At 51.7% G+C, this 69,885-nt stretch overlaps 1 protein-coding gene across 1 annotated transcript; it reads left to right on the top strand.

Annotated features, from left to right (window-relative positions):
* Positions 1 to 4,367: 4,367 nt before the first annotated feature.
* Positions 4,368 to 37,794, top strand: LOC142597047 (maestro heat-like repeat-containing protein family member 2B). The gene is made up of 37 exons (XM_075727481.1): positions 4,368 to 4,494; positions 4,967 to 5,106; positions 6,462 to 6,584; positions 7,138 to 7,303; positions 7,703 to 7,801; positions 8,354 to 8,505; positions 8,893 to 9,036; positions 9,572 to 9,664; positions 10,184 to 10,253; positions 10,365 to 10,478; positions 10,964 to 11,037; positions 11,373 to 11,492; positions 12,529 to 12,636; positions 12,832 to 12,991; positions 13,356 to 13,396; positions 13,689 to 13,830; positions 14,537 to 14,589; positions 15,026 to 15,133; positions 15,381 to 15,500; positions 15,701 to 15,823; positions 16,660 to 16,818; positions 17,040 to 17,162; positions 17,480 to 17,547; positions 17,914 to 18,049; positions 18,155 to 18,250; positions 19,048 to 19,171; positions 19,817 to 19,926; positions 20,367 to 20,519; positions 21,998 to 22,194; positions 22,446 to 22,608; positions 22,904 to 23,097; positions 23,509 to 23,646; positions 28,929 to 29,038; positions 29,487 to 29,713; positions 31,327 to 31,456; positions 33,386 to 33,516; positions 37,591 to 37,794. The coding sequence occupies exons 1-37, from the start codon at positions 4,368 to 4,370 to the stop codon at positions 37,792 to 37,794; spliced, it is 4,740 nt and encodes a 1,579-aa protein (XP_075583596.1).
* Positions 37,795 to 69,885: the final 32,091 nt, after the last annotated feature.

The following is a 69,885-nucleotide window of genomic DNA, read 5'->3' on the forward strand; positions in this document are numbered from 1 at the left end:
CTTTTGTTGATGTGCTGATCCCTTCCTGTCACATCACCCCCTGCTCTTTGCTCAGCGATCCTGTCTGTCACTCCCTCACAGGACTGCAGGTTGCTTTCTCCCTCCCCGTCCTTCTCAGTTTAAAGCCCTCCTTATGGGGTCAGACATCCTGCTGGCGAAAACAGCTTTGCCCTACTTCGTGAGGTGGATCCTCTCTCCCCAGCAGAGGCTGACCAGCAAACAGGGTCCCATGGTCACAGAACCTAAGCCCTGTTACCAACACCAGTTCCATGGCCAATTACTGACTTGTCCTAGTAGTGCCCTTCTCCTCACACCCTTGCCTCTTCGCTGGCAGGACTGGAGGAACACCACCTGGGCCCTTGACTACTGCCTCCAGTAGGCAAGTCCTGTTCTTTTTTGTCCTTCTCTTGTTCCTCCTTTTCTTCCTCCTCTTCTTCCTCCTCCTCTCTACTGTTGTGTCAAGAGAGGCTTTGGAAGGTACCCAATTTATCGTTATAAGACCGGTCGTGTTCAGTACACTGAACTATCACGATTACGGATTCACAAATAACGTAGGCACCTTTCGTCTAGTCGTGCTGCATGAACTTAAAGCGTCTGGTCGCGTTCAATGACCACTATCACACTAGACTAATAAATCAAAGCAATTTATTAAAGCAACAGACACACAGGTTCTTTGGATTACCGGTGATAAATTCACTGACTGCAAGGCACATGCAAATACCAAAGCTTTGGAATAACACAGATGCATCAACAGACCTAAAGCGACTCTATAGAGGTTTCTAAGTTTCGCGCGATGATGGGGGGTGTGTGTGTGTGTGCACTTGGTATAACCAAGTGTTAGATTCTTACCCAAAGGCGTCCCGATGGGGGGGAAGAGAGGCTCAGCCCGTCTACTGATCCCAGAGGTCAGAGTAGTACATGATGGTATCTTCCCTAACATCCCCTCTCTCTTAGGCCAATTTATAGTACTTTTATCTTTCAGGTGGAGCTCGAGGGACTCTAGTCATACATACTTTTGTTATGATTGGTGTAAAACTTTCTTGCTTCGTTTTAAAGGTACAGGCTCAAAAAATTCAGAGTGCAGGCTCAGTGAGGAGTGGTCTCACCTTAGAGGCGGGTAGGTTTTGGGATGGAGGTGTGTTTTGGTATTATAATGACATTATAATGAGCAAAGTTTACCAAAAGGACAGTATTTTGTCAAAATCATGACAGCTTGTTGGCTCAGGGTATCAATTATGCAGCTCATCGGTGCCATGGTCCTCTTCTGAGTCCCTTATCACAGAGCTTGGCCGTGGTGTCTCCACACCACTCCTCCCTCTGGGCAACTCCCTTTAGAGCCAGCGCACCAGGCTCCCCTCATGTTGCCGACATCCAAGGTTGCAGGCTTAGGGAACTCCCTGATGGGATAGATTCCTTGCATCCACCTGCATTTCATCTGGACAGCTTCTTCAATGCTGTGTTTTTCTTGAAATTGTAAATCTAAGTCTAATGTCTAAGCCACCTCCAGCAATTACTCCACATCTACCTACCTACTCTGCCTTCTCCTCCTTTTCCTGTTCCTGTTCTTGTTCCTGTCCCTTGTGCTCCTGTTCCTCCTTGTCCTCCTTCTGTTCCTCCTCATCCTCCTGCTGTTCCTCCTCCTGTTCCTCCCTCTGGCCTTCATGATCATCGTCCTCTTGTTCTTCTGTTCTTCCTCCTCTTCTTCCTTTTCCTCTCCTCCTCCTCCTCCTGTTGCTCCTATTCCTCCTTCATATTCATGTTCATCCTCCTTTGCTTTGTCTTCCTTTTCCATCTGCTCCTCCTTTTCCTCCTGCTCCTCCTTTTCATCGTCCTTGTTTTTCTGCCATCTTTCTCCTTTTAATTCTCCTCCTCCTTCTCCTCTTCCTCTTCATTCTCTTCCTCCTCTTCATCTTCTTCCTCTTTTCTCCTTTTGTTCCTCCTCTTGTTCCTCCTCCTCTTTTTATTCTTTCTCCTCCTCATCCACCTTCTCCTCCTCTTCCTTATCCTCTTCCTCCTTCTATTCCTGCTCATTCTTCTTCTCCTGTTTCTCTTTTTCTGCATTTTCCTAGTCATCTTCCTGTTCCTCTTTCTTTTTCCTCCTCTTCCTCTTCCTCTTCCTCTTCCTCTTCCTCTTCCTCTCCCTCTCCCTTATTCCCTATTCCACTCCCTTATTCTTTAGGCAGAGGCCGACAACCCAGCATGGAAAACTACAGTCAAATAACAGCAAGATGTCTCAAATTGCCTGTGTCCTGACTTAAGAGGTAACAGCACCACAGCCCCCCCCCCCCCCCCCCCCCCCCCAGCCCCACACCCAAAAAACCAACAGATGTGCACATATCGACCCTTTCATAGAGACCGAAGGACTGTAGGGTAATTTCTTTCTGAACCCACATGCAATCCTATGCCAGCCCAGTAGCATGAAGGGCTTGGATATGTGTGCATCTCCTACTCTAGTAGAGATGGCAGTTCTGGTCATCCTTTCGTCTGGATTTGAGCTGAGAAACCTTCTAGGAAGGTCAGCTGTCCCATGCTCATCCACAGTCCAGCAAACAGATATTCCATTTGAATACAAGTCTCCTTTGTCTTTTTGTGACACAGTTGGGTCTGATGGGTTGGAGGTCTCAAGTTTCTGCCTAGTTTGGTCCTGGCTGGAGAGTGGGAGCAAATGTTCTTGGAGGAGACATAGGGGAGGGCACACACGGACACAGGCGGGATCCTCCTCTTTGGAGAAAAACAGGGCACAAAAATGCAGAGGGCAAAGGCCAGGTCAGTCCCTGTCACGAATGCAGGTTTATGAATCCTGCTGATTATGTCAATTTATTGTGAATGAGTGACTTTACACAGCTTGATTTAGTAGCAGTTTAGAATTTACTGGTAGCAAATCGCAGGATTTGATTGTAATATTTTAATAGCACTCAGTCATCAGTGATTAACAAAGTGATTAGAGAAAACTGGTCAAAACAGTGACTTAGTTAAAGATTCGAAGATGGCAAGGTTCACTCTATTACTACGTGGAAGTGCATAAAGGAAAATTAAGTTACACTGAGTTGGAATGATTCATAAAGTGATTCATGATTGTGTATGCAGGGGATAAGGAGGACCCTCCCGCTGAGTCACGAGGTTCAGAATAGACCCCTTTGCTTTCTAAACTCCTTCTCAGAGAGGAGTCGAGGTGCGGCTGGGTCCACTCTTAGTCTCAGACTTGGTCAACGGTTTATAGGAATAAGGATAAGGCAGCAGTATAAGACTCACTTGGAAACTAAATCGTACATCTACAGACTGCTTAAACTGATTCACACATGCATACACACAAACATGAATACATATGTAAAAATGGTATACCTGTTAAAAATTCCCCTCAAGGTCAATGAAATACTCGCGTCTAATGTCTTGGCATTTCTCAACGGGTGAGGGTTGAGCCTCGAGGAGTGAAGGGTTTCAGCCCAGGCTCCGCTGTCGGTCTTCAGCAATGGATTTCTGGTTTTAGCAAACTTTAAGATTTTGCTAGCTCTGAGAGGCATTGCACTTGGAGGGAGATGCTGGTGCAGCCCATGGCAGTCCAGGAGAGCTCAAAGGGCCTCACTTAGGACTGCTGTTTATAGGATTGTGAGATGATTGACTTTAATCACCAGTAAATTTCCATCTGAGCCACAATTCAGATCAGTAGTTGCTGGAATTCCAGTAACGATGATACCACTCTGTTTCAAGTCTGTCAGGGGTAGCTGTTCTCACTTCCCCTGTTAGCGATAATACAAAGATTTTGATAAGGACAGGGCTGCTCTCTGCTTCAGCCATGTAGGAGTTTCTGGTACAATTAAGGGGCGCTTAACTGACTAACTCGCTACACAAAAATAGTGGCCTGGAATTCCTGAGATCATAAAGCGGTTGAAGAGAAAGAGGAATAAGGCGTGGGGGGGTGGTGTGTGTGCACCACCACAGTCCCCTTGAGACCACGTTGCCTCAGGTCATAGAATCATAGAATAGTTTGTGTTGGAAGGGACCTTTAAAGCTCATCTAGTCTAATCCCCCTGCAATGAGCAGGAACGTCTTCAACTAGATCAGGTTACTCAGAGCCCTGTCAAACCTGACCTTGAATGTTTCCAGGGATGGCTTCCTGGAGGGGGACATGGATCAAGGACAGAGCTGGGAAGGGCTGTCTGCAGAAAGTCTTTGCTAAAGCTATTTGAGGACCATGAGTGAATTCAAGTGATGGAGAATGGGGAAATCCTGCATTTCTGGGCCTGTGGGGGTCCCCAGGATGCTGCCGTGTGTGGTCCCTGCCCCATGGTGTGTCCCCAGCATGTGTCCCTGTGACCTTGTGTCACAGCAGCCCTCTGTGAGGTGCCACGCCCCACAGGGGGGTCACAATGGCCAGGCTCTATATCTTCCTCCTGGGGCTGGTGCTGCCCCAGTTTCTCATGGCTTTTGCCCAGAGAGAGCAGTGCACTGATCTGGGAGATCCTGCTGCCATGAGGAGGATGAGAGTGCTGAGAGGTGAGGGGCTGGTGGGAGGTTAGGGGCTGACGCCTACTGGAGGCAGTGTCTGTCCCAGCCAGGTGCTAGGGGCTGCATCCCCATCACCTCTCATCTTGCTGCCAGGCACCTCTGAGAGGGCTCTGGCTCCATCCTCTCCCTGCCCTCCATGGGGCAGCTGGGGACTGCTCAGAGACAACCTGGCCTAGCTGTCTCTTGTTGGGGCTGCCCAGCCCTCCTGGCCTCTCCTCACAGAGCCCCATGTCCATCCCCTCTCCAGCTTGGGGCCCCCTCACTGAACTTGCTCCAGCACATTGCTGCTGTTCTGTCACTGGGGAGCCCAGAATGGGCCCAGTCCCCCAAGGTGGTCTTCCCAGTGCTGCAGTGCGGGGAAGACTCTCTCCCATCATCCCACTGACTGCCCTCCTGCCTCCTTACCCCTCCTTGGTGTGAAGCCCTGCAGCCAGCAATACTTTTCTTTCTTTTCTTCCAGCTCTGTGCCCATGCATATGTTCCCAGGCCAGACCTGTGCATTCTGAGGATGGAGGCAGGGCAACAGGGACTGTCCCTGCGGCCGTCACTACCTTTGCGGCCGTTGGGACTTCTCTGCTAAAGCAGCTGCAAGACCATGAGGTAAGGCGGGGCGGGGGTTGAGGGCTCCCCTCCTTGCCCCTGGCTTCCCCAGGGAGCCAGGGCAGAGGGGGATTTCACCTGACGGCACCTCTGCACTCCTGCAGGCTCTTTGTCCCCAGGCGCTAATCCTGCTGCTCAAGCTGGACTAAGGCCACTGTTCCCCACTCCTTTCCCCAGGAGCTCGCAGCACACTCCTGGGCAAGGCAAAGCCTCTGGCATAAATCTCAGCATCTCTCCGGCACCTTTGTCCAAGTGTCCAAGGCCCCTCCTTAGCTTTGGTTTGGGAACTGTCCCAGCACCAGTGCTCCTGCCAGTGTGAGGAGCAATGCTGTGCCCCAAGGTGCAGAGTGCTCGTGGCTTCCCCTCCTCGGGCCATGGTCTCGTTCCCAAGCCTTCCCCTTTGTCACAGTCTCTTTGGAGCTCTCAAATTTACAGGACAACATACTCCCTGATCTAAATTTTATTTTATGAGCTCATTAAGAAATACACTACATGAACTCGATGAACAGGGGTGCTCAATCCCCTTTTGCCCAGACTAGTCTATCACATGAATTCACTTCTTAACCGGTCAAGTCATAAGTTTCAAAACTTACAACCCATAACTGTTAATGTAGTGCACCTATGAGCAAAAAAAAAGAATTAGTTACCTAGCCGACGGTGAGAGGGCTCATCCCTCCTCCGTCACAGTGCAGGGATCCCCTCTATCACACCAGGAAGCATGAAAGCTTCAGCCGCTCAGCTGCTGTTGGATCCGCTTCAAAAGCTTTTTGAGTAAGCTGATGTTTTATACCCTCCAGCTTGGAGGTTTGGTCTATGCCATTTCCATAAAGTAGTGGACTCTGAGGAAACTGCTAGACAAAAGACAATGCCTGCCGCAGACAGCAATCTGCAGGTGATAATGGCTGCATCATGGCCCTTTAGCTCTTTCTGGCCGCCTGCCCTGCCTATATGGTGCTCTTGCTTTGACCTAATGGTGCTGCTCCCAGTATACATGAGGCCTTAGCATGAGCTGGGTTAGCCAAAACCTAGGCAGGAGTTGAGTGAACAGTCACACCCTTCCTCGCCTGGCACTTTCCCTCTGACCTCCACCATCCCCCATCCTCAGGAGTGACTTCCTTGGCTCCTGCACGGCCATTTACCCTGGTGGAGTTGATCTCCCTATCTGGCTCTCTGCTAGCATCAGAGGCGCTGCGGAAGATCTTAGTGTTGCCCATGGCTGTCCTGACTGATGCCTGCAGCTCGTACCTCGTGCCCATGTCACACAGACGATTTGGGGGGCAGCAGGTCTCTCTCGTGGCTCCCTGGAAAAGAGGGCAAAGCAAGTCCCATCACTCCCCTTTGTGGTCTGTCCCCAGGGTGACCGAGTGGAGACATACCGGGAGCTGGAGAGGATCTTGCAGGGAGATGATGGCTGTTTGACAAGCGGTGTCGTGAACCGCCTAATAGCAGAGGCATCCAGTGACATGCGAGCAGCCCAGGTGAGCTTGTCCTCTTTCAAGGCCACCAAAGCAGCCTGCCTCTGCCCCTGGTTTGGGGGGAAATACAGAGTGGCGCAGAGATGTTCCGTGGTTATTCAGACCCAGCGGAGGTCCTAAGGGAAGAGATTCTGGGGACTCGTCATTACAGGGAATTTGGCGAGGGGATGCAGAGAGCTGTGCAGACACGCGGACTTGGGGCTGTTTCTAACTGAGAGAGAGCTGGGTTCAAGCTCAAGGTTATTCCTCCTGCCTTGAGGAAGAGCCATGGGAACCCACCAGCCCCACAGAGAGGTCCCAGGGGGGTTTCAAGTCTGCAACAATTTGTTCCTGGCATCTCCATGGAGAGGAGCCAGTGGCACGGGGCTGTGCCGGGGAAATGCCTCCCTTGTCTTGCAAGGGAGCTACTCGCCTACCCCAGGGAGCAAGAGGCAGCAGCTGCCTGGCCCTGAGCACAGCTGCCCCAAGGGGTTTCACAGAGGACATGGGGTCATTCAGCCTGTCTGAATGCCTCAGCCTTTTTCTTGGGAGTGTTTAGCCTGTGATGCTTTTGCAGGGTGTGACAGGTGATGTGAAGACGGCCGCTAGCGATGTCCTGGTGGCTCTGGCCCGCTCCCACTTCCACTTTGTCATGTCTGAGCTCCAGAGCCACCTGAAGGCCATGGGGAAGGTCCCTGATGAGACTGTGCTCCTCACCTTGGGCAAAATGGCCCGCAGCTATGGTACGGCACCCTCGGCCTCCTGGTTTGGGTAGGGGTCTGTGATAATAGCGAGAAGGGATCCTCCCCCTCCCTAAACACTCTGTGTTGAACTGGGGGGCTATGGAGTTGCTGTGCCTCCTTGCTCCAAGCCAGGGCCAGCTGGCAGCTCTGCCTTACCAGCCCAATCCCAGTTCCTGAAGGGTGGGCACCTGTTGGAAACAAACCCGTGGGGTGTCTGTCCCCCACTCTCCTCCCCATTTCCCCAAAGGGCTTTCCTGTGTTCCCCTTGGGGAAGGCAGCCCTCCCCATGCCCTCTGGCATGCCCTGCATGGCCCAGCAGCCCCAGCCTTGCCAGAGATCGACCCCAGTCTCCCATGTCTATCACTGACCTTGGTCCCTCTGTCCCTGCCTTCTCTGCAGCCCTGCGGTGCATCCCCTTCATGGGGATGACGCTGCTCGCCCTGCGCACTGTGCTGAGCCAGGTGGGGAGTGGCCAGATCTTGCACGTTGTCTGCAGTGGTGAGTGTCAGCTCCTTGGCCGGGGCCCCTGGGGCAGGGCTGGGGTGGCCTTCAATGCCTTCATGGGATCTCAGAGGGAACATGGTGGGTGCAGCCTGCAGCGAGGTCAAGCCTTGGTATTCCCAAACTCCTGTGAGTATGCAGAAGGAGAGGGGAAGCCCAGGAGGTTCCTGAGGGCAGGACATGGTGGCGCTGCACAGAGGAACTCCTAGGTCCTTTTCCATGGCTTCTGTTCCCCTGCTTTCCTCTGGGATTAAAATCCGTGCTCTGAAAGGGCATGTGTGTGGGGAAGGGAAGGGGCTGCAGTGAGAAATGCTGGAGGGGAACAGGCCATTTGAGGAGGAGAAGGTGCAAGAGCGAGGAGGAGCGAAACAATGGGGTGTTTGAATCCAGATGCCTCAAGAGCACAGATTGCCCTCAGATCCAGATCTGGTCCTGGGCTGAGCCCTGCTGGAGCCTGGGACTGTCCTTAAAGCAGGCTTGGGCGTGGATGCAAGGGACCGTCCCTGCTGCAGACTCTCACATGCTCCCTTTTCCTTTCTCCTGGTGCAGTTCTTGAGCAATGGTCAAAAGCAGTCAATACATACTTTGGCAACCGGGAGCAATGCCCGTTCCCTCTCAAGGGGGTAGCACACTTCTGTGAAGCCATTTACCCGGTGTTCCGCTATGTGGTGGTAAATCGGCTGGACTGCAAGGATGAAGAGGTGAGAAGTGCTGCTTTCCACGCCTGGGTCCACAGCAGAGACATCCACGTTGGTGGGTCTGTCTGTGCTCAGTTGGGTGCGAGCAGAGGGGCGAGGGGAGGGAGTGGTCTGAGTGACAAGGCACCCCAAGCCAGGAGCCTGTCGGCACCGTGCCTGAGACTAGGGGCTCCCTGGCAGGAAGCAGCCAAGTCCTGGGGCCTTTCTGCAGGAAGGGTGGGGTATCAGCATGGGGAAGTGCTCTTTCCTCTCTGGAGTGAGCCCTTCTCCTGCAGGGCAGAAAGGAAAGGAAACCCCTCCCAGTGGGAAGGACAGACTGGTGTCCAGGGGATGCTGAGCACTAGGCAGACCTTCAGCCCTCTAAGCAGAGCCTCTCCCTTCTCTCTTCAGGACAAGCAGGCTGTCCTCGGGGCAGTGGCTGCCATGATGGGGGTCCTTCTGCATGAGGAGCAGCACCGAGAGCATGCCTGTGAGCAGCTCCTCTGGCTCCTGCACCAATACCAGGAGGTCCGAGACACCTCCCGGGTCACCAAGGTGAGGTCTTGCGCAAGGCTCAGCGTGGCTCCTGGGGGGCATCTATGAGAGTGCCACGAGGTGCTGGGGAGCTGTGGGGTGCCAGGAGGAGCTGGGACGCCCTTAGAGAAGGAACAAGGAGATCAGAGGAAGCCTGAGGCTTCCTGGGCTCTTTGGACAAGAAAAGAGAAACCCAGGGGGGCACGAGAGAGGCAAGAGTCCCTGTGGCTCATCTTCTCAGGAAATGAGGCATTGCCACCTCCCTGGGGCTCTGTGTGCGGAAAGAGCTTTGCCCTAACGCCCAGGGCCATGTCCAATCCTGTCCAGTGAAGGGCAAGGTCTGATGAGTGGGAAGTGCCGGGAAACTGAATTGTCAACACTGGGCTCTGTTCAGAGGAAAGAGACCCTCCTGATGCTGCAAGCAAGAAGCCCCATTTAGGAGGGTTTGGGGCTTTCCCTGGGAGCTGGTGCTAGGGACTCCCCTTATCCCAGATGTGCTAGGTTTCTCCTTTCCCAGGTGCCTTTAGCCTCCTCTTCCTCCCCTGTTCTCTTGTAGAGCCTCAGCTATGTCCTGGAGATACTGGAGGGAGTTCAGACGCCCATCCCACAGGGCACAGCTCTTGCCATCAGCACCGCTGTGCACCGCCAGGTAAGGGGAGCCTGCGCCCTGCCGCCAGCCTGGGGCCTGCACACCTGATTGCCATGGAGGGGAAAGACCTGCTGGCTGGCAGGGCAGGGCAGGGCAGGACAGGGCAGAACCTGGCAGGGTGTCCCTCCGCCAGGACTTTCCTGCAGGCCAGGAGGATGCCAGGATTTGTCACCTAGGTGCCACCTTAAGGCTGCAGGAGGCCTGATCCTGGCTGTTTGGAATGGGCCTGAGGGGCAGCCCGGTTCCCACAGCAATTTCCCTCTTGGCCAAGTTGCAGGCGGACTCTGGAGCGCTGGCACCCTAAGGGCAGCCTTTTAACGCTGCTCAGTCTCAGCTCCTGGGCAGCCTGGGCTGCTGCAAACCTCTGTGTGTGCCCGGGGCCACTGTGGTGTGGGCTGGGTTTTGGCTGTGGATCCTGTGCCCAGAGTGCCCTGGGAGAGGCGAGCAGAGAGCACTGTTTCTTTTCAGTCCCTGTCAACACTGATGTGACTTTCTCTAAAATGGACCTTGTTCCCACAGCTCTCTGATGTGACCAAGGAGCCTGGCCCAGCCCATAAGGCAGTGCTATCCCGCTGCATCATGCTGCAGGGTAAGGTGAGGAGGCTGGGCGATGCCCCGCCGTGCCATGGCAGCTCTCTCCCTGTCCTTGGTGGTCAGGGGCAGCTGCCTGCTAATGCAGAATGTGATTTCTTCCCCACAGCGCAAAGCTGCCCTGAGGAGACGGTTGTGTTTCTACACTCCCAGCTGAGCGGTGGGAGCGAAGCCAGTTGCGTGGCAGCCCTGGGCCTGCTGGGAGCCCTGGCCCACTCTGATGGTCAGTGCCACGGACCAGGGACACAAGGCAGGGGTTGGGGCTGCTGGGCTGAGAGCAGGAATGGGCTGAAAGTGGTGCACCTGCACCCAAAAGGAGCTACAAAGAGCAGCTCCCCCAGCAGAGCTGGCACCCTGCAACAAGGCTCAAGCACTCCCCCAGCAGTTAGAAATGGCGGCACACCAGGGACGATGCTCCAAGCTCAGTAACACGGGCAGGCTGGCGGGTGGGCTGGTGTGCACAGGAGCTGCTTGTATCCACGCCATTTGTCTTCTCCTCTGTATTACCATATTACCATAGCTTTCAGTCCCTATAAAATAGCTGTGCCTGTAGAAACAGAGTTGCTCTGGCTATGCCACTGCCTCCTGTGAAGTCAGTCAGACCCCACTTTTCTGTCCCGTTGGTGTGCGAAAAACTTGGTATCTTCAAGGGATCCCTTCTGCCATCTAGGCTGTGCCTCAACGCACACCTCTCTGTATGTCTTCCAGCACCTGCGACAAGAGAGAAGCTGCCCCAGGTGGTGGAGGCCGTGCGATCCGTGTGCAACAACCCCAGTGCCCAGGTGAGCTGGTTTGGGAAGGGACAGTGCCACCAGGGGAGGCAGAGAAACCCTCGGGGCAGAGCTGGAGTGCCTGGGAAAGCGCCAGCACGTCGCCCAGGTGGTGGGTGATGGCTCCTCCCCGGGGAGAGCTGGCAGAGTGGAGCAGGCAGGTTGCTGTGCTCTGTGGGGCAAATGCCCATCCAGCCTGGTGCTAAAGCCCAGCCCTGGTGCCAGGAGTGAAAGCTGCTGCCGTGCACTCATCATCTCTCCCTGAGCCACAAAGGCTGCCCCCAAGCAAAGGCATCTTCCTTTTGGATTTTGAACAGGAGGATCGTAACCGCACTCTCTCCTGGCAGGTGCGAAGGGCAGTTCTGGAGTTCATCAGGGAGCTGCTCAGCTCCGGCTCTGAGAGCCGCTGGGCATGGGATGTGGTGGGGCACATCTTCATCGAGTTCAGACGGACCTCGGGCAGACTGGTAAGGGCAGAGCAGGACACTCAGAGCTTTGACCGGTGCCTTGACTGCGCTGAGAGCTCCTGCAAGCATCTTTGGCCATGGAGAGCTCAACGCTGCAGGGCCATCAGGGTTGGCACTGCCATCGGAGTGGCCTCCCAATGGCTGTTCCTTGTGGGCGTCTGTGCTGATGTTGGTGGAGATGTCAGTGGATGATGTGGGTTTGCACCCGGGCATGCCACCCAGGACTGTGGGGCTGCCTGCACACCCCATGGGCTGAGCTGTGCCCACAGGCGCCTTCTGCAAAGCCACCTTGCAAAGGGAGGGGCTGGTAGGGACAGGACATCCTTCATCCTTAAATGCTCATGGACAATCAGCAAAACACAGCCAGTGCAGACAGGTGGGCCTGGCTAGAGGAGATTTCTGTGGTGTTCTTGTGCCCTAGCCCTCCAAAACACACCCTGCCCATCCAATAGCAGTCTGGGGGCCTGCATCCCTTCTGGCAAGGGGACAGGCCATTTGGCCATCCCTTCCATGAGCATTTCCAGCTGGGTGCCCAGGAGATGAAAGCTGGGGATGGCTGAGCCTCCCACTGACTTGCTGAGGATCTTCCCTCTGGCTGAAGCTTCCCTCTAGCTGGGAGATCTGTGTGTGTCACTTTGCTCTGAGGCTTGGGGAGGCTCTGCTTTGGGAGCAGGGCAAAGGAAAGGGCTTCTGCGTGCTCCTCTGCATCTGTCGGGCTGAGCGTGCTCCTGCCAGGGCTGGCACCGAGTTACAACAATGCTGAAGGGCACGTTCCTCACCTCTGCTTTGCTGGCATGAGAGCAGCATTTAGGCCCTGGGGGACTGTGCAGACAAGCAGCGTCGCTCTCTGCTCCCAGGCTTCCAGTCCTTCCCAGGGTCCGGGACCTGGTCCTTGAGCTGGGTCCGGCTGTCCTTGTTCCCCTTTCAGGAGATCAGTGCTGCCAGGAGGCTGGCACAGGAGCACTGGTGAGTTGTGCCTGAGCTGTCTCAGTCAGGAGCCGAGAGTAATGGGGATTTTGCCAATTCTGTCTTACAGGTGGCAGGAGGCCTTTTTGCCTGCGAAACCCAAGAGGATGGAGCTCTTCAAGCCCTGTGCATGGACATCCTGAGCTCGCTGGATGTCTCTCTGAGAGGGATGACCAAAGTAAGTCACCCTCTGCCCTGCTGCTGTGGCTTCCTCTTGCCTTCGGGATGTTTTTCCTCATGCACCCCCATGCCCTGAACCTCTCCCCTCATGTGTGCTGAAGTGCACAAGGCTCAGGGAAACGCAGACCACCCTTTTTGTCTTTGAGCTGAGTGGAAATGCCAATGTGGCAAACTGCCCGCTGCTTCTCTGCAGCTCCTGTGGCCAAGGCTGCTGCAGTATGTGGTGCCAGCCCAGTACAGCGGCATGCTGATCCCGCTCTCCTGCTGTCTCCGAGCCCTAGTTGAGAGATGGGAGAGAGCAGGGTGCAAGGAAGAAGAGGAAGATCTGGATGGCATGGACTCCCAGGAGCAAGGTAGGAGCCCCAGTGAGTGCGGCTGGGTTTGGCCAGGGGCCGGGCCAGCCTGTGTCTCCCTGCACCCCACCAGCCCTGAGCAGGAGCCCAGGAAAACCAAAGGGTAGAAGCAGGTGCTGCTGCACCTTGCCCGGTGCAGAGGCCTGGCTCTCCTGCTCGCAGCACTCTGCTGGTGAGCCAGGACTCATTCCTGGCCATGAGCTGCCTTCATCTCATGCTGGGCAGCCCTGGGGAGCCCCCCCGGGCCAGCGCTGTGGCAGTGCAGCTGCTCGCAGCCCTCAGCCCTGTGTGGGGCATCGGAGGTGCACGGGGCAGAGCACGGTGGGGGCTTGTCGGCTCACCCAGCCTTTCTTCCTCCCCGCAGCCCAGCTGCCGGCTCCCCAGGCCCTGTTGACTCGACTGCTGGTGAGTAGTGGGGCCCTGGGGAAAGAGCTTTTCTGGCCAGGGGTGGTGGGAGAGCCCAGGGCGGATGTGCTGTTAAGGCCAGTGCTGGGAGCCCCCGAGGAGGAGGCAGCATGCCGAGCCTGCCCGAGCCCATTGGGGATCCCACTCCATTCTTGGGGCTGGCAGCACCCCAGGTGAAGCCATCGGCTGCCTGCTGCTGGCCGAGTGGCACCAGGCTCCCTCCCTCCCTCCCTCCCGGGAGAAGCTGTGGCTCTGGCAGCAGGAGTGACCCTTCTCTCCTGCCCTTGCCTAGGTGGTGGCAGCGGCTCCTTACGCGAGCAGCGAACGCACGGTCGCTGCCTTGCAGCTGCTGCAGGCTCTCCACGGCTGGATCCACAGAGCCTTGGGGCCAGTGTGGGCGACTGAGATCCCCCTCCTGCTGCAGTACCTGGAAGGTAAAGTGCGGGTGGTGAGGGAGAGGCTGGGGGTGGGGGGAGGAAAATGCAGCTTCTCAGCGTGATGGAGGAGAATTGTCCTCATGTCCCCAGGACTTGCTCTGTTGCCTTTCCTGTTCCAGGGAGCCAGCACTGAGGCTGGGGGCAGCTGACCCCTGGTGTCAATTCAGCCCAGGGAATGGGTGGGGCCGTTGATGTCTCCTTGGATGGCAGGTCTTGGTGGCACCTCCATGTCCTGCCCAGGATGGTCTTTGGGGGAGGGACAGGACTGGTGCTCCTGGAGCGGGTGCAGGCCTTGGCTTTGGAGGACCAAGTCCCCAGGCCAGGCCAGGTTTGTAGCAGCCGTCCTTGGCAGTAGCCTGGGAGAAGGGCTACAAATGGGCAGAAAGCGGTGGGTCATTAAGGAGAAAATGCGTGTTGCTGGTGCGTGCTGTGTCTCAGTGGTCGGAGTTGTTCTGGGAGCTGCCGTCAAGCAGTGGGGATCAGCTGCGGTCAGTATGTCCTTCCCCAGCTTGAATCAGTGGCCCTGACAGATGCCCCTGGGATCCTTCCTGTGTCTTTGGCCTCACAAAGACTTTGATGTAGGTGCCTTCTAGCCTGATGGCCTGGGACTTTTGGGCGGTCTGACCGCAGAGGAGACCACAGGGCTTGTCTTTGGTGTGAGCTTAAATAGCAGCAAGAGCTTTTGCTTCCTCTTGCTTTCTAGGAAAAACCGAGAGCTCCGTGGACTCTGCAGAGTGGGAGCACCGTGTGCTTAAGGTACAGCATCCTTGCGGGGGTGTCAGAAATAGAGGGGGAGAAGAGGGAGCAGACAAACTTGTGGGAGGAAGCTCGGGGCTGCTTGTGTAGGCAGCAGGAGGTGGGGGTACCTCATGAGCACCCTGTGCCTCCCCCCGCAGTAGGTGCCTGCCCGCTCAGAGGAGCTGCTGTCTGCACACGTGCCATGGCTGATGGCTAATGCCCTCTAACGCTGTGGCACGTGCCTTAGCACTGCCTCCTCCTCTATGTCTGGTGTGCTGGGGGGTCTCGCCTGAGGTGTTAGAGGAAGAGGGAGGCTGGCGAAAAGAGCGTGGGGTGGGGGAAGAGACTGCTGTTCCCGGCAGCTCTTCCCCAGCAGCATCCCGGGACATACGAGTGTGGAAAGGGCCCTGGCCAAGGGCAGGGGAACACTCGCTTCCTCTCCTGTTCACCCCAGTTCCTGCGAGCATCGCTGGAGCCCATTGAGGACAAGGCCTGGACTGTGGGCCTGAGCCAGGAGCTGAGCCAGCAGCTGGGCAGCTCTGCCCCCAGCTCCTGGGAGAAGGTGCGTCTCCTGCCCCGTGCCAGGGCTGGGGCTGGCGCCACTGCTCTGCCCACACAGGCGGTTTTCACTGCTTCCTGTTCCCTCACCCTCAAAAGGCACTTTCCCCAGGCTGCCCCAGTGGCTGGCTACAGCCTGACACCGCAGCCGGCCCTGCCTGCTCCTGGGGCGGTTGGGTCCATCTGGGGCCAGCCCTCTCCTGATGGGTCGGGCCGTGACTGCATCTTGGGTTTGGCCTCTTCTCTTTCAGTTTTTCCTGTACAAGGCTCTTGGGACAGCGCTGGCAGCTTGTCGGGACCTCAGACACGTCCAAGGGCAGGTGTTGAGGTTCCTCCAGGAGACAAGCCCCGTGGAGCTGTCTGAGGCCCAGGTGAGGTGATGCTCATGTCCTGAGCATGCCCTGCCTGTTCCTGGGGGAGAGGGCGGGCTGCTGCTGGCCCAGCTCCATATCTCCTTGATTTCCACATCGCTGCCGTTTCCCCCTTGCTGCAACATCTTGTCAGGCTATTGTCACTGGCCACAGCCAAGTGCATGGGCTGGAGCCAACTCTCTGTTTCTCTGTGGTTGCAGGGAATGATTTCTGTTGTGTCCCATGCTGCCGAGAGCCACTTCCACTTGGTCCTGGACACAGTGACTATGTTCTCTGCTGCTTTCACCAGAGGCTGGTTCTATCAGACTTCCACGGGCTGGAAGGTAAAGGCTCCAGGGTTCTGCTGCTTGGCTTTCCTTTTTCAGCCTTATTTCCACTTCCACACCTGCAGCAGCCAAACCGGGGCAGCTGCCTTCAGATTAGCCCTCTTGTAAGAGCTACCTGAGACCTGTTTTTCAGAGGGGACGTCCTGGCATTGGGGCCCCTGAGGTGTCTTTGGAAACGATGGGCTTTGACACCTGGTGGATCAGAGCCACCCAGCTGGGGCAGCTGCAGTGGTTCCTTGCTGGCAGCCACGTTGCCCCTGACTGAACTTCAGCAGGAGCTAGCAACAAGATGGGGTGGGCACAGTGTGACCCTCTGTCCCTTCCTCAAAGCTGAGGGCCAGGAGCAGGAGTCTGGTGAGGTCTCGCTGGCTCTGCTCCCCACCTGGGGGCTGTGGGGAAACCTTTCTGGGCAGGGCACGGCCTTGCAGAGAGAGCAGTGCAGCCTGGTCTGGGGAGGCAAGCAGACTGGGCTCCTCTGCGCCACTGACCTGCACAGGCTGGGCATCTCTGAGCAGGACCATGACAAGCGATGTCAGATACCTTTCCACTGAAAGGTTCCAGACAGCTCCCTGACCTCTCAAATCAGTGGTAAAACAGCCAGCAGCGTGTGCAATGCTGGCTGCACCCTCCTCCCCATCCCCATGCAAGAACCCAAGCTGCAGGATGGGAACAGCTCCCAGTCCCGGAGCTCCCGCAGCTCAAGGAGCAGCTTGGGGAGCTGCTGGGAGGTGCCCAGGGAAACAAGGAGCTGGTGAAGGTGCCGGAGCAGGGCCTGCTGCAGGAGCCCGCAGGAGTCTCGGGGCTGATGTCTCAGGGCATCTCTGTCAACACAGGTACAGCGGTGGAAGAAGGAGAAAGCCCAGGGCATTCGCGCTGCTCTCATGCACACCTACAGCGGCATTGCGCTGCATGCCCCCAAGGAGCAGCTGCTCACCCGTGTGGATAAAGAAATCATGGGCAACATCCTGCGGCTCTCCAGAGCCAAACAGAGGGTAGGAGCATGGAGCACACAGGGCGGGGATGCCTGGGTGCCCCAGCTCCAGCCCCTAGGGGCTGGGGCATACCGAGATGGATGGTCTTTTTCTAAAGATCCCCCAAGGAAGGGTTTGTCCTCAACGTACAGATCCAACCCCCCCTTTTGGTTCCCCCTGCCCACGCTCACCTCTCAGCCCTTCAAAGAGTTCAAGGGGTGCTTTTCTGTCTTTGGCCTCAGGACTTGCAGCTCAAGCTCGCCCTGGTGCAGAGCATCACTGAGGTCAGCTGTGCCATCCAGGCTGTGGGCGACTGCAGCAACTTTGAGCTCTCCTCAAAGCAGGAGGCAACGCAGACCCTGCTGGTGAGCGCCCGTAGCCAGGGCAGTCACATGGGGGGGTTTTGGGCTGTGCCATCAGACTGGTTTCCCCAGAGGCACGATGGACTCTTGACTTCATGCGAGCTCCTGCAGCTGTGTCCTGAGCCAGTGGGGCTGCTGGGTGCTGGTGCTAGCTGGCTGCGGAGCAGGGTCGCTCCTGTGGTGCCTTTGGGGATCCGTGGGGGTGACGGGGCAGTGTCTGCCCAGGCCTGGCAACAGAGCCTGTCCCCAGGGGAGGCAGGAGGGCTGTCCCCTGTCTCTGCCTGCTGCCAACTCTGCATTTGTCTTTCTGGGACTTGCAGGACTGGATAAAGGGGGAGCCCTGGGGCTCCCTAGTGTATGGAGTGTTTCAGGCCCTGGAGGAGTTGAGGTGAGGTCTGTTCCCCGGGCTCTGGGGACTCCCATTGTACTCCATCCCAGCTGGCTGGGACAGCCCCAGTGGCCTTGAGCATGGGGCCGGGAGCTGCTGGGGCTGTGGAGTGGGAGGGTGTTCCCCATTTTGGGTGTCTCCAAAAGAAGGGAGCTCCAGGGAGCCCCCTTAACCTGCGGGTGGGAGGTTGCCTGCTGCCTGGGATGTGGCAGGAATTGCTGGAGCTGAAGGCAGTGCTTGCTGGCATGGGCTGGGGGTGTTGGATACAGGGCCCTTGTTTAGGAGGAACCCAGTTGTGCTTTAAGCCGCTCTGGAGAGAGCTAGTCAATCTCCTTTCTCTTTTCTCTTCCTTTTTCCTCTGGCCAGCAAGCTGAGGCCACCTCTGAGCAGGGCGGAAAATTGCAACCTGCTGGCAGTGTGCTGCCAGAGTGTCTTGTCCTATCCTTCCAAGGAGCGGATGAACAAGAGAAGGAAGATAGTGAGGGCAGCGGTGAACATGCAGGTACCCACTGGCCACTGCCTGCCCACCTCTGGGTCAGGATGCCACCTCAGTGCGCACTGGTAGTCCCCATGATGCAGAAACTCAGCTCTCCTTTCCTGCTTTCAGGTTCTGCACAGGAGAAGCATGGAAGATCTGGGGCATCTTATAGAAACCCTTCTGGAGGCAGAGGAGACCTCTGCCTGCTTTGATGACGTGGTCCATGTGAGTAGTCATGGGGCAACAGGGAAAGTGTTGCAGGGGCAGAGAATCGAGGCTTTAGAGGGTGATAGGAGGTGGATGCCTTTCCTATGGGAAAGTGGGGCTTTGGCTCTTTGCTCTGAGAGTGTGCATCAGGCTGGGGCCAGGGGCTGAGCTGGGGGGTGGGAGCACCTGGCCACTGCAGCCTCAGGACAGGCAGAGAAGTAGGCCCTGCCAGAGGGAAAGCCAAGAGCCAGCCCTGAGCTGGGAAAGAGCAGCCTGGGGGAAGGCCGGGGAGGGGAGATGCTGGCAGGGAAGCAACACCTGCCTCAGGGCAGAGGTGGCTGGAGAGCGCAAGGCAGTGGAGGCTGCAGTGCCAGTGCTCGGTAGGGCCAGGGGCTGTGCTGGGAAGGGGCCAGAGAAGGACGGGGGGGGGGGGGATCTCAGGGAGAGAAAAATGCCGGTTGTGAGAGAGATGCACCCTGCCTCAGGTCCTGAAAGGCTGGCTCACCTCAGCCAACGAATGGGAGCGGGAGAGAGCCCTGCAGGTTTGTGCCCATGTGTTGGGAGCTTGCAAGGAGCAATCTGAGCTCATGGTAAGTAGGGATCCCCTGCGTGCTCTGGTGCCCTCTTCCCAGCATTCGTGGCCCCAGAAGGGAGCCCTGCCCAACTGGGTGCTGGGTTTCGGGGCTCCTGGGATCATGGGGCAGCCCTTCTGCCTGCCCCTCTGCCCAGTCGCTGCTCAGGGAGCAGGATGGGCGGTAGAGGCGAGCAGGTGCTGGGTCTGCCTGTTACCCTTTTCCTGCTGCTCTCCCCTGCAGAGAGGACATCCTTGCAAGCAGTTTGGCTCCCTGGTGGGACTGCTGGGGACTCTGACCAACGACTGCCTGGCCGCGTCCCGCAAGAAGGCATGGGTCTGCCTCAGCTACCTTCTCCGAATGCAAGGTGAGGAGAGCGGGCGCTTCCCAGACTTGCTCAGCCTGATCCTCCCTCCCTTCCTGGTCTGGTGACCACTGGGGTCCCGTGGGGCCAGGCCCTGTCCCAGGGAAGGAAGGGGGAGTCAATGAGCTCAGATGTTTTTGTGCCCCCACCCTGTTAACTCTCTGCCTCCCTGGCCATCTCAGGAAGGATCTCTGGGAGAGGGTCGCTGAGTCCGACCTCCCTGGGGCATGTGTGAGGCTGGGTGGTCAGGGCCTTCCCCCACTGCTGTCTGAGAGCAGGACGTTGTCACCAATGCTGGGGACTGTCTCCCTCCACATTCAAGGAGAGACAGATGGTGGTCAGACAATTCACTTGGATGAGGGCCCTGATATTTCAGAGGGTGACGTAGGGGACACAGCTGTTGGGAGCAGAGGCTGCTGAATCCCTGAAGTCCCAGCAAACAGTTCAAGGAGGAAGAGGGCTCCTTCCAGCCCAGGATTTGTCAGCCATTTATTGGGGTCAGGAAGTCCTGCTGCACCGAGTTCAGGAGCCCTGGGTTTCCCTGTGGCCTTCACTGCCACCACTTGGGTTCTCCTTTATTGGTACCTGGGGCCAGAGGTTGGGTTTTCTGTAGATGTGACTCCTCTTTTCTCCTGGTGTTTGTTCCAGCCAAGACCATGAAGGTGGTGCCTCAGGCAGATGAGATCAGGTGCCTTTGTGAGGCACTGAACAGCCCAGACACCGAGACTCTGGTGGAGACCTGTACCAAACTAGCAAAGGTAACTGGCCCCAGACCAGCGGGGTGGGGGCTCGGCTCCTGGCCTCCTGCATGTCTCCCTGCTCCCCTCCAGAGTCTCTTACTGTCTCCAGAGTGAGCTGTTTGGAACGGCTGCTGTTAGCAAGTAGCAGGAGGCTTTGAGACAAGACTGTCCTCTAGGCCTGCTGGAGTAGATACCATGATGGGTGTGTTTGTGCGCACACGTGTGTGAGTGCTCTTGTCAGAATACAAATTTGGTATATGAGCAAACAACATGGGGGGAGGCACTTCCAAACTGGTTAGCTGCATCAGATGTAAACAGCACTGTATGCACAGCCGGAGGATCAAGTGATTGCCCCCTCCATGACTGCTGAACTAACAGTCCTGTCAAGTTTGCTTTCCTTTCCGAATTGCTGGAGCAGAGCTGTGATGCGGTCTCTCCTGTTCCTGACTTCTTTCCAGGCTGTTAGCAAATGCATCCCTCCAGCACAGGCTACGGACTTTCTGACTGCCATCCTGGACAGATTGCTGCATGTCACACCTGCACGTGCAAGAGCAGTGTGGAAGTGGGTGTTCATCTTCCTGGTGGAATGCAGAAAGGAAATACTCCAGGAGGTAAAGGAGACCTTTTTTTCCATTTGACTTTGTCTTTTCTCCTGTTGGCTGTTGCACTACACCCTGTGCAGTTGCCATGGGCTCAAGGAATGCTGCCTGTGTGCTGAGCCAAGGGGCTACTGATGGTCTGAGTCATGCATTAGCACCTGCTGCTGGTGTCTGCTCCAGCTGGTGACAAAGGATATGGGCACTTCTTGTCCAAAGTCTCCTGTTGGTTCAGCTCCTTCCCATGAGTGAGGCACTGGGAGGCACCAACCTTGCCCCTTGCCATTCTTCCCCTTCCTCAGGGTCACTGTCAGTCCTCCCTGCCCCGGGACCCACTTCACCCTGCTCTTTCTTCACTGGTTGCAAATTGTCTCTACTCTGAGCATTGCTGGGCATGCTAGGTTTTCCACAGGTTGGGTACTTGTTCATTGCTCTCATTGCTTTCCCTGGCTGTGGTGTTACCCAGCCTGCACGGTGACCTTCCTTTAGCCACCAGTTGCTGCCTGTTTGTAGCCTGGGAGCCTCTGGCCTCATGCTGTGCCTGCCCTTTCCAGGCTCCTGTTCTCCTCCTCCATTTGTGCTCTGCTGCGCTCCACTTGGGCTCTAGGGCCACCAGCACATTGCTCAGCCCGGACTAGCTCAGTGGCTGTCTGCCGCTGACAGAAGTCGGTCACAGTGATGGCAATCATGGGTGGCAGCCCACAGGATCATGCCCAGCTGAGCTAAAGCTCACCCAGCTGTTAGGCAGCTCCTGTTACAGGCAGGGCAGGGCATCCCTGTGCCATCCCTGCAGAGCCAGCGGCCGCTCCAGGCAGCAAGAGCGCCGCATCCATGGGCTGCGGGGTCACCCCTTGCTACTTCCCCAGGCACAGAGTGGGTTGTGTCTGCACCACAGGCCAGAGGTAGGCAGCTGTGGGGGAAGCTGGGCTCTTCCACGGGATGAGGGAACTGGCTGCCTCTTTGTCTTTATCATGACCACGGCTTCTAGCTGTGAAAGGCTCCAACAAACACCCTTTTCTTCAGGGGATGGTCCTCTGTGTAGCGACGGCATTGGAGTTTTGGGAAAGGAGGGCAGAGGCAAGGAATAGTGTCCCTGGAGAACTGGGTTCCTCCGGAAGGAGTCACGTGCCCTTGCACAGGCCCTGCAAGAGTGTGTTTGGTTTTGCTCTTGCATTGCTACAGACACATGGGGAGAGCTATTTAAGTGCTGGGTGTGAAATGTGTCCATGTCCTCTGTGTGCACACAGCGCACGCAGCTGCTCATACATCTGGGCCCAGGCACGTGCAGTGACTGAGGCTCTGCCTGTGAGCACATGCATCTGTGCGTGCGCGTGTGTGCATGCGTGTGCGCTATTGCCAAGAGCAGGCTCAGCTCCAGACATGAGCCAGGGTCAGGCAGGGTGGAAGGAGTGAGGTTTCGAGCTAGATCTGGACTCTGTGTCGACGGAGCAGGCATTGCTCATGTGCTGAATGACTGTGTCTGGGCCCCGCAGGAGGGGATAAAGAAGGCACTGAGCCCTTCTTTCTCCTCTTCTTTCATTCAGGTGCCAAAAATCCTGAACACCCTTTACACCTACATGCAGCAGAGCACCCACAGGCCCTTCCTGCTCCATATGGTGTTTCTTCTCGCCCGCTTTCACCATGAGCCTGTGATCAGCAGTCTCCTGCAGAAAGGTCTGCCTATGGACAGGTATGTGCACTTCCCCACTGTAGTCAGAGACCCTGCAGCTTGCTTGTACTGGCGGGGGCGGGGGGGGGGGGGGGGGGCAGTTGAGAAGCAGGTCTTTTTTTTCTGCCTGAACAGTCTTGAGTGTTGCAAGACTGCATGCTTGTATCTGCTGTGAGTGGGGCATTGTAAGCCCCATTGCAGGTGAGGAGGTTTGAGGGCACTGCAGGACTGCGAGGATATGGGCTCAGGGGTGAACGTCTCTTCCCTTGCAGTGACATGGTGGAGCTGTGGAGGAGCCTGGGAAGAAGCATCCTTGGGATTCAGATCCTGAGGTGCTTAGTAGAGAAACTAAACAGAGCAGGAAACAACCACCTGGGGACTCACTCCTCTGCTTGTGAGCGGCACAGCCGTCAGACTGCTCTGGAGACTCTGTCGGTACGTTCAATGGCACACACGTTTCTGCAGCTTTGCATCTGCTTTCTAACTCATATCTTGGCACGAGGGAGTCAGGTGCCCTTTGCGGATGCCCGTGGAGACTCCCAGGGCACTGTGCTGGGCTGGCCTCAAGGAGTGTGGGGAGCCGGGACAGTTTTGTGCTCCTGAGCCACAAGGCTGTCACAGAAGTGACAATTGTGGACAGTAACCCCCCTGCCCCAGGCAGGCAGGGGAACCAGGCTGGTGGGAAAAGGCCTTGCCTGAACAGGTGGTTCTTGGTCATGTTTCTCTGCAGATCACCCGTGCCATCTCCGAGGTGGTGCTTGCCCTGAGGAGCACAGAGGAGCTCAGGCAACTGCTTCCCCACCTTCTTCCCAGCCTCATGAGGTGGGCCAGGGAAACGCTGGGTGAGGAGAGGCTGCTTTCCCCCATAAGCAGCTGGAGACAACTGTTCCTTGAGGGCCAGGTGCTTGAAGAGAAGCCGTGCAGGTAAGGAGCTGAAGGGGCAGATGGAGGGGCTGGCTTCAGTTCCCCTCACCAAGGCATGTGCCTTTGTGGAGCTGAGGGAGAGCTTCACCTGCCCCGCTTCCTAGATGTGGAAACCAGTAGTCATGGTTGGGTTTACTTCTGTTCCTTCATGGAGAAACTCCAGCTCCTAGGCAGGAGTATCTAGCATGGAGTCAGTCTAGGGGTATGGGTTTTCTTCTGCTTCAGTGGGTTTGGGGCATGACAAAAATGCCAGTGTTGTTAGCTGCAGTCTTGGAGGCTATGAAGCATCATTTCAGGGGTATTTAGCTCTGCTAAAGATAAGTCTTCCCCTAACCTGCTGTGATTTGAGATTTCTTTGGGTTTGTGGTGGTGGTGTTATTTTGATTTGTTGTGTTTTGTTTCTTGTGCCAGGATTTTCCTTTCAGCTATAGAGTTGGTGCTAGGCAAATGCATGGTGCAGAAATGGATGCGGCTGCTCATGAATTGGGCAGTGTGGGCTCGCCTGGAAGACCCCCTGGCTCACCCTGAGGGGGTGTGTCTCCTGAGCAGGTAAGAGCCCCAGGGATGCATCTGGCCACCTTCTGTGGAGCTGTGCGCAGGGAAATGGCTGCTGGGACCCTTCCAGTGTGCCTGGGAAGCTGTCCTGAGCAAAAGAATAGCGTCTGTGTCAGCGCAAGTGAATTCTGGAGACCCGGCCTTCCTGGGCAACTGTGTGTCCCTCGCTTGTGTCCCCTGCACAGCGTCCTGCTCCATGCTGGGCTCATCTCCCCCTGTGTGGTGAGGAACCTCTTGCCATGGCTGGATTCCTCCTCAGTTAAGCTGCGGGTGAGTGCTACAGCTTTCTTTGCTGAGGTAAGGCAGGGGGTGGGGAAGGAAGGGTTCAGAGGGGTTTTGCCGAGATACTGCTGCTTGGGATGTCTAGCTCACCAGACTCACTAGCGCAAGCGGCAGAGGAGTGAGATTCTGCCATCCAGACAAACATCTGTCTTCCAACCCAGCTGAAAGAGGCAGAGCGCAAACTGAAAGCCATGAGAGAAATGGCAGAAGGAAGTCAACAGCTGGAGAAGGAACAGGAGAGACAAAGTTAGCGCTCCAGAGGAAAGAGGAGGAAAGCGAGTATTTGCAGAGGCCTCAGGCAGAAGTACACAGGGAACACAAAGAAACCCTGCAACTGTTTCGAGCCCAGCTGATTGAACTGAATGATCGGTACCAGAAGTTAAATGAACAACACCAGAAACTATTTCAGGAACTTGAACAGCTGGAAGGAGAAAGATCCAACCACATCATTTCCAGGCCATGCCAGGCTAACCTGGGAGCAGACAAGGAGTGCATCCTCCTGGAGGCTGTGAGAAAACAACCAGCAGAGCTTCGAGCATTCGTAGCTCAATAGAGCTATGATCCTTTTGATGGTCCCAATGAGCTGCCTGAACTAGTGCTTCCTCTAGTTGCTGGACAATATGTTTACATCTTTGGAGATGTGGATGGAGAGGGCTGGTATGTAGCAGAGCTGACCAATGGCACAAGAGGCGTTGTCCCCTCTAATCTTGTTGAAGAAGTTTCAGATGACGGATGACCTGATGACGCCAGAGTCTCTCCAGAGACAACTAATTGGTAGCAGGACACAGATGATGTCTGTCCTGTCTTCTCGTATCTTCTTGTTAAATCTTTTCTTAACAATCTCTCTGTGTCATCTCGCTCTCTATCCTGTGTGCATGCAAACTGAAAGGACTATGTGCCAGCTATTGGGGGGTTGGCATGGGTGGACTGGGTGCCAGCTACTGGAGTCAACCAGGGGGTGTAGGCACCCCTGGCTTGTGGTGCCAGCTACTGGCATGGGTCCCAGTGCAGCTCGTGGAGTGAGTAGGGGTTCTCAGTGCAGCTACAGGAGCGAGTGGGGGTCTTGACCACCAGGCTCTGTGGCAGGAACGGTGTACATCCTGTAAACCACCTACTGGGGGAGACCAGCATGAGTGAGGTGAGTGAGAGGCTCTGTGAGTGTCTCTATCTTCCCCAAACCTGGTGTGCATGGGGTGTGCGTGTGCATCCACCAGCAGACTTCAAGCTGGACCAGCTGGTGACTTGCAGGGCCTTGGGTCTAGGCTGAGGTATCAGGTGGGCAGAGGGTCTGTGCTAGCACCTGGGGAGATTGGCAAGTGTGGGGTGCCTGCAGGAGAAACGTGTGAGTGCTGCCTGTTTGCAGGGAGCACGAAGATGGACCAGTTGGCGAGTAGCGGACCCATGGGGTGGGTCAGAGGGCTGGGATCTGGGCAGAGGTACCAGTGGACAGAGGGGCTGTGCCAGTACGCAGGGGATCCATGAACATCTGTATGCTTGTGAACGTAGAGAGTGTCGTGTGTGCCTGCACTAGTGACCTCCTGTCTCTGCCAGCCCAAGAGGAGGAGGGGACGTGGCTGGCTGTGTTTTATGTGAGTCCTGCATGCGGGTGCTGTTGACGGCAGCACCTCATCTGTGGCAGTCTGTGTGACTGGCTGTATCAGTGTCCTCTGCGTGTGTGTGTTGGCGTGTGTGTGTGTGTGTTGGCGTGTGTGTGTGTGTGTGTGTTGGCGTGTGTGTTGGCGTGTGTGTGTGTGTGTGTGTTGGCGTGTGTGTGTGTTGGCGTGTGTGTGTGTTGGCGTGTGTGTGTTGGCGTGTGTGTGTGTGTGTTGGCGTGTGTGTGTGTTGGCGTGTGTGTGTGTGTGTTGGCGTGTGTGTGTGTGTGTGTGTGTCTGTCTGTCTCTCGGATGCGTGGTCAGCTTCGCTACTAGTTACCACCTGCAAGCAGAAAAGTGGCAGCTGAATCCCTCAGCCTGCACAAAGACTCCAGATCCCCAGGCTGGGCTCCAGCAGCCAGGCACGACTGTACTGGGTGGTACTGGTGTGTATTGGGCTCCAGCGGCATGGCAGGAGGGGTCCTGGGCTGGAGTGGCTGGAAGTGGTGGCCAGTCTTGACATCCCTTAACACTGTGGGTCTGTGGGGTGCATGGGGGGAGCTGAATCCCACTTCAGCCCAAAGGCTTCCAGCTGGGGAGGAGATGCCTGCATTGCTTCAGCTGAATTCCTGCCTGGCGCAGGGTCCAACCAACACCTCCCTGTCACTGCCTGTGTGTCCTTGTCGTTAGGGGTCAGAATGTCAGTGTCCAGAGGGGAACATTTATACTTCTCATAGGCATCCATGCCCTGATAGGACAAACCACACTTTTGGAATCAGTGTCTCTCCACTCTTCAGAGAGGGACAATTGGCGATTATTTCAGTCAGCTAAAAAGTCCATTCCCCAAAGGTGACTCTGTTGCCTTTCAGGAGCTGTCAGCCCTAGAGCCCCTGGGACATCTCCAGGCAGCCCAGAAAGTGGCTGCTTTGGCTGGTCCTCTGCTGCTGAGCTGGGCCGGGCTCCTGGGATGGAGGGAGCTCATAGCAAGTGGGCAGTGCTTGTGAGAGACAGCTCTGCCCAGGAGCAGCTCCCCTGCAAAGTGCAGCAGGGCTGAGGGCAGTGCCTGCAGGCAGTGAGGGGAGAGGAATGAGGCAGGGAGAGGTTGGTGGAAGGACAGCTGGGCTCTCAGTGTGGGAGAAATCTTCACAGGTCTTTACATGGTAGGACTCTGGCTGCAGGGCAGTGCACATGAGTATCCCAGAGGGCTCTCCAAAATCTGGTACATCCAAAGCATCTGTCAGAACAACCCTCACAGTTTATCCAGTTTGTAGGAAGACGTGCTGCTGAGCAAGGCTTCCCTGCTGCATCATCAGAGGGACAAGACATGACAGCTGCCTTCTGCCGGGTACAGCTGCAGGGGTGTGAAGCTGGGTGTACATCCAGGGGTGCCCAGGACTGTCCTTCCAAGCAGGGTCCCTGCACCCCAGGGGCCTGTGTGCTGGGGCAGGACTCTGCCACCTGCCAGGGTCAGCGCTCAGCCTGCCTGGGGAGCTCCTCCCAGTGCTGTGATGACAAGCTGTGGGTGGAAGGAGCAACCCGCAGCAGGGCAGGGTCCTTCTGCTGTCGAGAGAGTGCTGCATGGGCCAGGCCTGCTCACAGCTCCACATCACCCCCAGGACATTTCTGAGGGCAGTTTTGAAGAGGAAGATCAAGGTGGGGGTTACCTGAAAGGGCAGGTGTCTGTGCTTTGAGGATTCTCCTCTTGGTTGTCTGGGTGGGCAGTGGGAGATGGGAATTTATTTCTCTGTTCTGAAGAAGGCACTCAGACCCCAGCTCTTGTTAGGACTTGTCTGAGCTGCTCCTTCACACCTGCACACACAGAGATGCCCCTGGGGAGTGCCTTGTTGCCAGGAGGTGTCTGAAGGGCAGAGCTGAGCACACAGCAGGTGGGATGGGGTCTGTGAACATAGCCAGGGCAGAGACATGGGGACAGAGAAACAGCAGGGACAGCTCCAGGCTGTAGAGACATGGGCAATAAGGTAGAGGGAAGTACCACCAGAAATGCCTTGGGAGAGGGGATTCGAGCACCTCCCTGCCATCCCCTGCAGTGCAGACACCTGCCCTGGAGCAACCCCCTCACCTCTCCCACCTAGCAGAGCCTCTGCCCTCACAGCCATGGGGTCTCAGGCTGAGTCACCTCCTTCGCATCCCGATCTCTGATGAGGAGAAACCCCCAAATGCCTGTATCTCTGTCCTTGCCCTGTCTCCCTCAGCAGGCGCATTGGGGCATTTCTGCATGTTTCCCCCCCGTCCCTGCTGTGATTGTCCCCACCTAACCTGTGGTCTGTTGGCACTGCAGTGTGGGGGACTGGAATGAGCTGGCCCTCCTTTCAGGACACCCCATCTTTAGGACATTTGACTTCCCCTGGGAGTGCTGCTGGGCTGCAGGTTGCCCTCCAGAAGGGCACAGCTCTCCCATAGCATCTCTGTGTTATGTAGGAGGCCCACGGAGAAGACACCTCGGTGCTAAGGCCATGGAAATGCTGCCGGACAGCTGTAGGTGGGCAGCTGCAATAAGCCCCCTGTGTCCCCGGCTGGGAGGGGAGAGCTGAGATCATGCTCAGGTACAATGAGGTGGGCATGGAGAGTCTGGAGATCTGCACTTTGAAACCGGGTTCCTCTGCTCTCAGTAGTGTCCACTTTCTTTTCAGGGGAACATCTGAGTACAATCACCCTCCAGCTCAAAGAGGTGCCAGCACAGGGCAGCTGAGAACAGGACTGATGGACAGACTGGCTCATCTCACTCTACACTAAGGGAAAAACCCCTTTGCCTCTCAGGACCCACAAGGTTTCACTCGGAGTGCAGCAGAAATGCCAGGGATTTCTGCCTTAAAACACTCCTCAGGTGTGGTGGGGCAACAAGGACAAAATAAACAAATCAAAATCCCCAAAGCTCTGCTCTACGGTTGGGTGATTTGGGAGCGACAATGCTGAAAAACTTTTTGATATCACAAGTGGATTTGATCTGAGATCACCCCATGGCCCTATTTACCTTTTGGTGTAGGGCAGGAATGTCTCCTCCAAAGCCCACAGCAGAGCCCCCTGCTCCCAGAGACACCCTTAGTTGGCCCTAAACAAAGCTCATGAAAGGCACCTGCCAAAGGTGTTCCTGGAAATGGGAGAAGCAGATTAGGGGATTTCTTTGAGAAGCAGAGTAGGTTTTGCTCAGAGAAATCTCCCCTAACTTCTCAATGCCTTTTCTTCCATAGTCATCCACACCTAGAAGCAGCAAATGTCTAACGGCAGCTCCATCACTGAGTTCCTCCTCCTGGTGTTCGCAGACACACGGGAGCTGCAGCTCTTGCACTTCTGTCTCTTCCTGGGCATCTACCTGGCTACTCTCCTGGGCAACGGCCTCATCATCACTTCCATAGCCTGCAACCACTGCCTCCACACCCCCAGGTATTTCTTCCTCCTCAACCTCTCTCTCTTCAACCTGGGCTCCATCTCCACCACTGTCCCCAAGTCCATGGCCAATTCCCTCTGCAACACCAGGGTCATCCCCTTGGCATGTGCTGCCAGGTCTTTTCCTTTTTGATGTCAGCAGAACTGTGTCTTGTCACCATCATGGCCTATGACTGCTACATTGCCATCTGCAAACCCCTTCAACTACAGGACCCTCCTGGACAGCAGAACTTGTGCCAAAATGGCAGCAGCTGCCTGGGGCAGTGGTTTCCTCCACGCTCTGCTGCACACTGCTAATACATTTTCAATACCACTCTGCCGAGGCAATGCCATAAACCAGTTCTGCTGTGAACTTCCCCAGATGCTCAAGCTCTCCTGCTCCAACTCCTGCCTCAGGGGAGTTGGGCTTCTTATGGTTGGTGTCTTTGTGAGCTTGGGGTGTTTTCATTTTCATTCTTTTCTCCTGTGTGCAGATCTTCAGGGCCGTGCTGAGGATCCCCTCTGAGCAGGGACAGCACAAAGCCTTTTCCACGTGCCTTCCTCACCCGGCTGTAGTGTCCCTGTTTGTCAACACTGGCATGTTTGCCTACTTGAAGCCCCACTCCATCTCCTCACCATCGCTGGAGCCGGTGATGGCTGTTCTGTACTCAGTGGTACCTCCAACATTGAACCCCCACATCTACAGCTTGAGGAACAAAGAGCTCAAGGATGCCATTCGGAAAATGATTTCTTGGATGTTTTTCAGTAGTGATAAACTTCTCTCCTCACAAATGACTCCCAGGGTATCCCATTCCAGGCCTATGCTATGGTTTTTTTAGTTATCATGTTCATCATTAGGATTATCATCATCATTACTCTTCTTATTATCATTATCGTAGCTGCTATCATTATAATTTTGTGGTAATTTGTGGTTATTTTGTTCCTACACAAATATTTAGACTCAGTTCACTTCTACTGAGGAATGGACCTGTTCTTTCTCACCTGGCGTCCATATAAATGTACATCTAACACTGGGTCAGAGGTGGCTCTCATATAGCATCTCTGTAATATAGGGTGACCTCCTCAGTGCACAAAGGTTGGGCTCATCTTCCAAAGCTGATGCCAAGAACAGGCATGAGCAACTGCTCCCCAAAAGGGCCTGTTTCTTCATTGATTAAGGAGCAAAGAGCTCAGTGTCACATTGTGACTTCTTAGACACCGAAGGCTGGATTTAAGACTAACCCGTCAATGTCTACTTACAATGGAGATGGTGAGCAGTCACCGATGTACATACCCAGGACATACCCATGCAGATGATGGCCTTGAGAAAGCAAACCTGGAGCTGCCTGGAGACCCCAGGGATCTCCATAGACAGCGTGTGCCTGGGGCAGGCAGTGACTAGAGACGCACAAAGTAAGAGATCACCCAAGGTGGAGTCGCTCAAAGCAGAAGTGCTAAACCCAGGCGACGGCAGGGAAACAAGGACTCTGGAGTCCCAGTGGAGGAAATGGGGACCCAGCAGGCACAAGGAAGGGAGAGGCAGGAGAGTCGTTCATGTCACCCTCAGACATAACTGAACATCTACTCTCCTTTCAAATGCATCATAGTCCCTTCAAGCACCCGCCACATCCACAGAGCCCCAGGGTGGGGCTTCACAGCAGTGATCCCCACCCAGCTCCCAAGGGCCAGTGGGGAGCACAAGGAGAGGGCCAGGCATGACCAGAAGATCGGAGTGGTCGGCGCTGCCTGTAGGCTGGGGGGCAGGGGCAGGGGAGGGCGAAGGGACTTCCTGAGGTTCCTCACATACCTCTTGATCTTTCAGAGTAACATGTTAGCAGTCTTACCCCCAAATCTAAACCTCCAAAACTGCTTCCATCTCCCTATTGCCGATGTTGGAAAACTGAAAAAAAAAAAACCCCAAACCCACAAAACAACTGAGTCAGGAAAGACCTTGCAGGTACCTGGTGAACTTACCTTCCCCTTGAAAAGTCCCCATCTCCAAATGTCCCCATTGTGAGCTAAAGCTGTGAGCTAGAGCTGTGAGCTAGAGCTGTGAGCAGCCCCATCCCACATAACACCCTCCAGGTGGAAGAATGACCCTGCCCTGCCAGGGCTTTCTCCTTCCACCCAGACCTCCCTGCACCACCGTAGGGAGCTCCCAGGGCAGGCCAAGTGCTGACATGGCATGGGGCAGAGTCACCGTCCCGAGCACACAGCATCTCTGGAGCAGGAGGACATCACTCTGAATTGCAGCCCTGTGCAGACCCGAGTGCACATCCCAGCTGCACACCCTGCAACCATCCCTCGGAAAGGTAGCAGTGATGCCCTGTCCCTCTGACGGTGGCAGAAGAAAGTCCTGCTCTGGAGCGCCTCCTTCTCCTGCACCCCTGAGAAGCTGTGAGAGCTGTCCTGACAGATCCCATCAGCAGAAGATGTGGCAGCTTCGGAAGACCTCTCTGGGAACATCAGCCACACTGTCCTGCAGCCAGAGACTTACTATGTCAAGGACTGGGAAGATCATAAGGCCATCGAATCCACACAGTCCAGTAAAACGGTTGTCCCTTTCCTCCACCTGGCTGGACGCAGGCCCCCTCTAGTCCTGCTCATAGTATTCATTACTCACTTCTTGTAAATGCGAATCAAAAGTCCCTTTATTAAGATCAGAAGTAAAATCAACCCTTCTACTCTGTCTGGGGAACTGCCCACTGGAAACTGGAGCTGCAATTTACCTGGAAGAATCACCTTTTGTGACTCTTTTTCCTTGCAACTCATGCACCCATGCCTCTAGGGTCGAGGTAGATTTTCCCATCCCACTTCCTCATGTCCTCTCCATGGTCACGCAGGTAAAACCACAGGGTGGCCCGTGGTGTGTATCCACTATATCCTCTCTGTTGAGCAGAGGGACGCTTACTCCTAACAGCTGAGATACTGGTCCGTACAGGTGGGGAGTAGGACATACCCTCTTTGAGTTGCTGGAACACCGGACAGTTTTTCAGACAGTTCTTCCACAGCCGAAACACAGGCCTGTAGGGAGGAAGAGAGACTTTCTTCGCATTTCCAGAGTTGGCCAGTGTCCTGGTTTAGCCCCTGTCGGCAACCAAGCTCCACACAGCCGCTCGCTCACCCTCCCCTCCCCAGTGGGATGGGGGAGAGAACTGGAAGGGCAAAACTAAGAAAACTCAGGGGTTGAGATAAGAACAGATTAATAATTGAAATAATAATTATAATACAAATAGTAATACAAATTGTAATGAAAAGGAGAAAAACGAGAGAGAGAAAGAAAACCCAGGGAAAAAAAAAAACAAGTCACACAACCACTTACCACCCGCCAACAGACACCCAGCCAGTCCCCAAGCAGTGATCGCTGCTCCCCAGCCGACTCCCCACAGCTTATATACTGAGCATGACATCACATGGCATGAACTATCCCTTTGGGCAGTTTGGGTCAGCTCTCCTCGCTCTGCCCCCTCCCAGTTTTTTTGTGCACCTGGCAGAGCATGGGAAGCTGGAAAAGTCCTTGACTAGTGCAAGCACTATGTAGCAACAACTAAAACATCAGTGTGTTACCAACATTATTCTAATGCTAAATCCAAACCACAGCACTATCCCAACTACTAGGAAGAAAATTAACTTTATCCCGGCCCCCCCACCCCGCTCCCCCCCTCCCCCAGTTCTCCTCAGGCTGCTCGGCCTCTGCCCCCTCCGGCCCCGCCCCAGGCTGCCTGGGACTGACAGGCCGCCTCCGGCTCCGCTCATTGGCTCAGCTGTGGCCAATGGCGTGGCTGTTGCCAGGCGGGCACAGGCAGCCCGCGCCTCTCCTCCCAGGGCTGCCCTGCGCCCGCTGCCCCCCAGCCCGCAGCGGCTCCTCAGCCCGCCGGGACACTGGGCCTGCGGAGAGACGGCCTGCGAGAAGGGCCATGGCCCTGGGGCTGTTCTCTCAGCAGCGCAAGGGCTGTGCACAGCCCTGCCCTCCCTCAGGGCTCTGCTGGGGGCTGGGCCTGCCCGCGGAGGGAGGGGAGGGGAGGGGAGGGAGCTGCCAGGAGGGAGCTGCCTGGAATTGCTCTGGATTGGCAAGTCTTTCCCAAAAATGCAGGTCTGTCTGTGCTGCCAGCCACAGCCCTGGGCAGGAGGAGCTGTGTGACAGGAGCCGCTGGCATGGGCCAGGCCGGCAGCAGGCAGGAGACAGGGCTCTGCCCCTGGTGCCAGCGCCTGTGCTGAGCCCAGCACCCAGGGCCTTCCTCAGGCCTCGCCTTCCCCCGGGCAGTGAGGAGGAGGGACGCCCTGTCCTGGTGTGGCCCAGGGCATCTTCCTGTGGCCAGGAGGAAGGACAGAGCCCCGTCTGTCTTCCCGCGGGCGCTGACCGCTGTCCTTCGCTTCTGTCCCTGGTGCTCCCCAGTACTGGCCAAGCAAATACCAGGGCACCAGGGGCTCCTGGGGCTCAGATCAGCTTTGCGGCTGCCCCTTTGCTTCTGCAGATGCAGTTGTTTGCTACCCCCTTCAGTGGTCAGAACTTTTTCTCTTCATGGCACATGGACTGGACAGAAGCCAGTTCCCTGTTAGTCTGGGGGAACTTCAGGGAAACGAGGAAGTCAAAGCATGCACACAGGTGTGAGGACAGCGAAAAGGAGCTGTGTCAAGGTTTTTTCCTGCTGTTTCAGATCTGAACTCAGACATCTGTGCGCATCCCAGCACCAAGGTCAGTTTTTTTTTTCTTCCAAGCTCCACAGCTTTTCACCAGCAAAAGTGAGCTGGCTTTCGGGATAACTCAGCTCCTTTCTTGTTTAATTGTGTGCCCACACTTTCCCTTTTTCCAGCAATTTCTTTCTTCCCCCTTGACCCTCGCCCAGTTCCATCCTCTTTCAAAGCTAATTATGATTTGATTTTCTGGACAGATCATCGAGTAGGTAGACAGAGGCTCTAAGTCTAGGCTGACTGTATAGCTGTAGGCTGAGCTATTCTACCTCTACCTATTCTACTTCCGAAGGCTGGATAGATATGGGCTATGGATAGAGTTACTGTTTGCCAGTTATCGTTTCTTTTGGGGTCCTGTGACAGTAATGGTAAGGCTGCCAGCCTGCAGCTCTGCAGCAGTTAAAATTATCACTGAAAGTGTTTTGATGGCGGATGCTGTTCTGTGCATTTCATTTTCAATAATTGTTTCACTGAGCTGGAATTTTTTCTGTGCAATTAGGTGACAGGGATCTTCTTGCAGTGGGCTTCTGTTTCTGGAGCACGTCCTGACAGCCTTTGTCATGCAGAGCTTTCCTATCTGCTCCCGAGAGGAGTGATGGCCATGACATGGAATGACTCCTGTGTGTAATGGCTCTACCAGTAGGCTTGGATTTAGTGCATCCCCATGGACAAACATATGCAGCAGGTGCTCCATCCAAGAATGTTGATGTGCTGACACTCTAGAGTGAATTTGGAGGTGTTTCCTCCTCCTTGTCCTCTTCCTCTTCCCTGTTCTTCCTCCTCCTTTTCCTTCTACTCCTGCTCCTCCTCTGGTTCTTCATCATAGTCGTCGTCATCCTCCTCCTGTTCTTCCTCCTCCTGTTATTGTTATTCATCTTGTTCTTCCTCCTCTTCCTCCCATTCTTCCTCCTCCTCCCTCCTCCTCCTTCTCTTCCTTCTCCTCCTCCTCTTCCTCTTCTTGCTGTTCTTCCTCCTCCTCTTGTTCTTCCTATGACTCCTGTTCTTCATCCTTCTTTTCGTCCTCCACCTCTTCTTCCTCTTCTTCTTCCTCCTTCTCCTTCTCTTTCTCCTCCTTCTCCTCATATGCCTCTGCATGTTTATCCTCTGCATGTTCATTGGCTTCCTGTTCTTCTTGTTCTTCATAGTCCTTCTCCTTATACCCCTCCTTCTCCTCCTCCTCCAACTCATCCTCCTCCTATTCCCTTCTGCTTTTCTTCCTCCACTTCCTCTTATTCTGTTGTTCTTTCTCTCCTGTTCTTTATCCTCCTCCTGCTGTTCCTTCTGTTCTTTTTCCACCTTCTCCTTGTTGTCTACTTCCTCGTCTTCCTTCTCCTTCCTCCTCCTCTTCATCTTCTCCTACCTCATATTCATCTTTTTGTTTCTCCTCCTAATCATCCTGTTCTTCTTCCTGTTCTTCCTTCTCCTCCTACTCAACTTAATTTTATTCCTCTTATTCCTCCTCTTCCTGTTCTTCTTTCTCTTCCCCCTCATCCTCCTGTTGCCATCCTCCTTTTTTTCTTCTCCTTTTTCTCATCCTCCTCTTCCTCTTCTTATGCCTGTACCTTTTCCTATTACTTCTCCTCCTGTTCCTCCTCCACCTCCTCTTCTTCCTCCTCTTGCTCATTTCTCATCTTTCTCCTCCTCATTGTTCCTTTTCATCCTTGTCCTATCTTTTCATCCTCCTTATCCTCATCTTCCTTCTTGTGTTCCTCCTTCTTCTTCTCCTCCTCCTTCACCTTTTCCTCCAATTTCTCCTCATCCATCTCCTCCCATCCCTGGAGGTATCTAAAAGCCATGTAGAGGTGGCGCTTAGGGAACTGCTTAAGTGGTGCCTTGGCAGTGCTAGGTTAACAGTTGCACTCAATGATCCTAAGGGTCTTTGCCCACCTAAATGATTCTGATTCCATGATTCTATGCAAAACAAAGCTTACAGAGGGTGGAAACAAGGCCAGGTGTCCTGGGAGAAAGATGGAAACATTGTCCGAGCATCCAAGGACCAAGTCAGGAAAGCCAAAGCCCAAATGGAATTGAATCTGGGCAGGGATGTCAAAGATAGCCAGGAGAGCTTCTTAAGTACGCAGGAGACAAAAAGCAGCCGAGGGAAATTGTGGGCCCCTTGCTCAACGAGACAGGGGACCTGGTTCCACAGACGTGCAAAAAGCGGAGGTACTGAATGCAGCCTTTGCCTCAGCCTTTACTAGCAAGAGCAGCCTTCAGGAGTGCCAGGTCCCAGAGAGTAGGTGGAAAGGCTGGAGCAAGGAAGAGGTACACTTGGTGGAAGAGGATCAGGTCAGAGAATACTTGTGAAACAAGGGATATGCAGTTCTGAATGTCTCTCTCAAGACTGTGTACTCTTCCATATGTTTTTATTATGTTGACTTAATATACCGCCATTTGTCTTCAGCCTCAATTGTCTGTTTTGTCTCTCTAAAGTGTTTAGTTACAGACAAGTTCATCCTGTGATTTCTATTTTTAATATTAAATGCTACCAAACGGTGATGGGCTTCTTATTCACTGGTCCTGAATCAGGAGGTGAGTGGGGAACCTGTATTAAATACATTTCATCTGAATAATCTGCCTGGTTGATACAAGCTGTGTGGTTCAGAGATGTCTAAAGTTTGATCTTTGTTTTTTTAGAGATAAAAAGCACTTGCCCCACTGTAAATACATATAGTATGTAAAATGTATATAGTATATAAATACAGCAAAGTTACAATGGATTTTTACCTAAGTTTTACTAGTTATTTAACAAGCAGTATGTGATGTGAATGGAAAGCTTTCAGCATGTGTTTGATACTCACAAAATCAGCTCTTCCTTTCAGTGGTAGGTGAGAAGATGCTGTCAGTGTGACCCAGAGAAGATAAGTAACTGGGGACTTCAGCTGCCTAGGCAAGAACACAGACGGCTTTCTCCTTTGAAGTTAAAAGCTTCCGAAACCAGGCAGCAGGTTGGAAGCTCAGCAGTAGCTTTTTACTGTGTGTGACACCATAAAAAAAAAGGAGCAAGGTTAATGTTTTACTAAATAGTGCAAGGAGTATTTTGGTACATGCAGAACATCCTAAAGCCAAAGGGTAAGTGTCCCCTGCCTAATGTTCCTATGGCAACAGTTATGTGAAGTGACATAAAGTAGCATGACCAAGAAACCACATAGCTTTCCTGTATCTGGCTTTTTTTAGCTCTTCTGCCCTTTGGCTCCAAGATTTGGTGTCTTGTGTCTTGTCTGATGAGTAACCCTGGCCTAAAAGTATCAAAGGAGTTTAAATGTTGACTGCTGTACCTCGATTAAGAGCTCCAGAAGCAACAACTGCCCGAACTAGCTACTAAGCAGTAAATGGAGGGAGGGCAGTTCATGACAGCTTCAGATTAGAGCTGTGGAGAAGCAGACTGGGCAGCTGCAGCAGCATCAGCTATTTCTAATTGGAGGAGTTCTAATTAATCTACTTGAGGAGCAGAGATCCAATTTCCTCCCCCCCTGCCCCCTTTCCATTTCACTGAAACTCATGGAAGTGGACTGATGAAATACCTCCTTAATTTAGGGTGACTCTCGAGGGAAACCAGCTCTTAATGGAATAAAACTCACAGTTGTAGCATACTTGACTGAAACAATCTATTTTGCAGTTAAAGGTTTTTCTCTCTGAAAATTTAAACCTGATAATTTAAATTAGTATGCCTAAAGGTAGGGAAAAGAGGCCTTTTACTTACAAGAGCAGTTATAACACATGCTGTAAAACTGAATCTTAATCTCTAAAAAAAAATCAACAGGTGCCTCCCATCTGTTGTTGGTAAATGAGGAGCTATACAATAGTATAGTTTCACACTTTATTTTTTGGGAAAATCTCCAGGTTTAAGCCACAGGTCTTAATGACAAATGACAACATTAATATTGCAGTGGATTTACATAGAACATCACATTTTTAACGATGATTGATGCAGAGTACTTGTGGCGCCTGTGTTTAATGCCTGGTGTTCCACATCCTTTCCTCTCAGAGCTGCGATCAGAATCTTCATGCGGAGGAGAGCTGTTTGCCTCGTGACCTCGTGAAGAAAATCAAGAGCAGAAAGGAAGAAGTGGGCCTGATGGCAAACCCAATGTCAAGAACCTGCTCCCATGGGCCAGAGGTCAGTCTTGGTCTTGCTGTCAGTGAAGCGAAGCTGTGTGACGGGGCGGTGATGCTGGTGCTGGGGCGGTGATGGAGGCCTCCGTCCTGCCAGCGTTGGTGCAAATCAGCGTGGTTTCTCCCACGGGCGCCCACCACCCGGAGCGATACCCCCTCTCCCCACCCTCTCGGTGGCCATCCCCAGCCCAGCTCAGGCATCTGTGGGGTGGGAAGGGGCTGCGTTAGCCCCCGTGCCCCACCTCCCACTGAGCAAATGACCGCAGGCAGAGAGAGGCGCTGCAAAGCGAACAGCCAACACTTTTAATAAAATAAGGAAGAAGCAGGGATGTGGGAGAGGGCTGGGGCTGGGGCTGGAGTGGGTGGGTGCAGGTCTCTGCCTCCAGATCTCCCCCTGCGCGTGGGTGCTATGGGGGACGGTGCTGGACCGGTGGCTATGGGTAGCCATTGCTGTCGGCTATCTCCATGTTGATCTCGCTCTGCACAAAAACTGCAGCTGGCCCAGTGACATGTGCAGGGCCGCCCGCTGCTGCTGCTCCTGGGCCAGCTTCTTCCTGTGCTTGCGCTTGGGCCGCTGCTTGGGTGAGATGGGCACCGACTCCTCCTGCTCCTCCAGTAGGGTGGGCGCAGCTGCGAGGCCCCCGAGGGCCAGCATGGGGTGGTCGGGGGTGCGTGGCAGCTGCGGTGGCATGCGCAGGTGCTGGGGCAGCCCCTCGCGTGGGGTTTGGCCCCCCGTGGGCGACAGGCGCAGCCAGCTCAGCTGCCTGGGTTTGGCGGCAGCCCCGGTGCGTGCCTTGCTGCTCAATGCCGCCTCTGGTGCCATCTCCTTCCTGCCATGAGGTGGGGGCTTGGAGTCAGCCGTCCCTGAGCTGGGTCTTGGGGCTACGGGCAGGGTCTTGGGGAGTCTGGGGGGCACACTGGGGCCGGGCTGGGGCTCCGGGTCGGGCGGTTGGTTCAACATACTTTGTAAGCGTGGAAGAGAACTGGATGTGGACAAGCAAACGCTTCAGGCAACTGCAAAGTAGAGGTGGGGGCAGTCTGTAGTATTTCTGTCAGGATCAAGAGCTAAAGGATGTTTCCATTCAAAGAGCCAAGTCTGTTGGGAGCTCCAGTCTCCAAAACTCTAAACCCTGTGTGTTAAACAGTGCTCAGCCCTGATGTTTATTTCTGCTACTCTCCAACACGGTTTCTCTGGGCTTTTTGTTTGCTTGGGTTTTAGTCTGTGGTAGGTGTCCAAGCTTAGTTCCATCAAAGCACTTGCAAGCCTGCCACTTGCTGGGGGCCAAGGCGAAGGAAGAAGCCTCGTGCTTGTATCAAGCCCAACGCAAAATTAAAGCACTGAGAAGTTCCCCGAGTCAGCCCTGAGCCAGAGTGCAGGTATCTAAGCTGCGATGAGGTGGAAGAGCCTGGAAAACATTTCATCGGCAGGAGGCAATGGAAGAAGGCAGGGTGTATATGGCACCTGGGATTACGTGGTAGGCTCAGTTTTGTTAGTGGATCAGTACTGTACTTGAACATTGACTAAGCCCCAGGTCAGAGCAGAAATTCTTGTTACTAATCGCAGGTGCCAGAGCACTCGTTCTGCTCTCTCCTCCCTGGTTCATTAATTTAGTCTTTTGTGTATATGCAGGGCCTTGATAATGCTACTGTGTGGGCACCATGTATGTGAGTGGCAGGTTTTCTGTGTGACTGATGTTTCTTTTAAACAGGAACATCTTGATATGTACTCCCCAGGAACTAAGGAAGTGCAACAAACTGATGAAGAAAGAGGTGCCAGTGAAGGAGGGAGTGTAGGTTAGTTCTGGTTTTAAATGTTCTTGGCTGTGTTCTAGCCAAAAGCCTTGGCTTAAACAGCTGAAATGAGCTGAACCACTGGGTATTTTTCATCCCTACACAACTCTGTATTGCTACAGACATTACCAGCCATAGTCATGGACTCTGAGCCTGTACTGTAGCAAGGTCAAAGCAGGTGTTAAAAAAATTTTAAAAAGTGTGCTTTTCCAAGATGCTTACAAGATTGAAAAGAAGAGATGTCTGTGGGCAGGTGGGAATATCCAGAAATGGGCAGTGTCACCTGGAATGAGGAAGAGTGATGTGGGTCCAGCTGTAGCATGCCAGTTTTCATGGCCTTGAGCAGCAGAGCAAGGATTTTGAGGCAGCAAGGCCGTCTGCCAGGGTGTGTGAACAGCTCTTCGTGAGCATGGGGATGGCGATGGGAGAAGACAGTGCTGTTCCTGTTGGTGTGTAGCAGGTGACAGTCAGTGGAAGCTGCTGTCAGGACGTGTAATTAGGAGCCGTTGTCGTGGTACTCGGTGGGAAATAGCATGAGGGAGGAGGCTAAGGCATGAAAGGCCGCATTAACTGATGTGTGAAGTGAGGGGAACAACGGGACGGTGTTAAGGAGACTGTTAGTTGCGATGAAGGCAGTGAGTGAGATGATGCTTGTAGGAGCTTTCTGAGTGAGTGAGAATGTGGCAGGGCTGCATGTAAGGAGAGAAAAGGTTGCGGCAGGAGTTGAGCTGATGAGAACTCAAGCAGGAGCTGATTTGGGCGGTGTCTGGCGAAGTCGTCATCTTGTATGTGTTGCACAGAGTGCGTAAGGCCTGACTGCTGGCAAGGAAAGGAGCGTGAAAGGAGTGTTGGAGTGCCAAGGAATGGGGATAGATGTGATCCCAGAGTCATTTCTCCATTTTCCATGGGCTGTCTGTATAACCCCATGTAACTCATCTTGCATTCAGAAAGAAGTGGCAGCCTTTTGGTGAATGGAGGGGAAAAAAAAAAAAGAAGAGGTAACGTGTGGCAGAGCTAGAACATGGAGTGAGATTACCATGCTTAGTCTGACCATTCTAGAGTATTAGAAACATTTCCTTGAGACACTTTGCCAAAAGGTGGCCCCCCCCCCTGCCACCGTTCCTCTCCAGTTTTATTGCTGGGCGTGATGTCATATGGTCTGGAATATCCCTTTGGTCAGTTGGGGTGAGCTGTCCCGGCTGTGTCCCCTCCCAACTTTCTGTGCACCTGCAGGGTCAGACAGCAGGAAGGAGCTCCCCGCGGCATGCCGGCAGCCGTAGTCGTGGGGCACGGGGCTGCTGGTCAGCCATGTTGGTCTAGGGAATGGCAGAGATGAAGTGAGATGAAACGCCACGGGATGGCTCTTCCAGGGACGCTGAAATGCCCTGAGTGCTGCAGGGGAATTTGTGATTTGCAGCGGCAAATGTAGTCACTCAAGGAGACCGATCCTCCCCGGGTGGCATCCTTGCTGGCTCTCCGTCCCCCTGTCAGTGGGTTTTTGGGGCCCTGGCTGGTGGGACCCACAGGGCACGTTCTGACAATTCCCTTCCCCAATTATTTAATCAACCAGTCTTTATAGTATGGAAGTGTGTTAACTTTGTAGATATATATGATGATGTCAAGTGAGACTCTGTAATGTGAGGAGGTAGTGGAGTTTTCCTTGGAGACTCTGATATTGCTCATGCTGAAGTGAAACAAAGGAAAGGCCAGCCTGTCCCTGGGAAGAAGGACTTTGCATCTGGGAAGCTTAGAGCTGTCCATGAAGGCTAAAGGATAGCCCAGGTCAACCAGATAATGCCAGCGTCCTAGCCTCTCTGAGACGTCTTTGAAAGGCTCCCAGCATGGTCTGGCATCATAGATCAGTAACTCCAGCAAGACTGACTCCAGGGACATCTGGATGAATAGACAAGCGGCGAGAATGCTGCAAAGCCAGAGTTGCTTTGCAAAGTTTGGCTAGGATTAGTAATTGGGAGCGTGGGTGCTAGTGAAGAGTCAAGTTGTCTTGTACGTGAACAATGGAAGGGTATAAGAAGGCTGTGTAAAAGCACATTTGGAGTGCCCCAGTTGGGCTGGGACATGGCACGCAGATGAAAAAGTACTTGCCCCTCTAATTGTATACTTTGCATCCTGGCCTCTCGCCTTGGTCGGCATGGGCCGGTTGCGAATTCTTTGTGACACCGTCTTGGGGCTCAGCTGTGGGCAGGGGGTTTTGCTGGGTGAGGTCCAGGCAGCGCCGGACAAGGCCGTAGAGGGGTGGGAGCGAGCTGGGCAGCCGATGCAGCACAAGCTCCGGGATCTCACTGTGTGAGCCCATGCAGCTATGGCCACTCGCCGGCCAGGTGCCAGCTGCGTTTTGCGCGCTCAGCCAGTCCCTGCCTGGCCCCCTGGGGTGGCCGCAGCTCCTTGCCAGGGCCGGATCTGGCTCACTGGCTGTGATGCTGGTGCTGGGGCGGTGATGGAGGCCTCCATCCTCCCGGCGTTGGTGCAAATCAGCGTGGTTTCTCCCACGGGCGCCCACCACCCGGAGTGATGCCCCCTCTCCCCACCCTCTCGGTGGCCATCCCCAGCCCAGCTCAGGCATCTGTGGGGTGGGAAGGGGCTGTGTTAGCCGCCGTGCCCCACCTCCCACTGAGCAAATGACCGCAGGCAGAGAGAGGCACTGCAAAGCGAACAGCCAACACTTTTAATAAAATAAGGAAGAAGCAGGGATGTGGGAGAGGGCTGGGGCTGGGGCTGGAGCAGGTGGGTGCAGGTCTCTGCCTCCGGATCTCCCCCTGCGCGTGGGTGCTGCGGGGGACTGTGCTGGACCGGTGGCTATGGGTAGCCATTGCTGTCGGCTATCTCCATGTTGATCTCGCTCTGCACAAAAACTGCAGCTGGCCCAGTGACATGTGCAGCGCCGCCCACTGCCACTGCTCCTGGCCAGCTTCTTCCTGCGCTCGCGCTCGGGCCGCTGCTGGGGTGTCATGAGCACCAACTCCTCCTGCTCCTCCAGTGGGGTGGGCGCAGCCGTGAGGCCCCCGAGGGCCAGCACGGGGTGGGTGGGGGTGCGTGGCAGCCACGGCAGCATGTGCAGGTGCTGGGGCAGCCCCTCGCGTGGGGTTTGGCCCACCATGGGCGACAGGCGCAGCCAGCTTGGCTGCTTGGGTTTGGCAGAAGCCCCAGTGTGTGCCTTGCTGCTCGATGCTGCCTCCAGTGCTGTCTCCTTCCTGCCTGAGGCAGGGGCTTGGAGTCAGCCACGCTGCATCTCGGGGCCGCGGGCAGGGTCTTGGGGAGTCTGGGGGTCACGCTGGGGCCGGGCTGTGGCTCCAGGTCGGGCAGTTGGTGTCCCAGCCCCACCACCTTCACTCTTTGCCCCAGCGGGTGGAAACCCTGGATGGAGCTCAGCAAGTGCCCTCAGGTCGTTGCGGGGTGTCCTCAGCCCTGTGGTGTGGATGCTGTTCCTAGGGACGCTGTTTCCCGCCTGCGGTGGGGATGCTGGCAGTGGGGCTGTCAGCGGCAGGAAGGGGCAGAGATGGCGGTAGCAGGGGTGTTGGTACCAGGCCGCGGTGGGGATGCTGTTTCGGGGCGGTGGTTCCTTTTAGCAGCCGCACAGTTCAGTAGACTGGGCTGGGGGAGGGTCCCTGGGCTGGGCGCGGGGCCGGAGCCCCAGGCCCATGGTTTAAGGACTCCATGCTGCAGGGTTTTGGTGGACTGGCTGCATTAAACCTGTCCCCTCCTGCTGCACAAAGGACCTTTACCCCTGGCATCGCCCCGGGTTCTAGGTTGCTTGGCGGGGACGTTGTTGGATTCGGATGCTCTCCGCTTGCTGCTTCCTGCCTGCTGCCCGCTGCCGCCTGCTGCATCGCCGTCCCCGTCCATCTTCCTCTGCAAGAGAGTATTTGAGTGTTTGGCCACCCGGCACACCACCACCATCTTCTTTTTCTTTGGCGGGATGGTGTCCCGTGGGGCACTCACTCTTGCATGTTGCGTCTTGCAGGTGCTGGCTGGTACGGAGCGCTTGGCCTTCTTGCCGCCCGCCTCTCCTGAGCTGGCCACCATTTGGCAGGATACGGTGCCCGGCGGCAGTGGCAAGCGGGTCAAAAGCACCCGGGGCTGCCTCCACAGTGCCTCCTCCAGCAGTTGGTCCATGCGGGGCGGATGGCACCGGGGGGCAGCCGGGGGCATCACCGCCGCCACTCGCTGTCTGCTGCAGCCGCCCTCTGCCCTGTAGTCCAAGAGGTGGGGGAGGTTGTTGAGGGAGGAGGTCAAGTTGGGGATGTTGGGGACATCGGAGATGGTGTCCTCACCATCCCCCAGCCCCACCACCACCACTCCCTCCTCAGGGCAGCCTCCCTCTGCCACGTACTTGGAGAGGTCAGGGACCTTGGTGGTCAAACTGGGGACACTGGCAGCAGAGGTGGTGTTCTCGCTGTCCCCTAGCCGCACCACGACCGCTTGGTCTTGGTGGCACTTGCTGTCCGCCGTGTCCTCCAAGAATTCACGGAACTCAATGAGGAAAGCGTTGGTGGTGAGGCTGTTGGGGAAATCAAGGATATGAGGGTGGGTGTCCTTGCTGTCCCCCAGCCCTGCCGCCACCACTCAATCCTTGGGGCAGCCGCCCTCCGCCACGTACTCGGAGAGGTCGGGGAACTCCTGGAGGAAAGCAGACAAGTCAGGGACATCAGAGACGGTGTCCTTGCTGTCCCATAGACCCGCCACCGCTGCTTGCTCTTTGGGGCAGCCGCCATCTGCCGCATACTCAGAGAGGCTGGGGAGCTGGTGGAGGAAGTCAGTCAAGCTGGGGCTGTCAGGGACATCAGGGACAGTGTCCTCGCTGTCCATGTTGTTGAGCCAGGTGAGCATATAGTTGGCGGTGGTGTTCTGTGCTCAGGAATCCCTTTGGTGAAGGCATATGGCCCCTGCTTGGACAGCTCCGTGGGCTTCCCTGGGGCTGCCGGGGTGGTCACCACTGCTGAAATAGCAAACAAAGGCAACCCAACCCCAGGGTGATGCAGGGTTTCCTCAGCTTGGCCGCCCACCTGCAGGCTCTGCTACCCCCCAAACCTCACCTTTGGGTTTTGTTGCAGTTCCGCTGGTGAGCGGAGCCAGGGCACGCTGGTGGGGGCTGGCAGCAGGGTCACCATCTTCAATGGCCGCTGCGTCCTTGTTGGCGGCCTCCGATGGCTTCTGGGTGCTGCCAGGCAGGGTGTGGAGCACAGGGGGGCCCTGCACCCAGAGCTGAGCCGTGGGGTGGCGGGGGGCCAGGGCGGTGGGGCAGGCAGGGACGTGCAGCAAGCAGGAACTGTTGGGGTTCAGGGGCTGCCCCTTGACCATGGCCCCCATCCCCAGCTCCATCAGCTGGTGGGGCAGCAGCATCCCTGTCACCACCGGCTGTCCCCAGCTGTAGGCAGAGGGCAAGGGAGCAGCCACGGTGGGGAGCTGCACCCCATGGGGGAGCTGCACCACGGTGGGGAGCTGCACCCCGGGGGGAAGCGGCACCGCGCGATGGAGCTGCACCCCCTGCCCCGGGGCCCCCAGGGGCCCTGGCACTCCCTGGCAGACGCTGCCCTGGGCCAGCTGGTAGGTGACAGTGTGGAGCTGGGCAGGCTCAGAGGACAGTGTCAGCCCCGGGACAGAAGGCAGCACACAGGCAGTGACCGGTGGCAGCATGGCCGGGGTGGTGAATGTGATGCTGGATACCTCCGATGCCATGGGCAGGCGGAGAGGGAACCTCCCTGTTGGGGGAAGCAAAGAGGGGTGATGGGGTGAGATATTGGTGGGCAGAGCCGTCTGGGGAGTTACCTGGGGGGCAGGAGCACCAGGAGGAGCAGGAGCCTGCTGCTGTACCTGCCATGGCGGTTGGTCGGTGTGGGGTTTGTTGGGGACAAACAGCATTGTGGGGGGGGGCGTCCCCATGGCAATGGTTCCGCCAGCACCTGCTTCATCCAGCCTTGCGATGGTTTGATTTGTCATACCACAACGACTTCCCATCTCAATGATTTCCCTGCCTGCTGATGATTTTGTCCTCAATGCTGATTTCCCATCCCCACCATAGTTTCCCATCCATACCCATGATGGTTTCCCATCCCAATGGTGATTTCCCATCCCGATGATGGCTTCCCATCCCAACCATGATTGCATCAGCCCTGTTTCCCACCCCAACAGTTTCCCATCCCAAGCATGCTTTCTGCGGGGAGGTGAATTTCCTCTCCAAGGGGCAGGCATGGGGCCACCACCGGTGGCCCTGCGATGCCGACATATGTGTGCTGCCCCATCCCGCCCCGGTAGTGAGGATGGGGTGCTTTTGGCTTGTGTTTTCCCTCCCCGTCTCTGCCCCAGAGGGGGAAGATGCTGCACCCAAGTGTGGTGGAACCAGTGCTGGTACCGTGTGGCCATGCTGGGGAGCTGTCAGGAAAATTTGGCAAGTGGCCCGTGCCGACCGACGAGAGAGGCTGGGAGGCAAAGTACAGCATTACAAGAGGAATTCTTGCATTCGTGCGCACAAGCTGTCCCATTCAAACTGGCGCAGCCCGAATGTGGTCTGACACGTGGTTCTTAGACCATTCAAGCATTGAGGTCCAACGCAATTTGACAAATCGTTACTGAACACGCACACACACACACGCTGCTGTTTTGCAAAGCAACTCTGTCTCTGTGTCGTCATCATGTATCTGCTGCTTTCTTGATCCAGACGTCCCTGGAGTGGGTCTTGCTGCAGCTCCTTGTCTCTGCTGCCAGAGAAGGGGAGGGTTTCCCAGAGGTGTGGGAGGGGCTGGGATGCTGGCATGATCTGGGCAGTGCAGGGGTGTGCTTTGTTCTTCAGGGTGGGGGCTGTCCTTCTCCTTGCAGAGAGCTGGGGTCATTGGGCACGCTGGCTGAACCATGGCGGTGCAGTATACGGTGTCAGCTCGATGTATCTTAAGAAAGTTCATACAAGTTCATAGTCTAAAGACTAATTGGTACAATAGTTAGGGAATGAGATTTTACTTCCTTTTCTTTGGACCATCAGGCTCACACTATACTATTCATTTTATAAGCCGGAAATTGAGTGCATAAGGTATACAACACTATAAACACACACATACAATTACAAAGCAAAATACGATAGTGAATGCAACAACCCAAATCCTTTTAGTTCACAGTCCTCTACCTGAGCTTGGGAGCCAAGAGGTTAACCAGCCAAAGAGATTTAGGGAAGATCCGTGCCTTACTTCATGTCATACAGTTAAATGAGTCTTTTTCTTTTTTTTCAATCAGTTTCATTTTTCTGGTCTTGATTTACATAAACAGCCCAGCAGCTGTGATTCAACAATGCACACACTGTGTCCTGTGCTGCTAAAAGGTGGTCTCAGGCTAATCAATTCTGTATTAGCATTTGTGGTGATAAGTTGATTTGTTCCTGTAGGGCTGTAATACTCCCTGCGGTTTCATTAATGGCTTTTTCTAATTCTCTTGACACATTCACAATAGCTCTTTCTAGTTTTGCAACCCATAAACGAGGGATAAAAGCTGTTACAGACAGGGGGAACTTAGTGCCACATTCCATCAGAGGGCTGTAACACTTCTTCCCATAACTATCAGTAGCTACGACCTCCAGAGGCAGAAGAGATAGCGGTTCTAACCTGTGCGGAAGGTATTAATGCACTTAGAATCCCCTTTTCAGCTCAGGTGGAGGGTAAATCCTGGAATGCCCTTTCTTCACCTATCCAGTATTGCCCTGGTAGTTGTGCAAATAGGGTAGTCTAATCTTCAGGTAAGTCTGAATGATGCAGATGATTTCCTGTGCAAGGGTTAGCATGTGCCGGATTGGGCTGTTCAGGTAAACCAGTAAGGCTGGGACCCAGAGGAGATGACTCAGAGCAATCAGGATGCTCTGGGCCCGTAGTGGCAGCCAAACTCTTACCATTACCTTTAGTTTGATTGTGGCTTCCTGCAGAAAAGCAAGTGAATCTCTCTGCAAACATCCACGTTATGCAGCAGTGTGCAGGGCTGGATGAACTCCCTCCAGGAAAAAAATGGCCAGCGTGCTGGCTTATTCGAATGGGTTTCACGTAAGGGCTTCTGGAGAATCTCCCTTGCCCGCTCAGTGGATGTGGTAGACGGGAAGGTTTTGGAAGAAGGTGTGGAGGAATGGCGATTGCCTTTAGGGAGAGCTCAGGGTTAGGAGGAAGAGGGTGGGGCTGCCGTGCCCCCATGATGCAGGCCTTTTGCCGTAACACGCTGGGTGACATGAGGCACTGGAGGCAGCCTGTGCACTTGTCATCCAGGAAACCCCTGGGTGGAATGCTGAGGCCGGGCGCCCGAGTGGCCATAGCGAGCGGTCGGGCCTGGGAGCGCTGCATGTGAGAGAGGGAGCGGAGGAGGAGCCGGGGCCGCGGGGGCCACTCCCCATCGTGTGGCCGCCCGCTGGGCTGTGAGGAGGAGCATGCCGTGCGTCCACTAGAAGTTCTCCTCCCAGCTGAGCTATGATGCGGTCACCTTCAGTGGCCTCCACATCCCCCTGTGTGACCTCAAGCGCCAGATCATGGGCCGCGAGAAGCTGAAGGCGACCAACTGCGACCTGCAGATCAGCAACGCCCAGACCAACAAAGGTGCATGGGGGTGGCGGGCGCGGGGCCTTGGGCACCTAAAGCTCCCTGTTTATCCGCAGATGTGTCCTGGTTTTGTCTGGGACAGAGTTGGTTTTCTCCCTAGTAGCTGGTGTGGTGCTGTGGTTTGGATTGAGAATGAGAGCATGAGAATAATGTTGATAGCACACTGATGTTGTAGTTGTTGCTCAGGAGTGTTTGTGGCAGTCAAGGACTTTTCCGCTTCCCATGCTCTGCCAGGTGCAGAAGAAGCTGTGAGGGGGCAGAGCCAGGAGAGCTGACCCAAACTGGCCAGAGGGCTGTTCCATACCATAGGGCGTCATGCTCAGTATAGAAAGTGGGGGGAGTTGGCTGGGGCTCAGCGATTGCTGCTCAGGGATGGGCTGGGCATCGGTCAGCGGGTGGTGAGCAACAGCATCACAAAGGGCATCACTTTGTGCTTTGTGTGTTCTTTTCTCATTAGTAGCAGTAGTATTACTATTTCTCTTCCTCTGCTGCCCTGTTAAACTACCTTTTTCTCAACCCAGGGGTTTTACTTTTTTTTCCCCTGCAATTCTCTCCCCCATCCCTGTGGGGTGTGAGGGGAGGGTGAGTGAGCGGCTCTGTGGTGCTTAGTTGCTGACTGGGGTTAAACCACGACAAGATATTTAAACTATGTTCAGGAGAATGTCTGTGAAGAGACTTAAGAGCACAATGTTAGGGGTCCTAGGGGTGCCATTGGATTGCATGACACGCGTAGATAGAGATACATTTCAGGAGTCTTGAATTTTTCTATTTCTATTGAATGAAATTGTCAAGAGCTTTTGAAAAATGGTTAATTTGCCTGAAGGGCTTTTCTGCAGAAGGGTCTCTGAATTTTGTCTTCAATTGCTAAGGTACTGTCAGCTTCATGAATGCTAGCAGGCTGAATGGCCAACTGGCTGGCGTCACTACTGGAATAGTTGGGTCTGTGTCAAACAGAGCCTTAAAACCAGACTGATGGATGGTCATAAACTGTGATGGAGCCCAGTTATTATCCCCAGGAGAAAAAATGTTTTGAAATAGGCCAAACGTGGATTCTGTTACAGAAGGTGAGGAACAGAAAGCAAAGTTTTAGAAGAGAAAATGATGCTCATAAAGACTTTACCCCATAAAGTGTTACTGCAATATACATCATACCAGTTTTACAAAGTGTGTTGCTTTGTTTTCATCCGTACTCAGAATGCGGTGAAGAAAAAGTGTCTGCTTCCCTAGGTTCTGTTAAGCGTGGTGTTCCCTAAAGGTGAGGTTAAAGAAGGAGTATCTGTCATGCTTTAAAGAGCATCCCTCTTGTTCACCAGTGACCAGATCCTCCTCTAGGTCGGTTGTGTTGCCCTTTGACCTTTGTAAAAGGAGTCTAAAATTTTAAACTTGGTGTATTAGTGACAGAGGTGCTTCCTGAAGCTTTCTTAAGGGTGTTTTCCATGTGAAAACACAAAAATCTCCCTGTGGTTTTCAGAGCAAAGCTAGAGAATACATTTCAGTGTAATGTATACGTATACCAAATTTTTGCTTGAAATGCATAACCATGAATTTCAGTTTTTATTCATCAGATGTAGATGCTTAAACTCGCTAAAAGGTAACAGGATTTTAAATGTCAGTGGAAAAAATGATCTGATGGACTCTTTTGAAGATGCTGGGAAGCTATACTGGATGGTTGGGTCCTATTTTAAATAGCAGGGGGGGCAGGGGTGTCCTCTTCCATGCTTACTCTAGAGGCATGTTCTATAAAGGCAGAGTTCTCTTCAAAAAGCCTGTACTCAGGAATGATGCATTTCAACTTGCCTCCTCTTAATTTGATCTGAATTTCTTGACCTGTCTTTTGGAATAGATGTTCTCACAGGATTGTGGAAGAACTGTAAACTCGAGGGCTCAGGATTCTGGAATGCTCTTTCCTGCCCTGTAACATTCTGACTGAAAACACTTGGAGCATGTGCTATTCTGCTTCTCAGGCAAAATACAACAGACCAACGTAAACAACAAACCCCAGCTGGGCCTCTGACCTGGTCTTAATGCAGATGGCAGGCTGTCTTCTGTGTTCTGTCAGTCCTGAGTGACCTTGGAGACCATTGTGCTGTTGGCAAACAACAAACTGTTTTAAAAGAACAGAAATGATTTTGCTGCTTGTGTTTGATGACCAAATCTGAAGACTTCTAGGAATGTCCCGTTAGTGTGTTGAGATGTTAAAAGCACAATGTTACCTCTAAAGTTTTGCTTTCATACCTGTGAAGGGATTCCCTGAAGTGATGTGTAATGTCATAGTACTATACATTCTTACAAAGTGACTACAGTTTTTGTCTGCATTTGTGTTGTTTTCAGAATACACAGATGATAATGCCCTGATTGCTAAGAACTCATCGGTGATTGTTAGGAGAATCCCTGTTGGAGGAGTCAAAGGTACCAGCAAAACCTGTGTTGTGTAAGTATCCATACAGCATTGTACCCTTTGTTAGGGCTTTCAGTGTGTTAGCTGCTTTTGTGGATATATTAGTTTACAGAGGCATTCAGATTGCATCTTTGTTGTTAAAGCCACTGTTAATTTTTGTTGTCATGGGGTAGATTGTAATCATAGAATCATAGAATCATTTAAGTTGGAAAAGACCTTTAAGATCATCCAGTCCAACCATTAACCTACACTACCAAGTCCACACTAAACCAATCAAGGGTAGACTAGACTAAACCATGTCCCAAAGTGCCACATCTACCCGTTTTTTGAACACTTCCAGGGATGGTGACTCCACCACCTCTCTGGGCAGCCTCTTCCAATTCTTGACCACCCTTTCTGTAAAGAAATTTTTCCTAATTTCCAACCTAAACCTCCCCTGGCGCAGCTTGAGCCCATTTCCTCTTGTCCTATTGCTAACTACATGGGAGAAGAGACCAACACCCACCTCACTACAACCTCCTTTCAGGTAGTTGTAGAGAGCAATAAGGTCTCCCCTCAGCCTCCTCTTCTCTAAGCTAAACAATCCCAGTTCCCTCAGCTGCTCCTCATAAGGCCTGTTCCCTAGACCCTTCACCAGCCTTGTTGCCCTTCTCTGAACACGCTCCAGCGCCTCAATGTCTTTCTTGTATTGAGGGGCCCAAAACTGGACACAGCATTCCAGGTGTGGCCTCACCAGCGCTAAGTACAGGGGCACAATCACCTCCCTGCTCCTGCTGGCCACACTATTCCTGATGCAAGCCAGGATGCTGTTGGCCTTCTTGGCCACCTGGGCACACTGCTGGCTCATGTTCAGCTGGCTGTCAACCAACACCCCCAGGTCCTTTTCAGCCAGGCAGCTTTCCAGCCACTCTTCCCCAAGCCTGTAGCGTTGCATGGGGTTGTTGTGCCCGAAGTGCAGGACCCGGCACTTGGCCTTGTTAAACCTCATACAGTCGGCCTCGGCCCATCGGTCCAGCCTGTCCAGGTCCCTCTGCAGGGCCATCCTACCCTCCAGCAGATTGACACTCCCACCCAACTTGGTGTCATCTGCAAACTTACTGAGGGTGCACTCAATCCCCTCACCCAGATCATTGATAAAGATATTAAACAAGGCTGGCCCCAAAACAGAGCCCTGGGGAACACCGCTTGTGACCGGCTGCCAACTGGACTTAGCTCCATTCACCACTACTCTCTGGGCTCGGCCACCCAACCAGTTTTTAACCCAGCGAAGACTATGCCCGTCGAAGTCATGAGCTGCCAGCTTCCCAAGGAGAATACTATGGGAGACTGTGTCGAAGGCTTTGCTAAAGTCCAGGTAAATGACATCCACAGCCTTTCCATCATCTACCAGGTGGGTCACCAGGTCATAAAAGATCAGCTTGGTCAAGCAGGACCTGCCTTTCATGAACCCATGCTGGCTGGTCCTGATCCCCTGGTTGACCTGCACTTGCCTGTTGAGTTCACTCAAGATGAACCGCTCCATAATCTTTCCCAGCACCGAGGTCAGGCTGACAGGCCTGTAGTTTCCCGGGTCCTCCTTCTGGCCCTTCTTGTAGATGGGCGTCACATTGGCAAGCCTCCAGTCATCAGGGACCTCCCCTGTTAACCAGGACTTCTGATAGCTGAATGTATCTGTCCCAAAGTCAACTTCCATGTTCAGGCCTGCTGGGACACAGGGTTCCAACTGCAGCAATGGTAACTTTTAAGATGATACTCTTGGGCTTGTTCAGGGGCTTGATTTTGCTGATACCCAGGATGTAGATCCTGTTTCCTCTGTCTGGAGAGATTCCTTGCTATGTCTGTTTGCTTTTATTGTTTTTATAGTAAAGACAGAGCCACATCGTAGTGGGAACTCAGAACTTGTTCCCATCTCAGAAGTGTCTGATTGTTGGGGTTTGACTCTTTCTTGCCTTTGGGGGAGGGAGGGTGGGATATGGCAGGTATTCTTATGCCCCAAGGCTGGGGGTTTTGCATCCTAGCTGTAGAGGAAAGACCAAGGGTTGCCAGCTGGCGAACCGTGCAAACAAGAAGTTCCATTCATAAGGGATTCGTATCAGTTTCCTAAAGACAACATCCATTTCAGGCAAGAGAAAAAGAACAATATCCCAAAGTGTATTGCCTTTTGTGCGAGTACGATGAAGGAATAGTTAATCCTTTCCAAACCTGAAATGCAGGAAGCAGTTTAGCACGTTGCCAACTGTTGCTAGTTCTCTTTCTAAGTCTGTTTTTACCCTAAGCTGATATCTGTGCTCCAGGTTTTAGTTCTGTATTCCTAAGATTTAGAGAGGACAGAGAATCAGGCGTATTGATTAAAATGACAGACACTCAAATGCAATCCTGCCTACAGCATTATTGCTGTCATTTCTGTATTCACACAGTTCAGTTGTGTATCAGCTACATTAGCATTGTTTGAATGGTCATGTTTTCCAGCCTTCTTAAAGATAGGCCTCTCCACCACAGTTAGTAGGTGTTATTAGCTTGTGGTTTTGCCATGTCCTTCTGATGTGGGTTCCCCATAAATAAAGTATACTGATGAGTTACAGTGTGTCTTGAACAAACAGTACAGCAGCATCCTGGTGCCTGTGATGCACTTGCCAGCCAAAAACCCTGAATTTGTGTGGCTCTGCCTGTAAACTTTGGGCATGTTACTGCAGCAGTTGTTGCAGTGCTTTCAGGCACTACTGAGTAATTGTGGACGCCACAGCATTGTGCTTATAAACATGGCCTTGTTTGGGGGGTTAATTTAAGTATGGATGCTCAGTGCTGCCTTGTGAATGCATCCTCCGTTTCTGGTTGGGTGGCACCCTCTCCTGGTATTGTAATGCTGCCCTAAAGTGAGAGGACAGATGCTGCTGGCATCAAAGCTCAACTAAATCCCTGTGTGTGGGGACGAGGAAAGAATGGCACTGCTGTTGTAACGTTGAAAACTAGCCGTGCAGATTAGCTTTTGATTCCTCTGTCTGGAAACATTGCAGAAACTGCTGGTAGAGTGGTTAATGTTTGGGAATGCTGACCGTATGCTGTAATGGTGGAGAGGCCTTCAAAAATGCATTACTTGCCTTGTAGTACGTTCTTGAAGGGAAATGTACGAAGAAACCACTGTGTGATAATCTCAAGCATTTCCTTGTACTTCCTCATCTTCAGGAGGTACGTGCTCTATTTTAAGTTCTGATCACCTCCATTTCTTCTTGCAGAAGTCGAACGGAGCCAGTGCGTGGACCATCAAAACCAGTATGTAAAACCACAGTCTCGCACTGTTTTTCTACACACGGCACTTAATTCTAAACAATGTAGCCTTGTATTAATTTTCCAAACAGTAATTTCATCTCTTTTGCAGTAAAACAGAGTATATGTTGTAAATAGAATGTATTTGATTCAGCATAATAGTTTGTATGTTTGTATCGGTTGTTGTGTGCTTTTTGATTCTTGCAATACAAATTGTCTGGAGTGCATTTTTTTGCCATTTTCACATTGTATCACTTAGCTGTTGTTTTTAAACACTTTTTTTTTGCCTAATTGTTTTTGAAAATGTGATGAAAACCCCCTGAGAAACCATTATTGTTCAACTTGGTACTGTTTCTTACTTTTGATTTGGGTGTTCAAACAAATACGATGAGCCACGTATCCCATATGTTTTGAGGACAGTTCTGTGCAGCTAAATGATTCCTTTCCATGTCCTTAAATACCTGGGTGTTTGTTCCTAAAACTGTATGATTGAAGTGATATTCTTTGGGCCCCTCTGAGTGAGTAAATGTCTTTCATAGATTGCCGTGAAATTAAACATCGTTGCTACACAAAGTGCTATTGTAAAGTTCTGCATTTGATCTTTCCACTTTCTCAGATGAAGCAGTTTAGTTGAATAGTTTGTCTGCAAATGAAAATACCTAAACCCCAGTGTATAAATTTTGGCACAAGGTTAGAGCCTGGTGCATTTGTGGGTAAAATCCCTGTCATTTGTCTTCACTTCTGCCTGCAGTATGCTTTTGGAGCTGGGTGACTTCAGGGTTGGATGCTGCTTTAATTTCCCAGAAGTTAAGCCTTTCTTTAGTGTACCACCGTATGATTCTAAACATATAGAGAAGGAATGATGAACTGGAGTGAGGAATCATCTTCTGCATGTAGAGATTTTTTTCCCCAGAGTCTGCTAAAACTGCTCCCTTGAATTCTTCCACTGCATTAGGTACAAAAGGACAAGAGCATTTTCCAAGGAAGGGTTTTACTCTCTTCTGATCCAGTTAGTGACCCCTTGAGGAGAGCTGTTCATTTTACATTGTGAAATGTTATTCTACGCTTGTGAACAACTTCAGGCATAATAAGCAGTGATTCAAGTGTCTTTCTGCTAAGGTTTTACTAGTGTAAGCTTAAGTGCTGCTTGTGGCATAATAGACTTGAGTATACTGGAAAAGGAGCAAGCGAAGAGTTCCCCTTTTTCCTTGTGGAAAAATTGCCCTCCAGTCATTAGTTCTCAACAAACACAGCAGTCCATTACGAACCAGTGGCCTGAGGACTTCATTCCTGCAAGCTGTTCCATAGGTAGCTGGGAGGGAGGAGTGTGGTTGCAATTTATTCTCATAAATTCCTTTTTAGCTGAAAATTGGCAGCTTCCTTACCCCTTTGACTCTTAAGCAGTTGTGAGCATTTGACAAGGGTCCCTCTCTGAGATAGTCTGGAGCAGTAAGTTGATCTCAGGCGGGTTTGGTGAGTTTGGTTTCTTCTCATTAACCACAGAGGCACTCTGGAGCTGTCACAGGTTTGGACACTTTTTTGAACAAATACAGATTACACTGGGTTGGAAATGCCTCTTTCAGTGACACTCAGAGGATACAATGCAGCCTTTCAGGCTACAGTAGAGGTGAACTATTGCTGTGTTTTGATTGTAGAACTTGAATATGTGTTTAATGTTTTGTGAACAGATTGATGACTCTTCTGGATGTATTTCTCTGACCCAGCTTATTAAGGTGTGTATATATAGATACGGTCCTGGTTTCAGCTGGAATAGAGTTAATTTTCTTCCTAGTAGCTGGCATAGTGCTGTGTTTTGGATTTAGGATGAGAAGAATGTTGATAACACACTGGTGTTTTAGTTGTTGCTAAGTATTGCTTATGCTAGTGAAGGACTTTTCAGCTTGCCATGCTCTGCCAGGTGGACACAAGCTCTGCTGCCCAGCAGAGTGCCGTAGTGCAGGGGTTTGCAGATGGCAACATAGTGGTCATAGGCCATGACAGTGAGAAGAAAAAGCTCTGCTGAAATGAAAAAGACAGACAGACAGAGTTGGGCAGCACATCCCAAGTAGGAGATGGCCCTGGAGTCCCACAGGGAATTGGCCATGGCTTTAGGCACAGTGGTGGAGATGCAGACCAGGTCAAGGAGGGAGAGCTTGAGGAGGAAGAAGTACGTGGGGGTGTGGAGGCGGTGGTCACAGGCTATGGTGGTGATGATGGGGCCGTTGCCCAGGAGGGCAGTCACGTAGATGCCCAGGAAGAGCCAGAAGTGCAGGAGCTGCAGCTCCCGCGTGTCTGCAAACACCAGGAGGAGGAACTCAGTGATGGAGCTGCTGTTGGACATCTGCTGCCTCTGGGCATGGGGACTGTCATTGGAGAAAAAGATAGTGACAAGTTAGGGGAGACTTCTCTGAGCAAAATGAAAGCCATTTCCCATAGACACTCCCCCTGTCATACATAGACACCCTTTTCTGTTTCTAGCAGACCTTCCTTGAGCTCTGTGCCTGAAGCCCTGGTTGGTGCTGGCCGTGTGGGCCATGAGGAGCAGGGCATCTGCCCACAGGCTCTTGAGAAGTCAGCCCTATTCTGCAGCAGTGGGCAGGGACAGGGACCAGTCCTGGCTGTTCAACTGTGTCAGATGACTGTATCCTGTAAGATCCTGTAAGCTGTGGGATGTACCAGCTTCAGGAGATCCCTCCAGGAACTGCACCGGTCTTGTCCTACAGCCAGTGACTTACCATGTCAAGGGCTGTGAAGATCTCTCCTGCAGTGAGCTCTCAGCATCCTCCCACCCCACACTGCCTTTAACCTCTCTCTGCCTCCCTCCTCTCCCCTCCCTGCCTGCAGGCACTGCGCTCAGCCCTGCTGCGCTTGGCACAGGAGCTGCTCCTGGGCAGAGCTGTCTCTCTGCAGCGCTGCCCGCTTGCCAGGAGCTGCCTGTGTCCCAGGAGCCCGGCCCAGCTCAGCAGCACAGCACCAGCCCAAGGCAGCACTTGCTCTGCCCCTCTGGGCTCCCTTGTGTTGTCCCTGGGGCTGCAGGGGAACCTGCTGTGACACAGCCTGAAGCCATCACTGATGCTCCCTCCCTCAGCTGAAAAGAGGGACTTAGTTTCAGTTTTCAAGATCCCAGCTTCTTGTTTAATTCATTACAAGAGTTGGCTGTTCACTTTGCAGTGCCTCTCTCTGCCTGTGGTCATTTGCTTGTACACCCCCCTCAGCTTCCTTGACTCCCGCCTTTCTCCACCCTTGCCTCCTCCCAAACAAGGGACCTACCCCTGCTTATTTCCCCCCCCCCTTGCTCCCATGTTTGCCACACCTGGGAACAGATGTGGTCATTCAGGCGCTGTTAGCTAGGTCGTCTTGGACTTCCATGCCATTACTGATGGGGTTTCCTGGGTACTGCTGTCTCTGCCAGATTTCTCTCCCCAAAGTGACCACAACTCTTCCTTCAATTTTCTGTCAAGTGTGGCCACCTCTCACATCAATCCCCCTTAACCACCTGCAAAATCTGGGGCTGCAATAGCAGAGTATCCACAGGAGACAAGCTGTCTGCTCTAAGGCCGCCTTCTGTCTGCTCTGAGCAGATACTGGGCACCACCTTCAGGTCCATTCCAAAATCCAAAGCAGCCTTGAGCCAGTTGGTTTGGGGCCCAGCTCTGGTGCCCATGAAGCCATGCTACGCCTCAAGGGCCCTGAGAGCAGCTCTTCCACTTTCAGGCAGAGCCTGCCCTGCCATCCTAGGGACCAGGCTGCACTCGGCTGGGTGCCTCAGCTCTATCCCCACAAGCCAGGGTGGCAGCAGGAAGCTCCCGCACCTTGCACGCCCTTTGAGGCTGCCATTCTTCAAGCCACTGCTCTCTGCCCTCCGGGGACCCAGCCCTGCTCAGCAAATGCAACGCACGTGCCTGGCTCCTGCTTTTCTCCCAGGACTGCCCTGCACTCCAGCATGTGAGCAGCTGTAGCTGACACCCGGCTGCCCCACCAAGTCTCACTGATACCAATGATATCCTAGCTCTGGGAATGGACCCAGGCTTGTAGTTCATCTTGGTTGTTTCTCACACTGCCTGCCCTGCTGTACAAGCATTTCAGATATGCTCCTGAGCCCTCCCTGCTCCCAGGAGCAGAGTAAATGTTTCCATCCTCAGGCAATGTATGCAACTTGGATGAAACCCGAAGATAATAATGCAGAAGAATTGGGAAAAAAAAATAGAAAAAGAAAAGACAAACCCCAAAACCCAGAACTGACAGTCAATGTATTAACTCCCACTTCCAACAGAAGACTAAACAGAAACTAACACAAAGCAAGTGGGGAAGGGGACAGAAAATAGCAGGAAAAGGCTAATCTCACTGCTGCAGTGCTGCATGTAAATTACAGTGGTTTCCTAAAACCCAATGGCTTGGCTAAACTCAAAGTTCAGCCAGGAAGGATCACAGCTGTGCTTGACCGCGCTAAAACAATGGGCATGACTCTGCATTTCTGCAGCCTCTAAGGACAAATGCCAACCAGAGATCCCTGCACTTACTGAAATAGTCATACTAAACCAAAAAGGATCCACTTGCTTGCTTTGGCTGCAGGAACAGCAGGACAAATTTGCAAGTGTAGAATGACAGTGAACATAAGGCAACACAATGAAGAAATACACAAAGCATAAGATTTTGTGCGTCTTCTTTTCAAAAACAACTTCACTAATTTTAGTTTTGCTGCTTTAGTGTTCAACAAGAATTGGTAAGCTTTCCAGTGATTTATTCCTGCCACACACAGATCCAGGTTCTGCTTTGAAGTTCATACAGGGATATGTGTATGAAAAAAGAGAAACCAAACCAAAAGCAAGACCAAAACCCCTCTCTGTAGACCAAGACCTGAGGTAGCTTTAAGAATGCAGCTCATTGTGCCTCCAAGACCAGAAGCACCTGAGGCTGCAGAGCTTTTACAGGGGGAGGGAGAGAGGACTTGTGAAGAGAGATGCCAGGCTTCCACCCTGCGACAGCCACCCACAGCCCAAATCAGGGACAGTCAGAGCAAACAAGAAGGGAATGGGTTTGCTTTCTCTTTCATTTACTTGAATTACTTCTAACTAACTCTAAGTCTTCCCTCCCACTCCAGGATTTTTCCTTTGGTTTGATTTTTTTTTTGAGACTTCTATGTTCCCTTATGGTAAGATGCTACTTAGAAATGTAATACAGACATGCCAGGGAATACACGAGGCTAAAAGAATCTTAACTTTACTTATGAACGTGTGATTTGAGTTTATACACAAAGTATAACTAGTAAAGTATAGCTAGTAAACAAAGAGAAAAATAGCCATGCAACTGTCCATGTTCCAGAATGGCTTCTGCAACACCCCCCTCCCCAAAAGGTACTCCCCTTCTAGCTTCCCAAAATGGGAACTACTCTTTACAGGATACTATCAAAGTATTCTCATCCTTTTAAGAGGAAGATGTTCTAACACTGTCTGTGTCTGGCTACTCCTTCTTCACTTTTTTCACAGCAGGTTCCATGTGAGCAGATTTTTCATGATTGGTGTCCACCTTCCTCTCCCACGCGCTGTATCTTTCCTTTTCAGATGGATGTCGGAAGGCAGCAGATCTGCCATAGGGAGCTTTCTTATCGTATGGTGGAACTTCTCTGTGTCTCTTAAAATACTCCCTTTCTCCTTGCCCTTGAGGTGTTGTCCATTTAGTGGGAGACTGGGCTCTAAATACTGGAGATCTTGACCATGAATGGGATCTTCTGGATGGGGGTGACCTGGACCTTGACCTGTGATAACCATGTGCCCTTGACCTAGAATGAGAGCTGCCACTCTTCCCTTTGCCTCTTCTTGGATATGGTGGTGATCTTGAGTAGGAACGAGGACAGGAACGTCTATATGATCGAGAGGAGGAGCGAGTGCAGGAAGAATTGGATCTTGATTTGGAGTCGGTATATGAACTTCTAGAGCAAGATGAAGTACTGCAAGGAGACATGGACCTTAGTGAAAACAGAACACACAAAAAAATACTGAAGGTAGTTCAAAACAGTCACTGTCCCCAATTTTTTTCCTCCCAAATTTGGTTTGGGTTACTTTTTCCTCTCCGTATACTTACATCAAAGCTTCTTTCAGCTGCTGACATGATGCTACTGCAAAGTGAAGAACTTGCTAACATGTAAGAGTTTCTGCTTACAAGACACAACAGCTGCTGCTTTGTTAGTGTAAAAACATCCAGGAAGGGTAAGGCTATTTCCACTCACTTCTATCACATGAACTACCACAGCTGTTGATTGGTTTCATGTGACTCAATGCCATTACTCCAGGAAAGATCCTGAGAGCATGAATAACAGAGTTATTCAGACTCCTGCCCAAGTGATTTTGAGGGATAGAAAACATCAGCTACCCTGAGTTTTTTCTTCACAAGTTTTTCTTTTATTAGTTTTTTAAAGAACCACATCACATTATTCCACCTATGGCCATTAGCGTCATTCCTCCTCTCAAAGTCCTTCACCAATTTAAGATTTCCTTAAACAAGCCTGATCTTTTAATTCCTACGAAAAGTTCAACAATGTCAACAGAATACTAGCGAAAGCCACCAGTTTGCAGTCCAGATTAAAATCTCTCCATGTATCCTCCAGAAATAAACAAAAGAGGAAAGGAAGACAATTTCTCTCACATACCTCCTCCAAAGTGCCTTGAGGTCATGGTTACACTCAGAATAGGGAGACACAGAAAATCCAGCAACTCCACCTCCTCAGTTTCCAGCCTCTCACGGCTGTCAGGAGGTGAAGGATGTCACTGCAGAGAAGCTTTAGGAAGAGACGCCTGTTCCTTAACAACGGCTGCCAAAGGACAACTATCGGTCAACCTGAATCTCTGCCAGAGTTGAGCTAGCAACCTACATGTGCAACTCCTATCAGTGCTGATCCCTTGAGTCACCCAATCCATCTAACGAGAGAGGTGGAGTGGAACTCCTCCTGGTTCTTCCAGACAATCTGCTTCTCCTTTACGGACATGGAAAGCAGTTATCTGGAAAACGAATGCCTATGCTCTTCTTGAATCTTCTTATCGTTCATCAGTTCCTTAGCAAAATCACGTGTAAACAGCGATCTGTGCATACTCAGTTCATTATAAACCAGCTGCTGTACAAGTCATGTGTTACGGCCTCGTTTAACAGGTTACAAGTGGTCATCTACTGAATTTCTGTAGAATACTCATAGTTCCCAGCCTGCTCTGCCACCTGCTGAGCGAATTGTTCTGGCTCTCATTGGAAGATCTTGTGGAGTGGGGAGACAAAAAAGGAAAAAAATCCATTCAGTTGGTCTGAAGATCATTCTTTTCAGGAAATCCTGAAGTTATAGTTACTTACCAGCTGTGGGTATTGGTTGTCCTTGGGGGCCCAGAACACTTGCTACTGCTGGCTGTCTCTGTACAGGAACCTGGTAGCCCTTGTGAATAAATGCAAACAGTTGGAAAATAAGCTCTATGAAAATACAAGAATCAGCACATATGTTGAAACAAAACTTACCTTCTCTTCCAACAGACTGCTGATTGACAGAGGGGAAGGTTTAGACAGTTGAGTGGCACTCACCAGAGCAGCAGGAGGTGTGACGGGCAGGAGTGGTGGTGGTGGTGGTGGTGGCGGCTGCTGCTGCTGTTGCTGAATCTGGGTATGGAGCCTTTTTGTGTAGCCAGTTCCATTTTTGAAGTTGTTCACAGCCTAGAGGCAGAAAAACATTTACAAAAAGGTCATATGGAACTTCAGGAGATACACGAACAAAAGCCTCCACAGAGTAAAATTGCTTTTGTGTTCTTATAAATGCTATCAACCGTAAAATAAATCACCATACAGATATATGAACACATCCCATTAGACACTGATATTAATGACTGGTGACTCAGAGTATCTGTATTTAAAGTCCTTCAGTGTTAACACCAAATCAGAAAGTGAGGCAATCATCTTAAACAAAAGTGTGACCTGAATGTGCCAGGCTGTAAGCTTCTGTAACAACAGATCATGTATTTCAAAAGTAAATTTGGCCTTGTTCAATTTAGCCTTGCTTAAAGGAGATGTAAATTAGTATTTGCTTCCCTTTCACCTTTTCACAAATAGACTTTTCTTACAAACAGTTTACGTAAAAGGCATCATGGTACCTGGTGTAGAAACTTGTTGGCAATTAAAGAATCAGGTGAAACGTCTGTCTGGTGGCACGTTGGGCAGGTATGCTCCTCAGATTCCAGCAACGCTGTTCTAATGCCTGTGAATAATTAGAACCATCAAAACAGGTTTTAGCCAAAGTGAGGACATTTGTTGGCTTCTAATCAATTCTCAAAATACATCTATGATTAATGGGTGAATGTGGTCTTGAATTGAGAGCATGAAGCTATAAAAGTTCAATAGTGTCACAAATGTCTCGTATGCAGCACACAACCGTAGTTTTGATATTTCACTAGTCACACCTGAAGATGTAGAGTAGGCTGTGTCTTGATGTCCCCACTAGTCTTTTTTCCACTGTCTAGTACAGCAAGAAGTCACCAACCTCAAGTTAATGAACAAAACACATCTCAAAAACTCATTAGTACGTTTGAGTTGTGAAGGTTTAACCTTAACCAGCTCTCCCTTGGAGAAGAATGTGTATTAAATGCCTAACTCTCCCTTTGTTGCAGACCACAGTCAGGCACCAGAGCTGGCTGTATAATTTTGCATGAGGGAAAGGGCTGTGGACAAACTAAATGCATTCCATATCTAATACTGTAATCACCTGCAGAGTTACGCACTCTTCTCTTACTCGTCCTTTCCCATGTAAAGCGGACTTAACTAGATACATAAAAGGGGACAAAAGCTTTCTTCCTTTTTCTTTTTTTTTTTTTCTTTATACAAGAAGAGTCCTTTCCTGTTCAGGGTATACTGAAGTATTAAGTAGAAGTGGTAACAACGCAATTTCGTTATCTCCTATTTCTGCTTTCCAAAGATCAGATGTGATGTTTTGAATGAACAGACAGGGCAGTAACACTTACATTCGTCACAGTAACTGTTCCCGCAGCAGGGAATAACAGCTGCATCCGTCATGAGATCTTTACAGATGAGACACAACAACTCCTCTGGAACAGGATCATCTGAGGAGGAGGAGGATGGCTCCACTGGTAGGAAGGGAGGCTTTTCCTTCTTGCCTCTAGCATAAGCTTCCCTGGAGGCGGGGTGGGGAAGGAAAAAGGAAGGAGTTAAAGATGACTAAAGGAAAACTTTTCCAAACTTTGAATTTATCAAAGGAAGAGAATAGATGGAATCCTTCTCGTACCCCATTAGCCTTCTAACACGTAGGCATTTTGTTTGAACTACTTTCCTGTAGCCACAGCACTAAAAGAGGGAGGGGGGAAGAATTTTCCTTCTGCAGAACTCTCCCATTCATTGGATCAACTCAGAAACCAGCTCAGACTGGAAAAATAATTCCTTGACACCTAGAAATCAGGTGAAATGAATCCCACCTCTCCTTTGCCAGAGGGTAAGTGTAAATTGCAGGCTCAGGGTAAAGTTAGTCTCTGAGTAATTACGTTTGATTAATGGAGGAAGTCTGTGTTACAGCTGCTACAAAAGGAGATCCACGACAGAAAAACACAAGTGCTACCAAGTGCATTTGAAAACAGCCACTCTTGTCAGCACACAGTAGTGTTTTCTTAGTTTATAGCCACAGGAAAGCTTCAGTCTGTTTCACACATGGGATTGGATAAAAGTCAGGGGGGCAGGAAAGCTCAGTCCAACAGCTCTTTGTTACATTTTGCAGGAAGTCTTTGAAGCATAACCCAGAAGCAAAATGAGCGTTCACAGAGACCGACTCCGCTGTAAACACTACTGAAACGTTTTGCAGAAATACAGATTCTTAGCATACCACAAGTTTCACCAACTTGCAGGGGCAGGAACAGAAGGACTGCCCTATTTTAATGGTAGAAAGTATCACAGATTTTAAGGGTAAGCTACAATGACAATGCTTCCTCCCTCGTAATTCCAGATGCCAGCCAACTTGGTTGCATTGCCACTCAGACGTTTACACATGGTTTCTCTCGTTCCCTTTGTGGTCAGTCCAATTAATTCCCTACTTACGCATTAATAGCTGGTATTGCATATTTTCCACTTTTCGTCAGCATAGCACCCTTGGTGTTGGGATCTTTCACCTCCACCATGAAACTCCTGGGAATTCCTGTGCTCTTTTTAATTCTGGGAACAGACTCAAATTGTTTGTCCTGTTAAGGAAAGAAATGCAGACATATCTCATGTCAGGACCCACAATTAAAATGACATTTCAAGGACTATTTGAAGCAGCAAAAGCCTTTAGTGCTCTCCTTGTACCTAGCGTAAGGGTTGCTCAACTAAAATACTTCTTTTCCTAAAAGAACAGAGCCAGGACGTTCAAAAGGCTTGAGCAGTGTTTTGAACTCATTTGACATTCTTTGGCTTAACTTCAGGTTCCTGAAGGGGGAAATACCCCTGCGCTCACCATCCACTCAGAGAAGAGACACAAACCCGCTCCTCCTCCCCAGCGCAATTCAGCGCGAGAGCTCAGTTCGCTGCTCTGAATCACTCGCTGGGGAAACTTGTGTTCACCATCTCTAGATGAAGGCTGAATTCAGACCTCATGCAGATACATTCAGTGACGAACGTTCAATAGCATGAATACTCAACCAGAGGCTTGTGTACCTAAAACACGCACATAGTCACAAGATGGGGTCAACAGAAACATCTTGGGTTTAGACCGAATCCTGAAACCTGTCTACAACCAGTCATTAAAAAGAGTTAAAACCAGAAACATTTCCAGTGATATTGAAATATACAAAAATGTGCGTGAAAGTCCACAGAGAAAGGTCTATGGACATATTCAATGTCTATGACCTGGAAAAAAGACATTTTTGCATTTGTAATTGCAGGTTTCCCTGGAAGCTTGAAGGGCTTTGCAACATTGCCAGGTAACCTCTGTGTTTCACCCCAAGAGAAACAACTCTTAATAGGAGTGTTTCTGTATTGTTACATGACTGCCAAGGTAAAAACAATGACAAACTACCGAACACCAGCAGTCCCCCACAATCTTACCCCATGTGTTGGGCAGTTCTTCCTATAGTGGCCATGTTTTCCACAACGGAAGCAAGTGTAAGATGGTGGAGGTGGACCCAAGGCTTTCTTCAGGTAACTGAAAGATTTTGGGGAAAGAAAGAAAAAGGTATGCAAAGGTGTCTCTCTTGTTCCAACAAGCATCTCTGCAGCTTTTCCATCATCTTCAAAGAACAGATCTGACATCAGCAACACTTACTTGGATGGATCATATTCCTGGCAAGACTGTATCATCATCGCTGTTATTTTATCTTCCTCGGAAGCATCGGCTTCAGCCAGATTGGCAGTCTGTTTAACAGGTCAGGATTTGACACATGCATGAGAAACACAATGCAGCCCACATGGCCAAACACCACAGCACTCACCCAGTCCTGTCAAGAGCAGCACAACGCCAGCTGAGGCTCCACCAAAACAGCTACTCATATAAAACAGAGTTGTGCTGAAGATGTTCTGGGGAGTCCTTACGCCCTTACGTGGGGGTTGGGTGCCCGGTAACCTGCTTGACAAGAGCATTCCTGGGCACCCAAAACCTTGGGCTCTGTCTGCACCTTACATAAAGGCTTGTGGAACCAGTCCCATTTTCTTCCACGTGGACTCAAGCTCTGCGTAGAAACAATTACACTGTCCAGTATTTTTGAACTGATAGTAAGCTCCAGACTATGTGAAGGAGAAGATCTCCGCTGTACATTTAACTGAGAAAGATGTATGCCACTATCATGATTTACGTTTTGCAGCATTAAAAGGACACTCAACTTAGCAGTAAGGGAAGTTGTTTCTGCTTGCTGAAACTGAGTTTCGGACACAGAAGCATGAAAGGAATCAAGCTTTTTAGAATCCCTCAGCAAGACAAAGGATTCTTTTCAGTAGAAATGTCACCATCATGTGCTGTAGGCAGTCCAAACTGCACGTTCCCCCCTACTAACTTCTTCATAAACCTTACGCACAACGAGATCTTCAAATTCTTGAAGCCAGCTGCTTTTGTTTAACCAGTATTTGGTCAGATTTTTTTATTGCACACTAGTCCAGACATAAGCAGGGACGAAGGGAGGGACTGTAAATGACTTGGACCTTCAAGCACCTATCTTTCAGATCAACAGCGCATATTTTTGCTTTTAGATGCATTCATTCACAAAAGCAACCATCTAGTTTCAGTATTTTATTAAATGGTTGTTTCATATAGACAGTTTTTCTCAACTGTAACATCATTCACATCAACATCTGTCAAGTCATTCATATAGACAGTTTTTTTCTCAACTGTAACATCATCCAGATCAACATCTATGAAGTCACTGCCATTAACATTTATAGACAACTTTACAGATACTTGACTAGTTTGTTTGAATCCAAACGGTTTACAGAACACTTCCAAAACACAGAAAACACATTCTAGGAATAGACCAAAACTCAAATATGGCATTTAATACATAGGAATAACAAACTGGAAAACTTTTTACAACACATTGCCTCCATGCTAAGCCAGTCTGCACTCAGGAGGTCAGAGCAAGTAACAGTTCTGAGCTGCTTTATGTTATTTTCCTGTATTTTTCTTTAAACGTTCTCAAAAGCTGAAATGTCTACACCACTTGGACAGTTTTTCACATTGCAGAGGAAAACTTCACATGAGTTTACAGAACCAAGGACACATTTAGGCACAGCACTAATGGAGTCCAATTTCTTCTGGTGGATACCTTCCAAACTAATTTTTTTTTTTTTTTTTGGCCAAATGTACACAGTGTAATTTCTGCAGTGAGTGAGGGAAGAAGTTACGAGTGGGAAGAGATTTCTCTTTCTTGGAAATGAACTCCAGCCTTTATTTTCAGAAGAAAGAAGCAGCTCCTCTGCACTAGGCCCGGCCTTCTCTAATCTTTGTCACTCGAAAGACCACTCATTCCATTGGCTAGCACTACGCCTTTGCACAACGTGCAATCACTAGTGCAATCACCAGGCAAAGCTACACATTGTTGAGCACAGAACACAAGCAGTTCCACAGCAAAACACGGCATTGCAACAGTTTCAGAAGGTCCCATCTGCTAATATGCCACACATACACATTGGCATATTCCTATAAACGGTCAGGTACATTTACACAATTGACACAGCCTGCGCTCAAACAAATTAGATTGTGCTGTCCACTGTAGATGTACTATGATGTATGAAACTCTGCAGCATTCACAGAACAGAATTGTAACTATCGTGACTAGAAATTCAAAAATAGCCATGCAATCGTCCATGTTCCAGAAACGCTTCTCGTTTGGCTGCTGCAACCCGCCCTGAAATGTCCATAACTTACAGACCATATAATTCTTCTCTGAAAGTTGTGTTAGTTTCCAACACAAAATGAATGAAACGTATGAAAAACGGTAAACAGCTTCTGCAGTGCTGCTTCTTTGCGTCTTGAAGGTGAGTAATACGGCAACATTACGTTGAGGCTGATAAGGTACTCCCCTTCTATCTTCCCAGACTGGCAACTACTCTTTACAGGACAGTATCAAAATACACACATATTTTACAGTTAAAATAAATACTTTTAAATTAGTAAAATCTAAATTAAAGTTCTGTTCACATTACAAGAGTTATCCAGCTATAGATCACAGTATAAGATTTAAAAATACAAAGCAAACACTTTTGGTTTTAAGCATTTGACAAGAATATATCTAGATATACCTTAATAAGCTGGGCCAGAGAAATAGATCCAGAAGAGTCATTGATCTGTGCACAAAACATTAAATACATATTCAAGTTCTACAATCAAAACACAGCAATAGTTCACCTCTACTGTAGCCTGAAAGGCTGCATTGTATCCTCTGAGTATCACTGAAAGAGGCATTTCCAACCCAGTGTAATCTGTATTTGTTCAAAAAAGTGTCCAAACCTGTGACAGCTCCAGAGTGCCTCTGTGGTTAATGAGAAGAAACCAAACTCACCAAACCCGCCTGAGATCAACTTACTGCTCCAGACTATCTCAGAGAGGGACCCTTGTCAAATGCTCACAACTGCTTAAGAGTCAAAGGGGTAAGGAAGCTGCCAATTTTCAGCTAAAAAGGAATTTATGAGAATAAATTGCAGCCACACTCCTCCCTCCCAGCTACCTACGGAACAGCTTGCAGGAATGAAGTCCTCAGGCCACTGGTTCGTAATGGACTGCTGTGTTTGTTGAGAACTAATGACTGGAGGGCAATTTTTCCACAAGGAAAAAGGGGAACTCTTCGCTTGCTCCTTTTCCAGTATACTCAATTCTATTACGCCACAAGCAGCAGTGAAGCTCACCCCAGTAAAACCTTAGCAGAAAGACACTCGAATCACTGCTTATTATGCCTGAAGTTGTTCAAAAGCGTAGAATAACATTTCACAATGTAAACTGAACAGCTCTCCTCAAGGGGTCACTAACTGGATCAGAAGAGAGATTAAAAGCCTTCCGTGGAAAACGCTCTTGTCCTTTAGTGCCTAACGCAGTGGAAGAATTCAAGGGAGCAGTTTTAGCAGACTCTAGGGAAAAAAATCTCTGCATGCAGAAAATGATTCCTCACTTCAGTTCATCATTCCTTCTCTATATGTTTAGAATCATATGGTGGTACAATAAAAAAAGGCTTAACCTCTTGGGAAATTAAAGCAGCATCCAACCCTGAAGTCACCGAGCTCCAAAAGCATACTGCAGGCAGAGGTTAGGACAAAAGACAGGGATTTCACCGACAAATGCACCAGGCTCTAGCCTTGTGCCAAAATTTAAAAAAATACTTAATTTTGTTTGAGAAGTAACCATCACTACAGGAAAATTATTTTCAGTGTACTTTGTAAAGTATTCAGTGACTTACTGTTTGGAAAATTAATACAAAGCTACATTGTTTAGAATTAAGTGCAGTGTTTAGAATAAAGTGTGAGATGTGTTTTTACGTACTGGTTTTGATGGTCCACTCACTGGCTCCATTCGACTTCTGGAAGAGAAATGGAGGTGATCAGAACTTAAAATAGAGCCCGTACCTCCTGAAGATGAGGAAGTACAAGGAAATGCTTGAGACCACCACACAGGGGCTTCTTCGTACATTCTCCTTCAAGAACAAACTGCAAGGTAAGTAATGCATTTTTGAAGGCCTCTCCACCATTACAGCATACGGTCAGCATTCCCAAACATTAACCACTCTACCAGCAGTTTCTGCAATGTTTCCAGACAGAGGAATCAAAAGCTAATCTGCACGGCTAGTTTTCAACGTTACAACAGCAGTGCCATTCTTTCCTTGTCCCCACACACAGGGATTTAGTTGAGCTTTGATGCCAGCAGCATCTGTCCTCTCACTTTAGGGCAGCATTACAATACCAGGAGAGGGTGCCACCCAACCAGAAACGGAGGATGCATTCACAAGGCAGCACTGAGCATACATCCTTAAATTAACCCCCAAAACAAGGCCACGTTTATAAGCACAGCGCTGTGGTGTCCAGAATTACGCGGTAGTGCCTGAAAGCACTGCAACAACTGCTGCAGTAATATGACCAAAGTTTACATGCAGAGTCACACAAATTCAGGGTTTTTGGCTGGCAAGTGCTTCACGGGTGCCAGGATGCTGCTGTACTGTTTGTTCAAGACACACTGTAACTCATCAGTATACTTTATTTATGGGGAACCCACATCAGAAGGACATGGCAAAACCACAAGCTAATAACACCTAATAACAATACTAACTGTGGTGGAGAGGCCTGTCTTTAAGAAGGCTGGAAAACGTGACCATTCAAACAGTGCTAATGCAGCTGATACACAACTGGACTCTGTGAATACAGAAATGATAGCAGTGATGCTGTAGGCAGGATTGCATTTGAGTATCTGTCATTTTAATCAATATACCCGATTCTCTGTCCTCCGTAAATCTTAGGAATACAGAACTAAAACCTGGAGCACAGATATCAGCTTAGGGTAAAAACAGACTTAGAAAGAGAACTAGCAACAGTTGGCAACGTGCTAAACTGCTTCCTGCATTTCAGGTTTGGAAAGGATTAACTATTCCTTCATCGTACTCGCACAAAAGGCAATACACTTTGGGATATTGTTCTTTTTCTCTTGCCTGAAATGGATGTTGTCTTT

Source organism: Pelecanus crispus, unplaced genomic scaffold (assembly GCF_030463565.1).
Source record: "Pelecanus crispus isolate bPelCri1 unplaced genomic scaffold, bPelCri1.pri SCAFFOLD_41, whole genome shotgun sequence".
NCBI lineage: Eukaryota > Metazoa > Chordata > Aves > Pelecaniformes > Pelecanidae > Pelecanus > Pelecanus crispus.

Bases quoted from the DNA above. Each gene is read 5' to 3' on its own strand.
- LOC142597047 (XM_075727481.1), top strand. From the start codon at position 4,368: ATGGCCAGGCTCTATATCTTCCTCCTGGGGCTGGTGCTGCCCCAGTTT. The intron at 4,495-4,966 runs GTGAGGGGCTGG...CTTTTCTTCCAG, and splicing joins GAGGATGAGAGTGCTGAGAG to CTCTGTGCCCATGCATATGT. The intron at 19,927-20,366 runs GTAACTGGCCCC...ACTTCTTTCCAG, and splicing joins CCTGTACCAAACTAGCAAAG to GCTGTTAGCAAATGCATCCC.